The sequence below is a fragment of the Phyllostomus discolor genome, chromosome 1 (assembly GCF_004126475.2).
Source record: "Phyllostomus discolor isolate MPI-MPIP mPhyDis1 chromosome 1, mPhyDis1.pri.v3, whole genome shotgun sequence".
NCBI classification, from domain to species: domain Eukaryota; kingdom Metazoa; phylum Chordata; class Mammalia; order Chiroptera; family Phyllostomidae; genus Phyllostomus; species Phyllostomus discolor.
Genome location: NC_040903.2, coordinates 217,936,726 through 218,002,443, shown reverse-complemented (window position 1 = coordinate 218,002,443; position 65,718 = coordinate 217,936,726). Strand labels below are relative to the sequence as shown.

The 65,718-nt window shown below is 70.0% G+C and overlaps 5 protein-coding genes across 6 annotated transcripts in view; 1 reads left to right on the top strand and 4 right to left on the bottom strand.

The window, feature by feature from the left end:
• Positions 1-10,343: 10,343 nt before the first annotated feature.
• Positions 10,344-12,543, bottom strand: ZBTB42 (zinc finger and BTB domain containing 42). The gene has a single exon (XM_028507517.2). It carries the CDS (start codon positions 12,498-12,500, stop codon positions 10,806-10,808), a length of 1,695 nt encoding a protein of 564 aa, XP_028363318.2. The 5' UTR covers positions 12,501-12,543; the 3' UTR covers positions 10,344-10,805.
• A 4,830-nt stretch (positions 12,544-17,373) lies between these two features.
• AKT1 (AKT serine/threonine kinase 1) lies at positions 17,374-34,698 on the top strand. The gene is made up of 12 exons (XM_028507141.2): positions 17,374-17,503; positions 19,850-19,975; positions 27,510-27,638; positions 29,841-29,952; positions 30,145-30,292; positions 30,530-30,727; positions 31,482-31,550; positions 31,714-31,839; positions 31,923-32,266; positions 32,549-32,636; positions 34,046-34,148; positions 34,368-34,698. The coding sequence occupies exons 2-12, from the start codon at positions 19,930-19,932 to the stop codon at positions 34,445-34,447; spliced, it is 1,443 nt and encodes a 480-aa protein (XP_028362942.1). The 5' UTR covers positions 17,374-17,503; positions 19,850-19,929; the 3' UTR covers positions 34,448-34,698.
• Positions 34,699-36,844: 2,146 nt separating this feature from the next.
• SIVA1 (SIVA1 apoptosis inducing factor) lies at positions 36,845-41,863 on the bottom strand. 2 transcript variants are annotated; one of them, XM_028507734.2, is made up of 4 exons: positions 41,072-41,858; positions 39,411-39,605; positions 38,571-38,727; positions 36,845-37,024 (listed from the first exon to the last, which is right to left on the bottom strand). In XM_028507734.2, exons 1-4 carry the CDS (start codon positions 41,187-41,189, stop codon positions 36,967-36,969), a joined length of 528 nt encoding a protein of 175 aa, XP_028363535.1. In that variant the 5' UTR covers positions 41,190-41,858; the 3' UTR covers positions 36,845-36,966. The 2 variants fall into 2 exon arrangements, with proteins under 2 accessions (XP_028363535.1, XP_035870134.1); XM_036014241.1 differs by lacking the exon at positions 38,571-38,727 and having other exon boundaries at positions 41,072-41,863.
• A 5,169-nt stretch (positions 41,864-47,032) lies between these two features.
• Positions 47,033-60,994, bottom strand: ADSS1 (adenylosuccinate synthase 1). Its single transcript, XM_028506814.2, has 13 exons — positions 60,704-60,994; positions 55,649-55,751; positions 53,240-53,302; positions 52,697-52,747; positions 52,395-52,461; positions 51,769-51,876; positions 51,589-51,670; positions 50,783-50,909; positions 50,298-50,452; positions 49,609-49,733; positions 48,449-48,546; positions 47,479-47,628; positions 47,033-47,380 (listed from the first exon to the last, which is right to left on the bottom strand). Exons 1-13 carry the CDS (start codon positions 60,893-60,895, stop codon positions 47,328-47,330), a joined length of 1,374 nt encoding a protein of 457 aa, XP_028362615.1. The 5' UTR covers positions 60,896-60,994; the 3' UTR covers positions 47,033-47,327.
• Positions 60,995-64,151: 3,157 nt separating this feature from the next.
• INF2 (inverted formin 2) overlaps positions 64,152-65,718 on the bottom strand; it is a 13,419-nt gene continuing 11,852 nt past the window's right edge. Inside the window, 1 exon segment of the mRNA XM_036014240.1 lies at positions 64,152-64,396. Coding sequence (XP_035870133.1) covers positions 64,368-64,396 — 29 coding nt within the window. The 3' untranslated portion in view covers positions 64,152-64,367.

The following is a 65,718-nucleotide window of genomic DNA, read 5'->3' as shown; positions in this document are numbered from 1 at the left end:
CGCCGCCAGGAGGCGCGCTGGCCGCGGGGATCTGGCCGGGCTGCCTGGAGCGCGGGGGTGCAAGCGTCCAGCCCCTTGGGAAGGAGCCCCAGGCAGACCCCGCTCCAGGCTGGCGATCTGCGTGGCCTCAGGATGACTTGGGACGCCCCTGCCCAGCGGTCCCCGTCTGCCGGCTGCCCTGGGAACCCTCATTTGGGAACTTTGCAGCTCTGGGTCACTCGGCTAGGCCTGGCGGAGTGATCCACTGCCCACGCTTCTGCGCCCATCCCGCCCAGCACAGAATCCAGGTTCAGCCTCCGCTGCCTGTCCCTCGCCCTCCCACCCTCTCCAATGGGTGTCTTCAGGGCGCAGCAGCCTCACCACTAGCAAATCCCACCAGTCCGCATTCGGGCCGTGTCTGTCCACCCTGCCTTCCACGCACGCAGACGCTTTTTCCAGGGAACCGTCTGGGTTCTTAGTTCCCGTGTTAGTTGGGGGGCAGGTGCTGTAATAAAGGACCACAACTCTGTGGCTCACTCTCTCCCATTCTTGGAGCCAGAAGTCAAGGTGCCGGCGCCCTGGGGGGCTCTCAGACAGGACCTTCCCGCCGCCTCCAGCTGCTGGGGGCGGCCCTCGGTCCTTGGCCTGCGGCTGCAGAATGCCTCTCTGCATTGGCGTCTGCGCCCGTCATCACAGGGCGTCCTCTCGTGGGCCTGTGTCCACATTCCCCTCTGAGAAGGTCACCAGGCAGGCTGATTAAGGCCCTCCCTCAGCCTCCTCCTGACCCAGCTGCACCTGTAAACAACCTGTGTCCAAACAGAGGCTCGTCCTCAGGTACCACCCATCAGGACTCAAGGCAGCAGCGTTTGGGGGCGCGGCACAGCCCCCCCCCGCCCCCCCCCCCCCCGCAGACAGCAGCGTCGACTCCAGTTTGCTTAAGCAGAAGGGGCTCCCGTGGAGCCATGGTGGCTCATGGATCAGGCGAAGCTTCCGGGAACAGTGCCAGGCCCCCTGCCAGACCCGTCGGCTGCCCCCTCCAAGCGGGGAGCTACTCTGCCTCCGAGGCAGCAGGGAGCCGACACAGCCCCAGCCCCATAAGGAGGCCGCCTGTGCCGGGGCCGATCGCACAGCCGCGCACACCGCAGGCCACCCGCCTGCTCCCTGGTGTCCTGGGGAGGCCACTGACATCGACCCTCTGAACCCTCCGTGGGAAAGGCGGGATTCGCTGGGGGGAGCTATCCAAAGGCAGAGAGGATACTCAAAAGACGCGGGGCAGCCACAGCGGCAGCTGTCCACCCCAGCCCTCGGCTTCGCTCTCATCTCCCCTTCCCTCTCGCTGCACACCCTGGACCACTGAGCCCACTCCCCACGCTGCGCTGAGGCCGCTGTGGGCAGGGAGACGGCTCTGGCCAGCGCAAGGCAGCCAGCCACAGCCTGCTGGGGAACTCCCGGGGGTGTCGTCTGCATGATAAAAGGATGGACATCTCTATTACTATCCTTCCGCACCCCCCACCACCACCCCGTCGTCCAGCCGGGAACACGGGTACGGCGCCTGCAGCTGTGGCAGCCACCTGCGGCCACGAGGGAAAGGACGATGGGGTTGCAGAGACACCAGCCCCACACCTCCAGGCTGTCGGTCGGAATTTTAGCTCCTGGAAGCCAGAAGTTCCACCGGAGGCACTAGCCAGCCATTCATCTGACCGTCCATCCACCCAGCCTGGAGTTAACAAAGCTTCAGTGGCTTCAGCGAGCGCAAGAAGCAGGTTAAGCTTGCTTTTTAGGAAAGACTGCAGGAAAGGAGGGGGGAGACGGAGACCAGCGGGAAGGCAGAGGTGGGGACGGGAGTGGAGGCGGAGGGGCTTGTTCTGGGGGAGTCCTCCCCAGAAAGTGGCCCTCCAGAGTAGAGGCGCCCTTTCCCCCGAGAGCGCACGTACCTCAGCCTCTGGACACCCGGCCAGAACGCTCCACCATCCCGCCACTGCCTCCACGTCAACCCTCCGCGCCCTGCGGACAGATCCGAGCGGCGCTGAGCTTCCTGCCCTGTGCTTGCACCAGCCTGTTCCTGGCCAGGCCCGCCGGCCCCGCCAGGCTGTGGGAGGGTTCCTGTCCGGAGAGGCGTGGGCTGGAAGAGCTCAGCAGGACACGCAGGCTGCCCTGGGCAGCGCTGAGAGTCAGAGCAGGGCACCCCGCCGCAGGGTTAAGCCGGGGCCGTGCCTGGGAAGGAGGAGGGCTCAGCCGGGGTCTGAATAGGGCCACGGCCCTGTAGGCTTTCGGTTTGAACCCCACGTTTACGCACCCAGGACTCAGCGTCCCTCCTGCCTCGGGCGCTGCTGTCACACTGGGTGGCCGCAGGGCGCGTGATTATAACTCATCTAGGGGTCTCCTTGTCACGCCTCCAATATGAAGGGACAGTGCCAGGCACTGATAAACACACCGAAAACACAGGGTCCCTGTCCTGAGGCCGCCACCGCCCAGCGGGAGACCAACAGGTGCGCCGGCGCCGCCGGGGGCCGGTGACCGCCGTGCCTCCTTCGGTGCGCGACTCTCCCGAAGCGCACGGGACGTTGGCCCAGGGGGCAGCCCTGCGGACACGGGAGAGCGGACCGCACCCCTGGGACTCGGGCAACACGGGACCATGTCGCACACCCCGCGCAGCCGGCGGAACCCGCGGCCGCGGCTCGCGTTCCCGGGGGCACGTCCCGGAGCGGCCCGAGCGCCGGCCCACGTGACCCGGGAGCGCGCGGGAGCGGAGGGAGCATGCGCCGCCCGGCGGCGACTTCCGGGAGAGCCGCGCCTGGAGCCGGCGCGTCTCCGGCGGGTGGACCTGCGGGCGCCTCCTGCAGTCGCCCGCCCGCGGTCGCCCCCCGGCTGTCCGCAGCGTGGACTCGGGGAGGGCGGGGCGCGGCGTGCGGTCCCTGGGGAGCCCCCCAAGTGTCGCGCCCAGGAGCGCAGCGGCCCCGCCGCCTTCCGCAGGCGGGAACCGCAGGACCGTCCAAGCGGAGGGGGAGCTCGGGGGCGTCCGGGCTCCCGGCTTGGACAGGATCCCGGGGCTTTTATTCACCGCGTGGGGCGGCTGGGCGAGGGCCGGGATTGTGCGGGGAAGTGGGCTTTCCTTACGCGCCCCTGGGAGGCGCTCAGGAGATGCGTGGGTGCTGAGCACCTGCTTGGGCTCGAGGGGCGCGGCGCGCGGCGCCGGTTTAGGAGGCCCCAGCGAGGGGCAGCGGGCGCGGTGGGAAGCGATTCCCCAAGGGACAGGCGTGAGCAGAGGTGGGGTGAGTGTTGCCAGCAATGTGCTGCCGAAAGGGGGGTGGGGGGGGGTCGGATGACCAAGACCCCCTCTGATGGGCAGCTGGGAGGCCGCTGGCATCCTGAGCAGTTCGGGTCAGAGGCTGTGGATGGCGGGGCAAGTAGCCTTTGCCTTTGAAGCAGATGAGCGACTCTAGCGTTTGCGCGGGAGGCGAAGAAGCAAAAGTCGCCAAGAAGACTGGAAGAGAAGAGGGGTGCGAGCCGGCGGCCGCGCGGGAGGTCAGCGGTGTTCTAACACCCGTTCAGGGCGGCCGTGCAGCCGGCCGCGGGAGGGCGTGGCAGAGCCGGGGAGGAAAAGTCACCCACGTTCCAGGGCACGGGGGCATCGGATGCGACTCGGGTTGCTTTCCAACAATGACGACGGAGACGGACAGTTTTAATAAACGGTGCTGCTCATCTGAACGAGGACAAAGTTAGAACGACAAGTTAGTGGATCGGCCCTGGCAGGTGGCTCAGGTGGTTAGGGCGCCTCCCCTGCGCCCCTCCCCCTCCCGCCAAGGTTGTCGGCTGGATCCCAGGTCAGGGCACACACAAAAATCAACCCATGAGTGGGACATCCCTGCGTGGAACAGCAAATCCATGCTTCTCTCTCCCCCTTCCCCAAGATCGATTTAAGAAACCTAAACAGGTCACAGACACAGATGTCAAACAAGCCATACCACTGTAAGTGCTGGGCGAAGGGGCCTGGTTCCACACGGGGCAGAGACGCCTGGGGGGAAGGTGGGCGAACGGCACAAGGAGAGAGTGAACCCCGACGGAACCCTCTCGCGTCTCTCGTAACAAGAGAAACGCAAGTTAAAATGAAACTTGACCCGTGTTTTTTCCTGAAGAATACTTGGAAATACCATGCATTTGGGGGTTCCAATAAACCTTAAAACGAAAATGACAAAGTGTCGCAGGTTCGATTCCCAGCCAGGGTACATGCCTGGGTTGCAGGCCATGACCCCCAGCAACCGCACATGGATGTTTCTCTCTCTGTCTCCCTCCCTTCCCTCTCTAAAGATAAATAAAATCTAAAAAACCCACGAAAATGGTACTGGGGTGCTGTTAGTTACCTGTCTGGTTTTGAACACCCCCCGCTGTTTGCTGACACACTGCTGTTGGCAAGGTTGGGGGACAATGTGTGGGGGGGGGGAGGCAGGGGCAGCGACCAGCTCGGGCATTTGGCACTGTGCCGCCTTCCAAACACTCCCCCCTCACCCTGCTGAGTGTGCCTGCCCCCCCCCCCCCGTGCCAGACGACACATGGTCAGGGTCGTCTGCTGTCACTCTGCTCACAGCCACAGAGGTGGGAAACCACCCAGGCAGGGGTCCGTCTCCAGGGGCGGCACTGTGCTCCGGCCGCACCGTGGGGCTGTGCAGCCGTCCAGGAGCAAAGGGCCGAGGGGGGTCCTGTGCCGACGCGGGGAGGTCTCCACGGCCTGCTCCTACGTGGAGAGGAGCGCCGTGCAGGATGGCGTAGGGGGCACGCCGCCTCTTTGGGTGGTGACAGCAGAAGGTGTTTGCCGGTGTTTACAGAAGGAAATGTCAGCAAATGCCCGAGGAGTGAGCAGTGGCGGTGTGCGGTGGGCAGGGACGAGGGGCAGGGGGCATTTCCAACATGCACCTTCTGACGACAATGAGGAGAGGACACAGTACGTGGGGGACAGGACTCGGAACAGGCACGGCTGGGCGGCTGCGGGGATGGGCGGGAGGACGGAGGGAGGCAAAGGGAGAGGCTTCCGTTCCAACCTGGTTCACCTGGATTGGTGACTGATGATCGGTGACACGCATGGAAACAAAAAGGGTCCCCCCACCACGCTGGGCAGGCACCCAGGCCCCTCCCCAGGCGACCACACGCCCCAGCTCCCAAGCATCCTTCCAGGAGTGTGATACACAGATGCCGTCTCCCCTCCCCTTCCCCAGCCAGAGCACCGTCATGCTCGTCGGGAACTGCTGACTGGTACCCAGGGTGGGGGGCTGGGTGGGGGGCGGGTGGGACCCAGAGACCTGCATGGAGAGGTGGAGCGGACTCCCACTGTCCAGGAGCCGCCCGCCCCGCAGGCTGCGGGAAGCAGAGCACGGAGGGGACTGTCTGCCTTCTTCCCGTCTGGGCTTTGCCTGGGAGTTTGACAGAAGAGGAGGGCAGATGCCGGGAGCCCTGGGGTGGGGCGGGTGCGTCTTCCCATAGACGTGGAGCACCCCAGGCCTCAGCCTCCAGGACTGGAGGGGGAGGGGGAGTGAGGGTGGTCCATCCGCCGGGCAGAGCCTCACAGAGCTGGGGTGTGGCCGGCAGGCCGAGCAGAGGTGTCTCCGCCTCCGTTCCCGCACCCAGTTGGTGGCAGAGGAGGAAGCTGGATGGGGTCTCTGCAGGGGAGGACAGAGTTGGGGAGGCGTGGCCAGGCCAGGCCCTGGGGTGCAGCGGGCGACAGGGCAAGGTCCAGGGAGCGGCAGGCCACCGTGGAGGGCGTGGGCAGGACGGAGCAAGGGTTGGGGGCTCCTGAGGAGGGGGAACCCCCCCAAGGAGCTGTGTCTGTCAACATCAGGTGGCCTGGGGGCTGTCAGCTGTGCCCAGCTGCCCGTGGGCCGCCCAGCACACACAGGCCGGAAACGGAGCTGTCCTTAACCCTTGCTGAGCCGAGAGCCGCAGGCCGGCCCAGGTGTGGGCGGAGCCAGGCTGGGGCCTGGGGCGCCCCCCCACCCCGCTCTCCCAGAATGCCAAGGGTCCCCCCAGATTGCTCTGCTGAGGCCCTGGCCCCCCGCACCCCTGAGGGCGACTCCCCTGGAAACTGGGTCTCTGCGGAAGCCGTCACGTTGAAACGAGGTCCCTTTCGTTCGGTCCGGCTGGTGGCCCTCCGGGAAGAGAGCAGGACACGGACACACGGAGGGATGGCCCGTGAGGCCCTGGAGTGGGCAGCCGTCCCCTGGCCCAGGCGGGAGGCCTCGGGGGACCAGCCCTGCGACACCCGACCCGGGACTCGGGCTCCGGGTGGGGGACAGGGCCCAGCGTCGGCCCCGCTGTGCACACAAGCCCTCGGGGAGCAGACGGCGAGCCCCGGCAGCGTCTAGTGCCGAGTGCACACACGCCTCCCCTCCCCACATGAAGCTCGGGCGCCCTGGGGGTCTCCTGTGGGGAGAGTGAGCGACAGCCGCGTCTTCCGTTTGTGAGTGACGGGACCTGCAAGGACCCGGGTCACGGGGGAAGGGCTGGCGGCCAGGGGAGCCAGCCCTGCGATCACAGGGCTGGAGCTTTCGTCCCCTCCCCCAGCCTCCAGGGAGGGGGAGGGGGCTGGGGTTGAGTCCGCTGCCAGTGAGTTCACCGATGGTGCTGTGCAATGAAGGCTCCATAAAAACCCAAGAGGAGCCCTGGCTGGTGTAGCTCAGTGGATTGAGTGCCAGCCTGGGAACCAAAGGGTCACCGGTTTAATTCCCAGTCAGGGCACACGCCTGGGTTGTGGGCCAGCTCCCCAGTAGGGGGCGCACGAGAGGCAACCACACACTGATGTTTCTGTCCCTCTCTTTCTCCCTCCTTTCTCCTCTAAAAATCAAATCTTTTTAAAAAAGCCAAAAGGCGGGCACTTGGAGAGCTTCAGGCTGTGGGACGCCTGGCGATCTGGAGTGGGCGCCTGGAGTGGGCGTGGAAGCTCCGGGTGCCCTTCCCGCACCTGCCCGGCCACCTCAGCCCCTGGCTGTCCCCCAGTCAGGACCTTTGGTCACAGCCCTGCGAGCTGGCGGGACCCTGTCCCCGAGTCCAGTGAGCTGCTGCAGCGAACTGATCTACCCAAAGAGGGGTTACGGGACCCTCCCACCTGTCGCCTGCTACCCGGTCAGAAGCACAGGCGACCGACCCCCTGAGTGTGCGACTGGCGTCCACACCGGGGGACCAGGGGGCGAGGCTGTCCTGTGGGATGGACCCCTTGCCCCGTGGGACCTGCTGGTGCTGGAGAATTGCCGTTAGGTGTGTGGGTCGCCCCACCCCCTCCACTCACTCAGGGCGGCACTGGGTCCAGGCCCTGAGTCAGCAGCCGGCCGAGGGGTCTGCTGAAGGCCAGGGCACGGTCCGGCCTGCGGAGGCGGGTCCTGCTCCCTCAGGGCCCCCGGCCCCCAGAGTTCTCTGGGTTCCCCTGACACGGGCCTCCCTGTGGGGCCACCACCGTGGGCGGGCAAACCGGCACTCGGCCAGCCCGGTGCCCCATCCGAGCTGCCTCTGTCCCCAGCCGGCCGCCTCCGCAGCTCGCAGGAGGCACTTTCTGCCCATACCGGCCCCACGGTCTGGAGCGGCCCAGATCTCCCACCGGCTGTCCCCGGGCTTGTCCACCGGCACTGCCCCACACCACCCAGCCCACCTTGGCCCCTCGCCTGCCTGCCGATCAGCTCTGTGGTGGCTGGCCCTCAGCCTGCACCGCCCCTGCTCCACGCTGGGCGGGGGCGGCTTCGGGACCCCTCTTCCCCCACCCTGCCGTCCCTGTGGGGTCCTCCAGGCTGCCCCCCAGTGCCACCACCCCGGGAAGGCCGGCCATGACAGGGGTGCCAGCCTGGCCAGGCAGCATCCAGAAGGCCTGGCGTTGGGGAAGGGAGCCCTGTGATTGCCACCCACCGGCTTGGGGACCGTGGGCTGGAGCCAGGCCCTTCCCGCCTCAGTTTACCAGGCCACCAGGAGTTGTAAGGGCGGCGTCCAGGGAGGAGGTTCAGAGGGTCGCCTTGCCCAGAGCAGGGCTCCGGCAGCAAGCTGCGTGTCAGCCCAGCGTGTCAGTGGGGCTGGGCCCCTGGAAGCCCCCTCCCCTCAAGGAGCCTCTTCACCACCCGCCTCCCTGTCGGGTTGGCGGACAACAGCCTCCTCCCAGTTCCAGGAAGGCCGGGCTGAGTCACCGGCCCGACTGGGAGCCCGGACACAGGGGCTCCAGGGGAGGCCCGCCGGCCAGCAAGGGAGGTGCCGGCCGACCTCCAGAAGCAAGGGCTGCCTTTGGGGTCAGGACTGGGGGGCCCTCTGGTGCCAGCTCAGCTCGTCCTCTGAGGATGACCTCTGAGGACCCCTAGGCGAGCACGGGCCCCCAACCTTGCCTTTGAGTCCCCCACTGGAGGACACTCTGGCCAGGGCTGGGCTTGGCCCACTCGGGAGGCCGGCTGCCCATCTGCCCCACTCAGGCCTCCTCGGGGTCAGGCAGGCCCACGGTGGAGGGGGCGGGGCAGCAGGCACAGCCCCCTCCAAGCCTTGCCCACCTCTCCCCAAACCCAGGCCACGGGGGCCCTAGTCCCACCCTGAGGGAGCCAGGGGGCAAGTGAGGCATGGAAGGAGGGGAGTGGGTGTGGGGAAGTGCAGGCAGAGGGGCGGGGGAGTTGGGGCGGCTTTTGGAAGGCGGGAGCAGGGGCCCCAGGACCCCTGCCTCAGATCCAAGCCCCAGGGCCCCAGCTCCCCAGCAAGCCCCCCCCAACTCGGGGCGAGAAGTCACCAGGCCTCCAGGCTGGCACTGACCTGCCTCCCTGGGACAACTGGGGGGGGGGCAGCCTGGGGAAAGGGGGCATGCCGGCAGACTGCAGCCCTGCCCCAGCCCACTCGAGCCTGGGGGATGGCGGGTGGGGGCACCTGGGACACCCCCGGCCACCCCAGCCCGTCTGGTCGGTGCCCGAGCCCCCCCCCACGCTTGGAGACACACACACTCTGGAGCCCAGAATCATCCGGCATCTCCACCTGGGGGCTTTATTAACGCTGTCACCATGGAGACAAGGGTGCAAGCACAGGGAGACAGGCGGTGGGTGCAGACAAAACCTCCCGCCAAACCATCAGCCGGAAGGACTGTCCTCTGGGTCACCCGGGGCCAAAGCCCCTGCCCGGGGCGGGGAGGGGCAGAAGGGAGGCAGGGGGCTGGGCGCAGGCCCCCCACACGCGGACCCCCCTCGCACACACCTCTGCCACAGGCTCCGCTCCGCACCCCAGTACACACGGGGCACCGGGGCCTCGCACGTTCTCAGACTAAGAGCCGTCTCCTCCGCGTTCACGCCACGGCCACCGCGCGCAGAAGACAATGGACCCAGTGTCGGGCGCCCGGGCCGACCTCCCGCCCCAGGAAAGTACGTTTCTCCCCCGTGGAAACCCCTGGGGAAAACCAGGCCCTGCCACACCCCGGGCCTCCTGTCTGCCGGACACACTCGGGCTTGCACACTCACACACACACGTGCACACACACACACACGGCCCCCGCCCCCAGCTCTCTGCTCGCGGGCAGTCCGGGCTTCCGAGCCCCGGCCATCAGGAGGGGCAGCCACACACGGGGGCCCCACGCCTGTGGGATCCTGAGCCCCCCGTCCACCTGCTGGGAAGGCCCTTCCCTCCACACCGGGGAGACAAATAAATACAACATCAAGTATCGTCAGGAGAAGGAAAGACAACGTAAACCCGGCCGGACTCTGTCCTGGCCCCACGTCTGGTCACAGCAGAAACAGCTCCTGGGGTCAGGGGCACCAGGGGCCCCTGCGGCCCTGCCACCTGCACCAGCCCCACAGCCTGGGGCTGCTGCCCCCTCCCCCCCCTGCAGCCAGAGGTTCCAGCAGCAAGGCTGCTCTGCGGGCTGGCAGGCAGGGCAGGGCGGCCCCAGCGAGACGCCAGTACGGTGCCTGCCACGTTCCAGCAGCTTTGGCTGCCTGGGGCCGTGCGTGGGGGGCGGGGCTGCGCCACCACGGCGGGCTTTGGGCAGGTCCCACCTCGGAGAAGGGGACCCCACTCCAGGGACAGGAACGGCTCCAAGCCCTGCGCTCGGGCGGAGGGCAGCCCCGGCCCCCGCTCCGGGAGTGAGAGGCAGCCCCAGGCACGGACCGGTGACCTGCAGGGCCAGCCCCGCCGAGCCCAGCGGCGGCGGCCACCCTGGGGAAGCTCAGAGGCGCCTGGACGCTGCATCCAGGCAGGGGAGTGGCACGGCCCATCGCTCACGGCCCCACCGCCATCGGCGGGCATCGGCCTCCTCTGGAGGCTCAGCACCCAGAAAATTGTTTCTAATTTGTGACTCTTTCCGACTGCGTTATGGTGGGGCCAGGACCACGGCTGCCTGCCACCACGGCCGGGGCCTCCACGGCCGTCCAGCTTCTGCTGCCCAGATGTCCCCACGGGGACTGCACCCCCTGCGGCACCATCTCCGCCCCGATGGCCCTGTGGAGCCCCCTCCCACCCTGGGGTCTCATACCCACAACTTCTGTGACCCGCACCCTTCACTGGGTGGAGCAAGGCTCACCAGGGTCCCCTGAACATGACAGTGAGGTGGCCAGGGAAGCCCCCAAGGTCGGACAGATGGGCTGTCCCCCTGCGAGGCAGGTGAGCCAAGCTTGGGGGACCTTGAGACAGCCCCAGAACCACCTGGAGAGGAAGACAGAGTCGCAGTCGGGGCACAAGGTGGGGTCTGGGGACAAGGAGGGGGGCTGCAGAGCCACTCTGAGTCCGAGGCCACCTTTCTGGGGCGCAGGGGGGCTCTTCCCGCAGGCGGACCCAGCCTCAGGGACTTCCACCCGCCCGCTCTGGGCCCCTCCCACCGCCGCCCCGCCGCGGCGCACGCGTCACACCAGGCCGCAGTGGAACTTGCGGACGTGGCGGTAAAGGTCCCCCGACTGCGTGAAGCGGCGCTCGCACCAGCGGCAGGCGTGCGGCTTCTCGCGGGTGTGCACCACGGCGTGGCGGCTCAGGTTGTGCGAGTACTGGAAGCTCTTGCCGCACTGCACGCACGTGTAGGGCTTCTCGCCCGAGTGCGTGCGCTCGTGCCGCTTCAGCGTGTACGCGCAGGAGAAGGTCTTCCCGCAGAGCGGGCAGGTGGGCGCGGCGCCGTCGGGCGACAGCCGGGCTCGAGCGCCGTCCCGCTCTCGAAAGTGGGCGCTGAGGTGTAGCTGCAACACGCGGGCGCTGGGGAACAGCTTGCTGCACAGCGGGCACCTGCGGAGGCGGCGGCCGCCGCGCGCCAGCTCGTCCGCGACGGCGCTCCGCTCCGCGTCCAGCGCCGGCTCCCGGCTGCCCACCCCACTGGCGGGCAGCGGCTCCAAGGCCCCCGCCAGGCGCCTCGCTGCCGGAGCGCAGGGTGGCTGCAGGGGGCCGTGGGGGCTCGGAGGGCCAAAGCTGTCCCGTTCCGACAGCGAGTCCCGCTCGTCCTTCACCGGCGGCCGCGCCCCCGGCTGCATCTGCCTGCAGGGCGGTGTCCGGAGGACGCAGGAGGGCGGGCGGACCGGCTCCCTCCTCCGCTCGGGCTTCAGCGACAAGTCCAGAGCCCCGTCCGGCTCTCCCGGGGCCTGGCAGGGAGGAGGCCCCCGTGCAGGTGGAGGGAGGGCAGCCTTGACGCCGGCCCCGGGCAGCCTGACCTTCTGGGCGGCGGGGCAGAGCTCGGGGGCCCAGGCGGGCAGCGGGCACGGGCGCCGGCTCGGCGGCTCGGCGCCGGCGGCGGGGGTCTCCGGCGGCAGCGCGCGGCCCTCCCCCCGGAGCCGGCCCTTGCAGACCTTGACGATGTCGTACATGTGCAGGTAGCTGGCGGCGGCCAGGACGTCCTCGACAGGCAGGCCGCGCAGGTCCAGGCGGCCCTCGTACATGAAGTCCAGCAGGCGGCCGAAGGCAGGCGCCGTGACGATGTCGCCGTTGAGCCGCACCGCGTCGCGGCTGCCCGCGGGCCGGTCCCTGTAGAAAAGATGGAAGTAGACGCTGCACGCGGCCAGCACGGCGCGGTGGGCCGGGAAGCGCGCGTCGCCCACCAGCACGGTGCAGTCGCAGAGGAAGCCGAGCTCGCGCTGCTGCCTCAGGCGGCCCAGCAGCCGCCCGCCGTGCTCCGGGAACTCCATGCCGCCGCCGTCATCACCTGGGCACAAACGGACGCCCGTGAGCGCGCCCCGGGACGCCCCGGCCGCCGCTGTCCCGGCGGCCCGACGCGCCCTTGGCGGGTGCGGGCAGCGGCGGCAGAGGGGCGCGGGGCGCCGCGCGTAACCGTCCGCCCGGAGCCGCCCTGGGCACCTTCCCGGAGCAGGAAAAACTCGACCGAAAGTAAACAGAAGCCGCTCCGCTGCGGGGGCGGGTCCGGAGCGCGGGCAGAGGGGGCACCAGCCGCGCGGACCTGCGCGCGTCCCCGCCGGGGCGACCCTGTCGGCTCCTGAGCCCCGAACTTCACTTTGCCGCGGCCGCCCGCCGCGTCCCCCGACGCCTGAGTCGCCGCCCCCGGTCCGCGCCTCCAGCTGCCGCCCGGCCCGCCAGATGCCGTCGCCGCCTGCTGCGGGACCCATTTATGGCAGCGCGACCGCGGGGAGCGGGCCGGCGGGCGGGGGGCGGGCAGAGCCGGGCCCCCGCCCCCCGCGCTCACCTCCGCCGCCCCCGCTCCTCTCCGGCCGCCGCCGCGCCGCGCGCCCTCCCCGGTGCGGGCCCCGACGCGCGGAGTTGCGGGCAGAGCGCCCCGGCGGGGAGGGCGCGAGGACGGCGGGGCGCCGGCGGGCGCCGGGCGGGGCGCCCTCCAACTTGGCCGGCCCGGCGCCGCCTGCCGCTCGCCCCGCCCCGGAGAGAGCGAAACTCGGGGCGGGGGCTGGAGGGGGCGGGCCGAGTCGACTTCCCGGAGCGGCGGAACCGCTGAGGTCACCCTCACCACCCCTTCCCTGTCCGCCCCGCCCGCCTGGGCCCCGCGTGCCGCCAGCCGGGGTGCTGGGGTGGGAGGGGGTGCGGGGCGCGGCGGGAGAGGGGGCTCTCTCGCGATACTTGCCGCCTCCGCCTCGGCGTTCCCCTCCCACGGGGCTCCCACAGCGCCCGTCTGCTAAGGGACCCCTTCCGGGACTGGCTTGTCTCCCGGCCCGCGCTGCGGCAGTCACCCGCGGGCGCAGTCGGGACCCTGGCCTCCTGCCACCTCGCGGGGAGCCGGCTCCGGGCTGGAGGGGGGTGGCGTGTGTGGGGATCATAAATTTAGAAAAGATGACACTCCCTTTTCGCTGAAAGCCACTGTTTACATTTAATTTAGCTGGGACCCTCTTACACTCACGTGGAACCGCGACCTTGGAGTCCAGAACCGGGCGGGGACTACTACCCCCGCCGCGGGGGCGCCCCAGCTCAGGCGGGGTCGGGGGACAGATGCCCCCAGAGCCCAGAGCAGGAGGGAAAGTGTGCAGGGAGGAGGAGGCACGTGGGCGGCCAGGGGTGGTGCGGGTGCAGGGGGTTCACGGGCTCCGAGGAGAGGAGAGGACCGACAGCCTTGCTGGGGGAGGGGCCCCTGGAGAGAAACAGATGTGATTTGGGGGAGGTGCCCCCACGGTGGGTGGTGGAATGTTTGGGGGGCTGTGACCGAAGGGCCCGCCCTGGGGGAGCAGCCTCCAGGCTGGGGGACCACTGCCCCCCAGCAGCCCGCCAGTCCACGACGCTGGGGTCACTGCACCCGTTTGGGTGGGTGTGTTAGGTAAGGAGCCCGCGGCCACGCTGGGGGCAGGTCTGCAGCCCAGTTCGAATCCTGAAGTCTCCTCTGAATCCCCACCCCCGCACTTCCCCACGGCCCCCATGGAGGGCGGGTTGGGAGGGGGAGCCCCAGCCAGGAGAGGCGGTGGGAAGGAGGCCTTGGTGGGGGGTGGGGTGGGGATTCAGAGGGGGCATCACTAGTCCTGCTGGGGGAGGGGCTAGATTACAAAGGGTGGGACCCCAGCTGGCAGGGGGAGTGGGGAGCTCTCCACCCATTGCCCTTGACACCCCAGAGGAGGCAGAAATGCCTGTGACTTGAGGGGCAGCTGTCCCAGTCAAACGCCACAGGCTGGGGGCCTGAGGTGCCCCTGGAGACCGCCTCCCTTGGGGCCTACACTCTGTGGGGAGACAAAGCCCCTCTCACGCTGAACAACGACTCCTGGTCTGAAACACAGGTCGGCCCAGGCGTCCTTCTATCTTGTTTCCCGAACCCGGCAACCAGGGCCTGGACCCCGCACTCCCACGTCACCTGCCAGCGAGACCCCGCTCCCCTGGCTCCCGCCCTGTGCACCTGGGGACACTCCCTGGGCAGGGCCCAGCCAGCCCTCGCCCCAGGCCCCTGCAGGGGACTGAATGCTCGTCCCTCTGACTGAGCCCAGATGGGACCGTGCCCTTGAGGTCTGGCCTTCTCGGAGCCCTGGCCCGGCCCCAGGCCCAGCCCCCCTCGGCTGGGACCCTCAGTTTCCCTGAACCTCAGTCTTCTCGTAAGCCTTTCCCTCGCTGCTCAGGCTCCTCCCAGGGGGCTCTCCCCTGCCCCCCCCCCATTCCTGTCTGTACCAGTGGGCACCCGAGAGCGGTCTTCCCTGGCCACCCAGCTAAGGCCACCCCAAGCCCTCGTCCCCGCCTTGTGCCCTTAGCCTTCTCTGGAGCTCTGTCTGTGTGGTGTGACCCAGCCCCCGGCACCACGTGGGGCTTCGGCGCCCTGTCGCCTGAGCGAAGGGGGGCTGGTTGCTCCCACTGCACCATGGGGCCTCGGGGCTGGGGGCCCCAGGAGGCAGGGAGGGGAGGCCAGGCCTGCATGCGGGGCTCTAGCTGGGGAGGGGCCCTGGGGCGGGCAGAGCACCCTGCCCGGCTGGTGGGCAGAGCGCTCCTTGGGCACCTGGACAGGGGCTGCGGGGCCCAGAGAGGGGCCGGAGCAGACTAGGCTGCTGCCCGCGAGAGCTGGGGTGGGCCTGGGAGGCCAGCCCAGGGCGGGGCAGGCTAGTGGTGGAGGGGCAGCCCTGTGAGGGGGGCCTTCCGAGCCCCTGGAGCCACAAGGCTGGAGGTATGTCCTCCCGCCCCCAGGAGGGGCCAACCCAGGGGGCTCCACTATGGCACTCGGGACCTGGGCACCGCCAGAGACTGCAGGTCCCCCAGCTGCCCAACAGGGGCTCAGGCACTGGGAAGACGCAAGATTCGGACAGCGCCTCCCCGGTGCCGCCGGCCAGGTGGCCAGCTGGCCTGGGAGCTGGCCTGGGGTCCCGCCCAGCAGCTGCTGCAGAGACGAGGCAGCCCGGGGCGCCCGGCCACGAGTCCTGCCCGAGGGCCGGCAGCTGCAGAAGGTGACAGGGCTGGAGGGGCCTGAGCTCCTGGAGGGGCTGCAGTTTTTGCCAGAAACATCTGGCCCAGGGGCTCCCCTGTGGCTGCAGCAGCAGCACTAGCAGCCTCTGGCTGGCCGGCGACAGCCTGGGCCCTCTCCCTCTCGCTGTCTGCCGGGCAGAAGCGGGTGTCTGGGTGGCAGAGGGCTCTGCTTGTCCCCCAGGAGGCCGGTGGAGGAGGGGCTGGCCACGGAGGGGTGGGGGCTCTCTGTGGGTCCTGGCACCTGCCAGGCGCCAGCAGGGGAGCCTCCGGGTGAGGGGCCAGTGGCCAGTGGGCGGGAAGGTTGGGGCCACCTCAGGGCAGCCTTCCGGCCAAGGTGCTGTTCCTCCAAGGTTAGCAAGCCTGAGAGGCCTGGGGAGTCCGTCCCTGCATCTTCCAGGAGAGGGCGCCCTCATGGCCCCCCTTGGCCACTCGCTGCCACCCCACCCCAACCCATCCCATCCTCTTCTCCTCTGCCTGCACCCCCCCTCCTTAAAGTGCTGTGGAGCTCAGGAGGAGGGGGTGGGGGGGTATGGAGCCTCTCCTGGGCTGTGCCCAGAAGGGGCCCGGGGACCCACAGGGGAGATCTGGGCGGTGAGCCATGGACAGAGGTCGGACATTTGGGGGGGTGACCTTTAGGTCAGATGTCTGGTCCAGCCTGACCCTTGGCCCCAGAGGCAGGGGCTACCTCAGGGCACACAGTCAGCTGGGACAGCTGCCCTGGGTTGGGGTGGGGTGGGGTGGGGCCGGAGGGGCCCAGTGGAGAGGCCGGGATTGGGAGTCCCCACCCCAGGGGCATGTGCCCCTGAGCTGGGGAGAGTCCTTCCCTGCGAATCAGGCCACTGAGCCTCCGTTTCCTCCATGGACGTCGTGCAGAGGGCTCGCCGGGCCGCACCTGCCTCTGACCCAGAGGAAGTGTCTGTCCTCCTAGGCTGAACTCTGACCCTTGATGAAGCACAAAAATGCCCCCCCACACGCACCAACTCCAGGAAAATAAAGCTCCGAGGTCTTCCTCATACAAAAGGGTTACTATCAACTCAGAGGCCCCGGGGCTGGGGGGAGGGGCAGCCATAGGAGAAACTGGAGGCTGGGGGGGGGGGCAGGGCTGGGGGTCAGGGGTGGGGCCACGTCTGCAGTGCCCGGGGACTTGTACGGGGAGGGGGTTAGGGACCCTCTGCCTCGCGTCCCTCAGCTGTCCCGGGCGGGTGCTCTGGGCCGGTTGAGTTCTGGGCAAGACCCAAGCGGCCTCGGCTGTCACAGCCCTCCGTCCGCAGCTCGCCCCGGCCAGGCTCCGGGCCTCAGCGCCCCGCTCAGCACAGCACCCCAGGCCAAGTCGGCGCCCCTCCGCGGCTCCCTGGGCCCTCCTCTCTGTTCACCCTGCGAAGGAGCTCCCTTCCACTTTTGTAGCCGCCGCGTGTCGGTATCTTTCTCCTGGGGGAGGGGGAGCTCTTGGAAGCCCCCCCGCCCCCGCCCGCACTACGGAGGGCTCAGACCCCTGTCGCTTCCGAGACCGACCTTCGGCACTCGGACCGGGGCCTCCACCGCCTCCCTCTCAGGTCCGCAATGCGGCCGCCGGCCTCGCAGGGCCACCCCACCCGACCGTCCCCGCCACCGCACCGCGGCGCACGGTCCTCAGACTGGGTCTCTCCGGACAGCTCCGGCCGCTCCGTCCCTGGCCCGCAGCGGGGGCTACCCCTTGGGGCGCATTCTGGTGTCAAACTACTTTGCAGCCTGCGGCACCCCACCCCCAACCCTGGGAGGCAGAGGCGGGATTCGTTCTGGTCGCGCCAGAGTGGGGCGGAGTCCTGCGGCTCGCGGGACAAACTGGGAAACTGAGTCCAGGGAGGGCGTGGCCGGGGACCGGCCCGGGACAGGCCCGGCGGCGCACGCCCGGTCGGCCGCCCCCCACCCCGGCCCCCGCCCTCCCGCCCGGGCGGGGGCGCCCGGCGGCGGAGGCGGATGTGGGCGGGCGGCCGGGCGGGGCGCGCGGGGCGGGGACGGGGCGGGCCGGCGGCGGCGGGACGGAGCAGCGGCCGGCCCAGCGCGCGCGCAGCAGGCACCGGAGAACGCGAGCGCGGCCGCGCACGAGCACCGGGCCCCGCGCGAGGCCCGCCCGACAGCGCCCGCCGCGGGTCCGCGCCGCCCAGCCCGTCCCCGGCCCTGCCCGCGGGGATGCGGAGCGGCGGGCGCCAGAGGCCGCGGCCCGGCTAGGCCCGCGCTCGCCCGGACGCGGCGCCCGGTGAGTCCCGCCCGCCGCGGCCGCCGCCGGGGCCCGGATTTCCTCCCCGCGCCGCCGCTTTGTTCCCGGCCGCCGGGGCCGGGCCCGGGCCGCGCAGCCGGAATGGAGGCGCGGGAGCAGGAAGTGGCCGAGCGCGGCCTGGGCGGGGAGGGCGGGGGCCGCGCGGGCCGGGGGTGCGGCCGGCCCCGGCCTCCCTCTTGACCTTGGGGAAGCGGCCCGCCGGCTGGCGAGGCCCGGGCTGGGGCGGAGGGGCGCGGCCGCGGCTGGCTGGGCTGGGGCAGGGGGCGCCCCTGCGGCGGGGGCCCCGCGGGCGCTCTCTGGGCACCGGGCCAGAGCTGGCCGGGGTACCGGAGGCGCTCAGGGGCCTTAGGAAGAGGCTGGCCCCCGCCCTCGTCCAAGTTTGTGGGTGGGCCCTTGGAAGGAGACCTCGTCTTGCCACAGACAAAAAGTTGTTTGTGGTGCCCAGTAGTCCACGAAGGAGGACGCGCCCTCCCGGGTCCTGAAACTGCTTCCTGAACTTGGTGGGCTCCGGAGGTGCTGCCCGCCCCACGCAGAGGCTGGGGCCTGGAGGGTGGCTGGGCCGCGGATCCCAGATTCGGGTGGGGTGGTTGGAGCCGGGGCGCAGGCCTGAGCTCTGCGGCCAGAGGGCCCTCACCTTCCCTCTGGGGCCTTGCCTGACTCCAGGGCCCCTCCCAGCGCCCTGATCCCCTGGCCCAGGCGGAGGCCGGGTGCCTGGGGGAGGGCTTGGTTCCCGGCCCCGCCAGCAGCAGGAGCGTGCAGTCCACAAGCCAGCGTTTGGGGGGCAGGGGCCCTTCTGGGGCACAGACTGTGCTCCCAGCTGCTGGGGTTTCGTGACGACAATAGTGGCCGAACACGGTGCCAGAGGAGGCCCTGAGTCCCGGGGCTGCAGGCAGCGGGTCCCCTCGGTCCTGCAGCCCTGCGTGGAGAGGTGGGCAGGAGCACTGGTCGTGTCCGGGTGTGCACGAGCACACCGCCCTGTGTGTGCACAAATGTATTTTTACACATGGGCTCGCGACAGCTGTCGGACTCTGTCAGCAGCGTGGCCCCGCTCAGGCCCCGGGTGGGGGTAGGGGGACAACCGGAGGCCTCTGAGTCCGGCCTGCTGCCTGCAGGCCACGCCCACTCCAGTGTCACCAGAGCCGGTGCCCTGCACTCGGGGCTCCAAGCCCCGGCCTCACGCTGCCTGCCGGTGGCTGCCTACGGGCCTGCTGAGCACGCCGGCACTTCCTTCGGCCACGCGTGTCCGCCCCGCCCAGGCGGGCGGTGGGGCCTCGGGCTCTGCTGCTCGGCCTTCTCCCGGTGCCCAGCTCCTGCAAGGTGCTGCCAGAGAGAGCGGCTGAGGACCCACGTGTGGGTCCATCCCGGGAGTCCTCGGCGGTCTCTGCCTGGCCCGGGACCCCAGGGAGGAGTGTCCCAGGGCCTGCCCTCTGGGGTGCCCTCTGGGGTGCCCGTTGAGGCTGGGGTGCCCAGGCCAGGCTTTGAGGGATGCCTAGGAGCTCAAGCAGCAGGGCAGGGAGGGGGGGCGTGCGTGATGAATGGCCAGAGTGTCTGCGGGGGTGGGGGGGAGGCAGCCGGTGGGACAGTGTGGGGGCCGGCGGCGCCAGGCCTGGCTGCACAGCGCCCCTGTCGCTCGCCTCCTGAATGCTGTGGCTGTGGGCCTGCGGCCGCCCCGGACTGGGTGCTGCTCCCAGACGGCCCGTCTGAGCCTCCCTTTGTCCCCAGCCCCGCGCCGGCAACGCCAGAAGTGCCAGGCGGAATGAATGAACGAGATTCAGGCTGGCGGGGGCGCTGTGGTTTGGGAGGAGCCTGGGGTTTCCTGGGGGGGGGTTCACAGGGCCCTGGAGGGCACCCATGGTGCCTGCCACCCGCACTCCTGGCCCTGCTGTCTTCACTCCTTGATTTCCTCCTCTCCCAGCCTGAGGCCAGGGGTGGAGCCCTGTGCCCTGCCGGGGACCCCCGCCTGCGGGTGGGACGCCGTGGGGAGGGAGAACAGGCATCCTCACTGGGGGGTGGGGAGGTGGAGGGCTGCTTGGAGGGGGTGGCGTCTGCGGGTCCACAGGTCGGGGGGCTGGGCCGTGCTGGGCGGGCCTTTGGGGAATGGGGGAGGTTTGTCCAGAGGTCGGGGGACGCGGCCGTGAGGCGGCGCAGGGCGCGGTGGGGGGCCGTGCCAGTGACGAGAGCCGGCGGCAGGTGCCGCGGTGGGGAGGCAGTGAGGGGCTCTGAGGGCCGCGCGGGCACAGGCTGAGGCCCTGGGTGGACTCCCCAGAGGGTCGGAGGAGGGACCCCAAGCGGGACACGGCCTCACGAGCCCCTCTACGCCCCCAGAGGCTGTGGACGCTGCTGGGCCTGGGGAGAGCCTCCCGCTCGGGGAGCAGCCAGCGGAGCGAGCACGCCGCCCGGGCACCATGGCCGACGTGGCGATCGTCAAGGAGGGCTGGCTGCACAAGCGAGGTGAGTGCGCGGGGCTGGCCCGGCATCTGGCGTTCGGGGCGCAGCCTGGAAGGACCCCTGGGTGCCGGCTGGCGAGGCCTCAGGCCGAGGAGTGGCTGCCTGCCTGGGCCCCGGGGGTGGGACAGCCGCTGCCACCTCCCTGCCCACTTTCCTGGAAGGCAGTGAGGACGCTGGGGCCGGGCCAAGGCCTGGCTCACCGGTGGCCCCGGGCACCGCCTGAGGGCTCCTGAGGGCAGGGCAGGGCAGGGCAGGGCTGCTGGGCCTGGGCCTGTGGCCACCTGGGCCCGGGCTGGGGGAGAGCCACACACACCCCGATGCCCGGGGGCCCCAAGTGTTTGAACAGCAGCCAGGGGCACACCCCCCCCCCCCCCCCCGGTCCACCACAGAGCGGGGCCCCTCCTTCCTGCCCCAGGACAGGGTGGGCCGCCGATCCCCTCACCCCTTGTCTCCCGGGCCTGCCCCTCTCCCACTGCCAGGGTCACGCAGCAGTCCCCTTGAGCACTGGAGGACAGGGTAAGGGCGCCCCCTCCTCACTGCGGGGCCCACAGGCCAGTGGGAGGAGCCTGGGCTTTGTGGGGTCCTCGCGCTCCCCGGGAGTGTGTGGCCGCTGCAGCAGCTCCGCTGGGTGCGGAGAGCGGCGGCCAGGCCCGGGGCCGCAGAGCTCAGAGCAGGGCCGAGGATGTGGTCACCGTGTGTTCTGAGAACTCGCTGGGGCGGCTGTGGGGGACGGCCCGCCGGGCCCCGTGACGGAGCGGGCCGCGGGCTGCAGGGGCCTGCCTTCTCCCCCCCCACCCTCCCCCGTGTCCCCTGGAGCCCCGCCTCCTCTGCGGCAGCCCCCGCTCTGGCTGCCTGGCCTCTTGGACCGAGACCCCCCACCCCACCCTGGCCGTTCCCCCTTGTGTGGCGGGCGGCGGGCGGCAGCCGTGCAGAAACACTCTGCCCCTGGGACTGACCTCGACCTTGACCTTGGCTAACGTTTGTTGACTGAATGTTAGGCTGGGCCCCGGCCCCGTCACTGGGGTGTCCGCCCACCGGCCAGGCTCTGGCACATGCGCCCCGTGATGCCCGGGCGAATTTCGGTCGTTGGTCAGGGTGTGAGCCTTCTGAAGGGGCTGGGGGTCAGGGGTCGGCCCAGAGGGGTGGAGGCCTCCGGCCTCGGTTTCCCCCAGCTCTCCGTTCCCGGGGACCCGTGTGCCCTAGGCGTGTTGGGAGGTCCCTGGCCAGCCATCCCCCCCCCACCCCACTCTGCCAAGTCACGCTCCCTGCCGACCTCCTGTGGGTTTGCTCCCCACAGACATGCGGGCTCTTCCTGTGAGCTGGGCTTTGGGGGGACCCAGGGAGGGAGCTGGTGGCAAATGGGGGGTTTTAGTGAGTTGTGGGGGAATCGGGGCGACTCCCAGTGGGGCTGGAGGTGCCACTAGACGACGGGGGGGGGGGGAGACACAGGCTCTTCCTGGGGGGGCGGGGGCAGAGCCGCGTGCTGGCCTCGCGCGGGGCAGGAGGCTGGGTCCAGGCCCCACTCACTCCGCTGCCCGGGGCAGCCCTCTCCTCGCTTCCTCGGGTCGCCCGGCCGTTCTGGAAGGGCCCTCGGAGGAGCCTCCCAGGGCCACCCCGGGCCCGTCTTCCTCCTGTGGCTCCTGGCCAACCCTCTGCCTGTCCGGGGGTGGGGGGGCTGGAGGAGGGAGACAGGGCCTCCCGGGGCAGCTCCGGGTGGAGTGGGGTCCTCAGTCCAGCCTGGGGGTGTGGGCTGGGCCCGCCTGCAATGCTGGTCTGAGTCTTTGTCCTCCTCCCCTGCTCCTGGAAGCCGGGCCTGGCCGGGGTTAGGTTCAGAGCGCAGGTGGGTGTCAGGGAGCCGGGGCCACCCTCTAGGGCCCAGCCTCCCCCGCTGCCCCAGGGCCCCTCTGGCCCTGAAGGTCAGAGTGCCCCTGTGGACGACAGCCTGCATCTGTCCTTTCTGCGTCCACCCCAGGGCCGGCCACCTGACAAGTGGCTGCCTCCAGGGGCCTTATGGGCACCACAGAGGGGCCGGCAGCTGGTCCCCAGGAAAGTGGGCCTGGGGTCGGTGGGCCATGCGGGGGCAGGTGGGCGGACGGCCCCCGGGGGCTGGCTGTCCTGAGCCCCGAGTTCTGGGGTCTGAGGCTGCTCGCACGTTTGCCTTTTTAAAGACCTGGTCTGTTCTGTGCCCGCCCCACTCGCGGAGGTCGGCTGGAGACGACAGCAGCCCTGCCCCCGGAGGTTCTGTCTTCACACCGTCCCTGCCTCCCTCCCCCCCGCCGCCAGAGCCTGTGGTGTCCTCCCCCGACGGACAGGCTGGCTGGACCAGGGGCGGCTGGACGTGGGACACAGGGCGAGGGGAGGGGCCCAGGCCTGGGGAAGGAGTGGGGTGCAGGCCTCGGGCGCCCAGCAGGCCAGGTGTGAGTGGTGGGGTCGAGGAGAGCCTGCCTGTGGGCGCGGGGTTCCCCCGTCCCTGGGGCCGTGCCTGGGAAGGGTCGCCAGTGGGGTCTGCCGGGCGCCCGTGCCTCAGTTTACCTCCTCCCCCGGGGCTGTGCCGGGCAGGCTTGTGTTCGTAGGGCTCCCGGGGGAGCTGGGCTCCGGGGCCCCTCCACAGCCTGGCCCTCAGTCGTGGCCAGTCCCCACCTCTCGCTGTGGAGTGGCCGTCACCTGGGCTCCTCGTGTGGCCCTGAGACGGGGGCGCGGTGGTCCCGCAGAGCTGGCACGGTGTGGGGGGTGCGGAGCCTGCCAGCCACCCCGCTGGGAGGAGGCGGCAACGTGCCCAGGACACACCGGGGACTCAGCCACTTGGACCGCAGACTCCCGTGGCGGCCCCGGGTCTCATCCAGGCCCCTCCCTGGGGCTGAGGCTTGGGTCCCCCAGGTCCCCCATGCACGGGGCAGCCTGTGCCGTGCCCCACACCCACGGGGTCCAGAGCAGCCCCCGGGGCAGCAGGTCCGCACGGGCTGCCGGGCCCCGCTCGCTGGACGTGCTGGGGAAGGCAGGCGCCTTGGCCTGCCGGTGGCGGTGCGTGGCCGTGCGTGGCTGTGGCCTCGCTGGGCCAGCTGTGTGGGGCTGCGTTTCCTGTTTTGGGAGCGTGTGGAGTTTTCCCTTCAAAATAAACAACAAAAGAGGAAGCTCGGGCCTCTTGCAGGGGGCGGGGGTGAGGGGCCCCAGCCCGCCACAGCCCTGGGCCCTGGGCCCGTGCCTGGGGGTCCCCAGTGGGTGCCACTGCGGCCTCCTTCCTGGGCACAGCTGCCCCACTCGGGAGCAAGCACGATGGGGGTCCTCGAGGGGAGGGCCTGGGCCAGGCCCGCCCTTGCAGCTCCCAGCCGCCCTGGGCGGCAGAGTCCGTGTGCCGGGGGGCGGGGTGGGGAGCTCAGGATGGGGCGGGAGGGGCTGGGGGACGGGGTGCCGCCCCTGCTGCGGCCCCCCCCCCACGCCGCCTGCACCCAGGAGCTGGCTGGGTCGAATCAGGCCGGTTCCTAGAAACCCTGCAGCTGGTCCCTCCCGCTGGTGCCCCCTGTGCCCGGGCACACCCACCAGGCCAGGAGCGCAGGGGGGGGCCCTCCCGGGGGCCTGCCTTTGACCAGAGCTGCTGGTTGTCTCTGTGCCGGCTCTCGGGGCCGCCCCCCGCAACTTCCACCTGTGCGCTGTGCCCACCCCAGTCCTGCCCCGCGGCCCCCAGAAGACCCTCGGCCCAGACCAGTGCCCCTGCCAAGCCCTCACTCCCACCGTCCCTCCTGCCCACTCTCACGACTGTGGGAAGGAGAAGGCCTATTACAGCTTAGAGACGCGGGGGGTAGGGGGCTTTGGGGAGGGTGCCCGGGTGGCCTGGGACTGCAGCCCCTCACTCATCTCCCTGGGGTGCTGACAGGGTGCCTTTGGTGGGTCTCAGGGAGACACTCACGTGGGGACCCTTCTGGCTGGGGCGGGGCTGGGGCTCAGGGGCAGCTGAGTTTGGGGTGTGGGGAGTGGCCAGCGATGTGAGATGACGGGGGACGCAGCCTGCCACCCCGTCACTGCGGGGGAGGGGCCGAGAGCGCATCCCCCTGCGGTTGTGGCTCCAGGTCAGAGGCCGTCTCTGGAGGACACGGTCCCCCCAGCCCACCCCCCGCCCCCTGGCCCCCGCCCCCCGGCAGAGCGTGCCTCTCCTGGGGCGTCGAGGATGGAAGCCGGGCTGCTTGGGGCCACCTAGACGCAGGGGCCTGGTGCCAGCTCCCTCCGGGGTGTGCAGGGGCGTCGTGGGAGTGCTGGCCAGCGCCCCTGGAGACTGCCCACGTCCCTGCCCCCAGGGCGGGCGCTTTCGGCAGCCAGGGCCCCAGGAGGGGCCTGGGGCGTGTCCTCGGGGGGTGGGGGCTCAGCGCCCACCTGTCCTCTGGGCAGCCGGAGGGCTGGGCTGTTCCCCACTGCCCGGCGCCCTCTCCCGCCGCCTCAGCCAGCCGGGGAGCCCCGAGCCTTCCGAGCCCGTTTGGGGCCTTCCTGCGGGGGACAGTGGGACGGATCAAGTCCTGGCCAAGTCCGGGGCCTCTGCTGGGCCCGGAGACCCCACCTCTGCCGCCTCCTGTCCTCCCTCGTCCACGCTGGCCCTCCGTGTCCTGACAGACAGGGGAGGGGGTGCAGGCCCCGGTCAGGAGCCCTGCTGGTGTGGGGACACAGGGCCCACCCAGCGCGGGTGGAGGGGCCCCGCGAGGTGACCCCGCCTGGCAGACGGCGATGGATGGGCCGCCGTCAGCAGGGCTGCCCGCTCGCTGTGCCGGGGAAGCAAATGGGCGCCCGGCAGCTGTCGGGGCGATGGATGTGTCGTCGGCGGGGACCGCGCGGTCCCCGCTGTCAGCTGGCGGCGCTCCCCGGGCCTGCTGGGGCTCGCTCCGCTGTGGAGAGGCAGCTCGGCCCCGCCTGGCGCCCTGCCAGCGCCCGCCACCGCCGCTGCCACCGCCACCGCGGCGAAGTGTCTACCCAGCAGTTTCCCCGAGAACTGGGGGCCGCAGAGGGTGTGCGGGGCATGGCACGCTGCCCCTCAGGCTGCCCACTGCGGGCCGCCCGGCCCCCACCTGCTGCCCCTGTGCCTGGCCCTCGGGGTTGGGCCGGGGCGCACGCAGTCCTGTCCCCTGCGCCCCCACACCGAGGCTCTGAGGGTGAGGTTGGCCGAGGCAGGTCGGGAGGCCCCCTCTGTCCGGAGTCCTGCAGCCCCGTGGGACCAAGTGGTGCCCAGGAAGATCAGGGCGGTGGAAGGGACCCTTGGGGGCTGCCACATGTGGGGTGCCGAGGGCCTCCGAGCAGAGGGGTCCTGGGCCGCAGGAGGGGTGGTGGAGCCCTGACCGGACGGACGTGGGTGCCAGGCTAAGCTGCAGTCCCAGCCCACCCAGGGCGGCTGCCTCCCAGGAGCCCTCGCTGAGGGTCGGCTGGCCTGGCCCGGGGGTTCAGGCTCCTGGGGGGGGGGGGCTCCTCGGGACGAGGTCTCAGCAGGGCTGAGCTGCCCACTCCCGCCGGCCCAGGGCCAGGCCTCTGAGAGAACCCCGAGGGGGGCTGACTGGCACCCCTCTTGCCCGCCTGCCACCCAGCTAGCAGTTTCTTGGGGTGGGGTGGGCCCTGGAGCCCCAGCACCTCCCCGCACCTGCCCCAGCTCAGGCCCAGGTTGGCTGTGGCTCCCATGTCCTGGCAACTGGTGTGGGTGGTCCCGGCTGGGGAGCTGAGCTGGTGGGGCCTTGGTCCTGGCCCCCCGGCGCCCCACCTGGGTGTCACCTGGCTCCTGGGGTTGACTAAGTGGGGTGGCGGGACAGCCCTGGCCCCCAGCAGTGCCCGGGGCCTGGGCTCATGGCCCTTCCCCCAGACGCCGCCCCACGGCTCCCCTGGGCAGGGTGCCCTCCCCTCAGCTCCTTCCCTCTGGCGTTGCTCTCTTGGGTCCCCTCCCAGCTCTGGGTTCCAGAACCTTCCCAGCCCTGGGGTGGTCAGTGGGGTGAAGGCTGGCCGAGGTGGGCCCTGGGTGCCAGGGTGTCCCGGCCCGGTGGGCGGAGGCCGCCGAGTGAGGGCCGCCGCTGACTGCAGGTTCTGTGTGGTGCCGGGGGCCGCGCTGCGCACAGTGGGGCCGGCACAGTTGGCGCGTCAAGATGGATGCGCGGGCCGCACGGGCGCCGCGCTCATCACTCTCCGGAGCAGTCAGCGTCCCGGGGAGCGGCAGCTGGCGGGACGGGAGGCACTCCATCAGGGCCCGACAGCTCCAGACTGGCGCACAGGCGGGGGGCGCGGGGGAGCGCGGTCGGCCGCTCCGCACGGCACAGCACGGCACGGGTGGTGGGCGCCCCCCCCCCCAAGCCGGCTCCGCTCGCTCCCACCCCCCCCTCCCTGGCACCCACAGAAGGGGAAGGGCCTGGATGTGGGACCAGACCTCAGCCGCCTGTCCCCAGGGGCTCGGAGGGCAGACCCGGGTGGAGGCCCTACTAAGTGCTGTCGGGTGGCCCAGGTCACCCATCGGCCATGGTGTCTGGGCCTGGCGGCAGCGCCCCCTGCGGGTGGGCTCCCCAGGGAAGGGCACTAGGGGTGGCTGGAGCCCCCCTCCCCTGGGCACTCCCCCCCAGCAGCCCAGCTGGGGTCGTGGAGAGTGAGGGACTGTGGAGGCCACACCCAGAGGTGCGTGGTGGGAGGGGGAGGGGGGCCGGCCCGGGCGGCGGTCCCAGGGGCCTCTCTGCTCTGCTCTGGTCGGGGGCTCAGCTTGGCCCAGAGCTCGGGGACCTCACCCCCTCCCTGCCCACGGCTCCTCCGAGGAAGCGGCTGCCTCATTAGTAAGTTTTCCACTGTTGTTCAAACTCCTGGCTCGGCAAAATGTAAATGGAGCGTTTTTTCTGGGTGTCAGTATGAAAAATGACAGTCGCCCGGAGACCGCCGAGGACATCTGCTCGCCTCTGCGCGAGCGCCTGTTTACGGCTGATGTCGCAGAACTCGGGGGAACCTCGGCTGCGTACCTGGGTGACCCTCGGTGGGGGCTGGGGTCCGGGGTCCGGGGCCGCGGGGCCTGGCTGCCTCTGGGCCTGGCCGCTCTGCTGTGCCCGGGGCCGACCCGGCTCCCGGTGCCCTGAGTGGTGAGTGCGGTCCCACGGGCGGTGGGGGCTGGGTCCCAAGGACTGCAGGCGGGCCTGTGTCTGCCCCGCCGGCCCGGGCCTCCGGCACCTGGCGCTGTCCCCTCACTGCCGGGTACCGGGTTCCATCCCCCAGCTGATGGTCAGCTGCCCACCTGCCATTGTCACCAGAGTAACTGTTTTGGCTGACCAGTGGCCAGACCCACAGCGAGTGGAGAGAGTTCTTGGCCCTGATGCCCCCAGCAGGTGGCTGAAGCCAGTGCTTGAGCTGCTGCCGGTGCCTGCTGGGACACACTGACTTGTTGCCGCCTCCTCCAGGGAGGCCCTGTGGATCGGGCCGGTCTCCCCTCGTCCGCGTGCCCACCTGGCCTGGCACAGCCGGCTGCCCGTGCGCCGCCGCGCTGGGGTCTGGGGGAGGAGGGGTGCGGGCCCAGCGGCGGCGGCCCCTCACACACTTGTGCCCGTAGGGGAGTACATCAAAACCTGGCGGCCCCGCTACTTCCTGCTGAAGAACGACGGCACCTTCATCGGCTACAAGGAGCGGCCGCAGGACCTGGAGCAGCGCGAGTCGCCCCTCAACAACTTCTCTGTGGCGCGTGAGTGAGCCCGGGGCGGCCCTGCTCGGGCCTGGGGTGCGGCCGAGGCTTTGTGCTGGGGTCTCCCTGGGCCTCTGCTGGGGGCCGGCGGCCGCCAGGGCCCAAGCTGGGCAGCGCTGGCTCCGGGTCACCACGGGACCCCCTTGCGGCCAGCTCTGCCAGGCGGGGCTCTGTGCAGAGTCCCAAGGCTGGTGACCCTGGAGCTGCCCCAGGCGCTCCCTCTCTGCAGGCCGGAAGGCCTGGCCTGGCCTGGCGGGGGCAGAGTCCAGCCTGGGGCAGCCACCCGGGGCCTGTCCAGCGTGGCCCTTGGTCGGGGGGGGGGGGCAGGTGAGCACGCACGAGGGGCACCCAGCTGTGGGAGCCTCTGTCACCCCCAGGAAGAGCCTGTGGCTGCCCCTGGAAGGTTGTGAGAGGCCCTGCCCCCTGCACCTCCGTGCCTGCTCCTGTCCCCAGCCGGGGTGAGGGGAGGGGCGCGGCTGGCTGGCCCCTTTCCTAAACTGCCTCTGCGGCATACCTTGGGGGTGTGGCAGGTGCAACCCCACGCCTGGGGCTGGGGCGGCAGTGGGCGGGCCTCCTAGGGCTCGTCGCCCAGCGCTCTGCCCGGGGCCGGGCCAGCAGCGGCCGCATGACAGGCTCCTTCACCAAGTCCCACGTCCGCCTCGGGCTGCGGTGCCCACTGTGTGTGTGTGGGGGGGGTCCTGGCCCCACCCCAGGTACTGTCCCCTGTTCAGCGCTGCCCGACCTGCCATCCCGCCCCCCACCTTGCCAGACCCCAGGCTCCCCCGGGGTCTCAGCTGGCCGCAGTGTCATGTCAGTGGGCTGCGCCCAGGTGGACAGAGGGAGCCCCTGCCCCCCGCCTGCAGGTGTGCTGGGTGCGGGGGCCTGGCGCCTCCGCTGCCCCGCATGTGCTTTGGGGGCACACGGCACGGCCAGCGTACCCCCCAGCACGCCTGGGGGACAGGGGCAGAGTTGCTGCCCAGCCGGTGGCTGGGCTGATGTGAGGCGGGTCAGGGGACCCAAGTGAGGGGAGACCCAGGAGGCAGACGCCCCCTGTGGGCGCACTGTAGCTGTGGGGGGCCTGGCGGGCCTGGGGCTCCGGGCCACCAGGAGGCCGCTGGCCCGGCCGCCCTGCTGGGGGACGGGACCCCTCGAGGGTGCTGCCACGGCCAAGCCCACGGGGTGAGGGGTTTCCCTGGAGGCACGTGGGAGGCGGGGCCAGCCAGAAGGGCCGCCTGAGCAGGGGGGTGGGCTGGCACACTGGCCAGGGGGCTTTTCTAGGGGACAGATTCAGGGACAGGGCCCAGCAGCCAGGCCCTGGGATGGGCATCGGGGGCCTGGGTCCCAGGGGCACCAGGTGGTCTCCATTAGCGAGTGGGTGGTGGGTGTCTGCCCCCACCCCGTGCCCACACTGTCGTCCTCTGCACAGAGCTGGCCCTGCGCCCCCAGCTGGCCCCAGGCCTGGCAGACGGCTTCCCAGGGGTGGCTGGGCCCCAAGGGCCCTCTGGTTGCCGGGTTGCAGAGGCTGGGACGTCTGATGCCCCTGCACAGGCCCTGCCCCCTGCCTCACCAGCTGGGCCCGCACCTGTCCCAGGGGCTTCCCGCAGCCCCCCCCCCCACATGCACGCCCCTCTCCAACCTGATGCGTGCCCACAGTTCCCTGGCAGCAGGTGCAGGCTCCGTGCTCCGGGTGTGTTTGTGTGTGTGTGTGTGTGTGTGTGTGGTCCAGGTGTCTGCACATCACAGGTGTGCAGGGCATCCAGGTGTGTGTGTGCTCCCAGGCCTGCCTGCCTGGACCCCCTGGGCCCCGGGGGGTGGGCATGAGTCAGTGGGTGGGTCTCATCCTGCAGCTGCCTCAGGACAGGCCCCACCCTGGGGTGGCCTGTGAGGACATGGGGCAGGAGGGCACAGTAGGCGGGCAGCTCTCCTGCGATGCCCCACCCTGCGGCCCCTTCCGGGGACCCTGCACTCTTCTTCCGGCCGGTTGAGGCCCGAGTGGGGGCTCAGAGAGTGTGGGCGGGACTGTGGGGGGGCGCGGTGGGAGGGACAGCTCCGGAGCAGCGTCGGGGTCGGAGCGGGGCCCAACCCGGTCTCACAAGGAGGGAAACTGAAGCTTGGAGAGGGGCCGGGACAGGGCTTCCCAGGACCCGGGGGTGGGGTCTGGGGCGGGCACCCAGGGGGCTCACCGGCCGGCCCCGCCCCCAGAATGCCAGCTGATGAAGACGGAGCGGCCGCGGCCCAACACCTTCATCATCCGGTGCCTGCAGTGGACCACGGTCATCGAGCGCACCTTCCACGTGGAGACGCCCGAGGAGCGGTACGGGCGGGGCGCGCCTGGGGGGGGAGGGGAGCCCGTCCTGCTGGGGCTTCCAGGGCTGAGGACCCGCAGTGGGTGGGGCCAGCCCAGGGCTCCAACCAGCAGCCTCCTGGGGTCTCTGAGCTGGGTGGTGGAGGGCGGGGCCTGGGCAGGGGCGGGGCCGGGACCAGGACCTCAACGTGCGCCCTTCAGGGAGGAGTGGACCACCGCCATCCAGACGGTGGCCGACGGGCTCAAGCGGCAGGAGGAGGAGATGATGGACTTCCGATCGGGCTCGCCTAGTGACAACTCGGGGGCCGAGGAGATGGAGGTGTCCCTGGCCAAGCCCAAGCACCGTGTGGTGAGCAACCCCACCCCCCTCCCGCAGGGTCCTGGCGGCCACAGGGCTCCTCCCGGGGCTGCCCTGTGGGCAGCACAGTCTGACTGTCAGAGCCCTGGGCCAGAAGCGAGGCTGGGACCCCGGGTCCCAGGAAGCCCGGGTTCGGTCCCGCCCCTAGCACTCTGAGTGGGGTGCACAGAGCCCCACGCTCCCGTGCGAGGCCTGGCCCCTGCCCCTGACGCGGCCGCCGCCCTGCAGACCATGAACGAGTTCGAGTACCTGAAGCTGCTGGGCAAGGGCACCTTCGGGAAGGTGATCCTGGTGAAGGAGAAGGCCACCGGCCGCTACTACGCCATGAAGATCCTCAAGAAGGAGGTCATCGTGGCCAAGGACGAGGTGGCGCACACGCTCACGGAGAACCGAGTGCTGCAGAACTCCCGGCACCCTTTCCTGACGGTGCGTGGCCCCGGGGGCGCTTCTGTGCTCCAGGGCCGGGGACGCCTGGGCTGTGGCGCTGGGGTGCCGGCGAGTCGGCCGCTGAGGGGTCGGGTGGAGGTGCCTGACGCAGGCCCATGGGCCGTGCGCTTTGTCCCGTGTGTGAAAGGGGGAGGTGGCTCTCAGCTGCCCGCCCTGTGCTGGGGTGCTCTGCCCTGGGGCCTGTGTGTGTGTGTGGGGGGGTCCTTAGCCTTTGGGAACAACAGTCACCCAGACATCGGTGTGCCAGGCCAGGCAGCTCCTGGAAGTCACGGGCAGGTCCCCATGGACCTTGGGGTCCTGATCAGGCTCTGGCAGCTGGGCCTGGCCTTCAGGGTCTTCCTGGACAGTCCGGGGTCCGGCTCCCCACCCAGGTGCCCCCCAGCCCTGTCTGCTGCGCTCGTCACGTGCTGGGCTTCTCTCGCCTGCCCCTCCTGGAACGACCCAGCTCCAGCCGCTGGACTGGTTGCCGGGGCGGTTCGTGTGGGCGGGGACTGCGCCCAGGGACCGCCCTCAGAAAGCTCGGCAGCTGCGCCAGGAAGGAGGGTCCTCTCCAGGTCGGGGGTGAGGGCGTCCTGTTGGGGCGCCTCCGAGTTCACGGAGCTCGCCAGCCTCTGAGATGCCAGCCCCCCCTGAGACTTGGCCGAGCCCCCGGGCCCGGCCTGTGGGGTGGCGATGCGCTGGGGCCTCCCCATCTGGCTCCAGGAGCTGCCGTTCCAGCCCGTGTCCCTTGCAGGCCCTGAAGTACTCCTTCCAGACCCACGACCGCCTCTGCTTCGTCATGGAGTACGCCAACGGCGGCGAGGTAGGACTGCCGGGCGGGAGCTGGGCTCCCTCCCGGCCCGGGGACAGTGCAAGGGGCCCGCCCCGCCCGTCCCACCGCGCGGCCCGCTGCCCTGGCCCATGAAGTGGGGGGGGGGGTCTCAGGCTGGCCGGGCGCCCTGGCTCAGACCCCCCAACTCCCACAGCTCTTCTTCCACCTGTCGCGGGAGCGGGTGTTCCCCGAGGACCGCGCCCGCTTCTACGGCGCGGAGATCGTGTCCGCCCTGGACTACCTGCACTCGGAGAAGAACGTGGTTTATCGAGACCTCAAGGTGGGCGTGGCCACGGGTGGGGCGGGGCCGGGCAGGCGGGGCGGGGCCAGGCCGGTGGGCGCTGACGAGGCCACGCCCCGCAGCTGGAGAACCTGATGCTGGACAAGGACGGGCACGTCAAGATCACTGACTTCGGGCTGTGCAAGGAGGGCATCAAGGACGGGGCCACCATGAGGACCTTCTGCGGGACGCCCGAGTACCTGGCGCCCGAGGTGCTGGAGGACAACGACTACGGCCGGGCCGTGGACTGGTGGGGGCTGGGCGTGGTCATGTACGAGATGCTGTGCGGCCGGCTGCCCTTCTACAACCAGGACCACGAGAAGCTCTTCGAGCTCATCCTCATGGAGGAGATCCGCTTCCCGCGCACGCTCAGCCCCGAGGCCAAGGCCCTGCTGTCTGGGCTGCTCAAGAAGGACCCCAAGGAGAGGTGGGCGTCACGGCCCCGGGCAGCCTGTGGGGGGCGGGGTCTCTGTCCACCGCCGGCAGGCCCCTCACACCCCTCCGGAAGACCCCACCCTGCCGGCAGCTCCTGCTCACCCAGCCTTCTGTGCCTGCTGGGGCTCGGCCAGGGGACCTGGTGTCCCCACCGCCCTCTGCCCACACCACCCAGAGCCATCTGGCCTCGTCCGGTGGGGGAGGGGCCTAGAGGGTGGCCTGAGCCTGGGTGGGCAGCGGCGGCACTGTTACCACGGCCTCCTGTCGCCTGCAGGCTCGGAGGGGGCTCCGAGGACGCCAAGGAGATCATGCAGCACCGCTTCTTCGCCGGCATCGTGTGGCAGGACGTGTACGAGAAGAAGGTGCGCTGCCCGGCCCCGCCCCGCCCCTCGCCTCAGGCGCACGCCCCGCCCTTCCCTGGGAGGAGCTGTGTGCGGTGTGGTCCCTGCCAGTGGCTCCCCTTCTGCTCCAAGCGTCTCGCTTCCCTTCCCGGTGCTGCGTGCTGGAGGCTGGAGGCGGGGTGGGGGCACTACCCGGCTGTCCCAGTTCCTCCCATTGTTTGACCTCAATCCGTCACGCTACCGGGAGAGCCCAGGCCTGCCCCTGTGCTGCGGGAGCCAGGCAGCACCTGCCTGTGTGGCTCCTGCAGGAGGCCTCCCAGGAGCCGGCCAGCTGCACCCTGCATGTGCCCCTCACCGCCCCCCAGTGCAGGCTGCCCCGGGGGTCCACAGGCACCCGTCCCCAAGCACGCTCTGCTCCATCGCCTGCCCTCCTCCCCTGCAGGCCACACTCGCCTGCCTGCAGGGCACCCCACCCCGCCCGGCTCTGCTCCATGCTCTGGCCCCACGGCCTTCTGCCTCCTGGCCCAGCCCTCCAGGGCTTGACGCCTGCCCAGCCTTGGACAAGGACCCTGCCAGCTCTCGAGGGGCTGCCCCAGACCTGGCCAGGGCCTGGGAGACTCGGGGCGCCCGCCTGCAGCACCATCTCATTGTGTGCACAGCCCACACTCACCTCTAGTGTCCTGGGCTATGGCCGGTCCTCTCAGCACCCGGACTCGGCCAGGCCATGTTGGGGTCCTTGAGCCACGCGTGAGGCTGGCCGGCCCCACACTCAGCAGGCGTCCCCTGCCCCACCACCTGGGGGGAGGCCTGGAGGGCAAAGCCCAGGAGCCTGCGTGACGGAGGGGCCCTGGCCCCTTCCTCACCTCCGGGGGGGTGGGGGTGGGTTTGGAGAACACACTAGGGTGGGCCCAGGCTGGGGCTCGGCCCCTGAGCCCTGCTCTCCACGTGGCTGGCACTGGCCTCTGCTCCCTGGGCCTGCAGGGGCATAGCTGCCCCGTGGGCCCCCTGCACGGGGAAGCCACTTGCCAGCCCAGGTGGGTCATGGACCACGGGGGGACTCTCCCTGCATCGTGGATTATCGAAGGGGCAGCCCCAGCGGCCGGGCTGTGCGGGCACCTGGTGGGGGAGCCCACTCCGCACACTTTGCTCCAAGGTGCTCTCTCCATCCCCTTCCCAGTGTGTAAGAAAACCAGAAAGGAAAATGAGAAAGCTAGAAAAATTAAAATGGGTGAGGGTGGTGGAGCTGAGGTGTCCCTCCAAGCTGGGCTGCACTACCACTTGTCCCCTGCAGGGGCTGTTGTGAGCAGGACTGGGCCTGCCCTTGGCCGAGGTGACAGGCTCAGCACCCCTGGGGGCCAGAGGGTGTGCCTGGCGGGTGGCAGGTGCAGAGCCAGCCTGTAACCTGCCTGTCCCCCCCCCCCCCCCCGCAGCTCAGTCCACCCTTCAAGCCCCAGGTCACCTCGGAGACAGACACCAGGTATTTTGACGAGGAGTTCACGGCCCAGATGATCACCATCACCCCACCTGACCAAGGTGAGGGCTGCCTCCCATCAGAGTCCCTCCAGACCATGGAGCCTGGGCTGCCTTCCTAGGGAGGCTGCCCTGTCCGCTATCACCGGAGAGACGCCCCCCCCGGAGGGCGGGGGTGAGGGCGGGAGGGCCCTGCGCTGGAGGGTCAGGCCCCGGAGTCCACTCTTCTGGGACCTGCCCCAGTGTCCTGGCCCGAGTCCGAACTCCGTCTCCCGCCCACAGAGGACAGCATGGAGTGTGTGGACAGCGAGCGGAGGCCCCACTTCCCCCAGTTCTCCTACTCGGCCAGCGGCACGGCCTGAAGGGGCCTGCCGGGCGCCAGCTCCGTGGACCGGGAGGGCGCCGCACCGACAATCTGCATCGGATGCCGCCCTTCCGGCTGCGTGCGTCGGCGCCGCGCCTCCGGCTCGGACGGGAAGACTTACGTGCTGTGGGCGGGGCGCCTGGCCGGCAGGGAGGAAGGCTGGCCTTCGGTTTTTCTTAATTTATTTCATCCAGTTCTCCGGGCGTGGCCTCGGCCTGCAGACGAGGTTCACGCGGGAAGCGCCGAGGACTTCTGCAGCCGCGTGCAGCTGGGGTCCGGGCAGCCCCTCGCCGGCTGCCCCCAGCTGTGGCCTCTCTGTGCTCAGCCGGACGCACCGGAAGCAGCCGGACTGTGGCGCGTTGGCCTGGCCCCTCCCCCGGGGGTCAGACAGCGCCCCTGCGGCAGGCTCGGGGCTCGGCTGAGGTCCGCCCGGGGTGGGAGCAGGCGGAGGGAGACCTGCCGGGGCACGCCGCACGGGTCGTTGCCGCACGGGTCGTGTGCGGTCAGCGGCTCGGTCCTGCGGAGGCCAGCCCCTACCCTGTCCCCCTCCTCCGGACGTGCACCCCGGGGGCCCCCTGTAGCGCCCGTCCTCTACAGAAGCCTCACCTCCCCGCTGCCCACCCGACGCCCCTGCAGGGGCGGTCACTGTGTCCTCCTGGCCAGACACTGCGCTGCACCATGGTGTTTTTTACACTCGACTTGAGTATTTTTACTATTACAATGAGACTGCCCCTCCAAACCCTCAATAAAAATGGCTTTTCAACTCTGTGGCTGGTCTTGCCTGTGGGGAGCACCCCGGTCTTCTGGCCCTGAGGCCCCCCCCAAGGGGGGATGTCCCTCCAGCTCCCTCAGGACTGGCTGGAGGCTGCTGTTCTGGCTGTCCCTGTCCCCACTGGCTTCACCCTGCCCCATGCCAGGGGTCCTCTGACCCCAGAGGAGCCCACGGGACCCAGAGCTGGCCAAGGTCATGCAGGCCAGAGAGGGTCCCATCCCGACACTCCCACCCCCAGAGCAGGGCGGTCCAGCAGGGTGTGCTGTGGGCGCCACCTGGTGGCGAGGAGAGGAGCCTGCCACCCAACCCCTAAAGCCCCGTTAGCGCTCAGAGGGGGAAGTGGCCACCCCCGGCTTCCTCTTCTGAAGCGGGCACCCCTGCAGGTGTGGCCAGGAAGCCTGGCCGACCGGAGGGCCCGGCACCTGCCTCTCGACCCCAGGGCGTCCCTGGGCCTGGAGCACATCACAAGCACGCCGGGTCCTCGGTGGGCTCTGCACTCCATCCCTCAGTGACATGCCCCCAGGGAAACCGGCCGCACGGCCAGTGGCCCCCGCGGCGCTGTGGCGGCCAGACCCGGGCCTCGGATGACGAGCGCGTGCCTCAGACGGGCCCCTGGGCGTCCGTGTGGGGGACACGCAGGCGATCCCCAGAGCCCCCGCTACCCCAGAGCCCCACTGCCAGGCCCCCCCCCCCCCCGTCTGAAGAGCTGAGAGCAGAGACGCCAGGGGACACCAGCGGCCCCTGGGACGAGGACACAGCCCCGTGCGCACGACGGGAAGGGGCGGCGCCAACGGGGGGCCATGCGCACAGCGCCTGCCGCTCAGCCCGCAGAGGCCGACACTGGGCCAAGGGAACCGGCAGACACGGGGGGACAGGCCCCTGCGACCCGGACACGGGCCCCTGCAGGGGTCCGTGTGCACCCCCTGCAACCAGACGGGGAGAAGGGGCACCACGGGGCCAGGATGCACAGCTCCCCTCCCACGCCCACCACGCAGCCCATGGCACCGGAGCGGCGGGCGGGGCACCAAACGGGGAGGGGAGGCACCTTCCACGTAAGGGGACAGCAGGCAGCATGGGCTGCTCCTTCCCGGGGGCCCTCGTGTGCCAGGGCTGCCTTCGGGACGTTCCCATGGCCAGGGGAGGCTTCAAGGTCACGGGCATGGACCCAAGCGCGACCTTCTCTGGGGCCCCTGCCCCGAGCGGGTCTCCTGAGCACGGTTGGGGACAGCCGTCTGGGAAGCCAGCAGACGGGCAGCTCAGAGAGAGAGGAGGCCGAGGGGCCAGGGTCCTCCGGGTGCCCCTCCCGCACAGCCCGCCCCTCCCGCTCCGGGTGTGGGCAGGGGGGTGGCCGGGGCGGGGGGGTGGCCGGGGCGGCGGAGACAGAAGTGCCCGCAGCACCGGCTCAGCCACGCCCGGCAGGTGTGAGGGCAGAGGACACAGAGGCCACCCTCCCCGCAGCCAGGTGAGCTGCTTCCAGCCCCTTCCCGCCAAGGCCGGCCGGGTGGGCTGGTGAGTGACCCACTGCGGCCCCCGTCTCCCCATCTGAACAGCTGGGTGCCCGGCACGCCCCTCGCACGAAGCCCAGCCGGCCGCACCCCTGGGACCGTGACCACCAGCAAGTCCTCTTACCCAAATATACAGGATTTATTCAGTCGGTCTCTAGGAGCACAAGTATCAAAAAGGACCCCCCCCCTCCCCCCGCAGGCACCAGCGAGGCTGTCCCGGCACGGCGGCCGCTCCAGCCCTCAGGCTTCGAACACCGCGCAGCCGGCACAGAGCACCTCTTCGTGGGCGTCACCGCAGCTGCGACAGCGCAGGGGAGAGAGAAGAGCGTGTTAGGGGCTCCGCTGTGTCCCCCCTTCACCCGCCGCGGTGCCGGCCCCTGGGCCGTCGACTCACTGGGAGATGCGGCCATTTGTGGCAGATGTCCTCAGTGAGGAGGGCCCCCACCCCCCACAGGAGGGGACCCGAGGCAGAGCACACGTGACGAGAAGCACGCGTGCAGGGGAGACGACGTGAGGACGGGGCGTGGGGGCCAGCGCAGCACGCTGGCGACCCCTGGCGGCTGAGCCCGGCCGGAGCGGATGCCTGCCGCGGCCTCAGGAGGCACAGGCCTGCTGGGCTTCGGCCACCGGCGTGAGGACCGAGGCCGGGGTCTGTGGACTGGGACGGCTGAGGAGTCACGTGGGGCCCAGCCCGGGTGTCAAGTCGGACGGTGCCCCACGGACACCTCCTGGGCGCCCAGTCAGGCTCATGTGGAACACGGGAATCGCAGGGGACATGGTTCAGGAGGGCCTGGGACACCGGCAACGCACGGCACGGGGCGGGCAGAGCCACAGGCTGGCTGGTTTGCAGATGCGCCGGCCGCCCGCCGCGGGCGACCCCCAGCTCTGCCAGCACCGTCCACCGGCGGCCGAGCTGCCAGGCCGAGGACACCCAGGTGTGGGCAGGACAGCCGCCAGCGCCTGAAGCAGCTGCAGCGGGGGTCGGGGGCAGAATCCCTGGTGGCCCGGAGCCAGTCGGCGGTTTACAAAGCAGGGCAGGGCACCGGCCCGGCTGTGGCCATGAGAGCCCGACGTGTGCGCCTTGCAGCCGGGCCTGCTGACGGGGCGGCGTGAGTGCTGGGGGAATGGGCGGGGGGGAGGGCCGGCAGGGGGGATCCAACGCTGCAGGAAACGGGCAGGCAGCCCCGGGAGGGCCCCGCAGACAGGGGGCAGCTGCCAGCCACCGGGGCCCGCACCACCGGCCCAAGTGCCGTGCTCCAGTCCTCCAGCAAGGAGGCCGCCGGCCACGGCCGCCCGCCTTCCTGTCCACAGGTGGACAGGAGAAGGATGAGGCTGGGGAAATGCAGCTGCAGTCCTAACTCGCCAAACGCACGACCCCAGCCTGACCGCCCAGGCGCCTGGCAGTCTCCTGTCTCACCCCCTGGGGGCTGCCTCGGGCCGGGTCCTTCCCGGGGAGTCCCCCGCAGCACCCGGCACTCTGTCCTACCCCCTGCCCCTAGCCTCCCCCAGGGGGCTGGAGGACATCCGGGCCGGAGCCGGGTGCGACTTTGCAGGCTGGCTCTGAGTCTGTGTGGGGGCCGCGTCGTCTCGCAGGGCGGGGCACTGGGGGGCTCACACTCACTCGCACACTCAGCTGACACAAGCGAGCACTCTGTCCCCCGACACAGACACGGTGACAAGTGTGGTGCCCCTGCCATCCTGTCGGTCAGTCTGCCCCAGGGAGAAGCCCCCACGTGGCAGGGCTGCAGACACGCCAGGGACGGTGCTGGCCGTCCGTGCCGCCGCTGCCCCAGAGCCCCGGCCACAGCCCTCGGACGCCCCCGCCCCGTGGGTCCCGCACTTACTCCACGAGGGTGCACAGGGCGCAGGCCGCAGCCCCGCAGCCCCTGCAGGTGCGCACGCAGCCCCCACACAAGGCACGCTCACACTGGCCACACGCCGCCGTCCCGTCCGCGGCTCGCACGCACGAGGAGCAGGCTCTGGACGCCACCCCGGACACGTCTGTGAGGAGGAAAGGCCGCCTGTCAGCCAGAACGGAGGCCTCGAAGTGCCGGGGGCCGCAGGTCCACTGCCTCGCCCCAGGACAGGCTGACCCCGCGCCCAGCACCCCCAGAGCCTCAGGGCCGCCCAAGGGCAGGCCAGGCACGGAGCTGCCTCACGAGGGGGCGGGCCCGGTGGTCTCGGGACTCCTGCTCCCAAACCTCCGCAGTCTGGGTCCACTGCCGGGGGTGGCGGGGCCTGGCCACCACGCCGGCCCGAGCAGCCTCTCAGCCATCGTCCCCTGGGCGTCTTGCCTGGGTCTGCACATGCGGCCCCGGTGTCACAGATTGACACAGGTTCCCGGGCCCTGGGCAGACCCAGGGGTAGGCAGGGGCTGCGACCAGCGACACAGGTGACGGTCCTACATGCACCCTGATACGCCACCAGGATGCCGCCACCCAGACAAGACTCTGCAGCCACAGGGGACACGGGCCACCCAGGGGTCTCTGCTCCATCCCACCTGAGGATTAGAAGCTGTTTGTCACCCCTAGACCCAGATGTTGGGGGGCTGAGCCTCCACAGCTCGGGGCCTCCTGGGGCTTGCCCAGCTCCAGCCCCCACTGGCGGACAGTGATTTGGACAGCAGGACGGCGCCAGCCATGTCCACCCCCAGCACCCCACTGGAGAGCGGCAGCCTCACTCACCGGCTTCGCAGGCCTGGGCTCCCCTCCTGGTCAGCCGTCCGTCCGGTCCGATCAGCATCTGCCCACGCGCGGCCCGAGGGGCCTCCACGGGACCAGGCTTCGGGGACTCCGGCAGGTCAACGACAGCGCAGCTCTCCTCCCACGCGTGGTGCATGTAGGCCTGGGCCCCTCGAAACAGGAGCTGCCTGGTCCTCTCTGGGGAGACAAAGCCCCATGGGCTCCACCAGAGCACGGGAGCCCCGCCGTGCAGCCCCCGAGGCCTGCAGGCCGGCTGGGGCCAGGTCCCCGGGCATCCTCCTCCCGCCCCGAGGCTCCCCGGTGCCCGGGTCCACTCTGCCTCTGCCCCTCCTCACCCAGGCCCGGCTGCCACCTCCTGCAGGAGGGCTGGGACCCAGGGCCCCACCTGGGCCCCGTCTGGGGCCACTGGGCTCTTTTCCTCGCAGCTCTCTTGGGGTGTGGCCTCCACACACCGCTGCACCCCCACCCCAGCGCCCCGGGCCTGCTTCGAGCAGCACAGAGGCACCCAGAGCTTCAGGGCGCTGACCCACAGGCGGGGCTCCGAGCTGGGCCTCCGGGCGGGGGAGCACCTGCTTTGCTCACTGCGGAGCTGCTGCCAGGAGACTGAGCAGCAGCCGGCCCCTGACGAAGGCGTCTGGGAGCTTCCCGGACCTCTGTGGGCCCTGGACGCCACCCCCAGAGCTGACTCGGCCACTCAGCGCCTGGGGCAGGGGCTCGGCCCCCAGCCACACACGAGTCACCCAGGTGCTTTCACACGATTGAACACCGGGTGCCGGTCCCCGAAAAGCCTCGGTGCCGGTCCGAGAAAGGGCGGCTCTCCGTGAAACTGACAGGGCAGCTGTCAGGTTCCGACCTCCGGAGAAGAGCTCCCTGCTGCCACTGCCCCAGAGCACCGACCAGACCAAACCGATGGTCAACAATAGCAACACACCTGAAAACTCGCAGGGCAGCCGGTGTGAAGGCCTGCGGCCCCGGCCGCCTCCCATCCCACCCGAACTGCAGTTCCAGCCTCACGAAATCCGACAGCACCTAAGTTCCCGCCTTTGCACCTGCTGCCCCTCTGCCTGCCAGACCCCGCTCACCCTGCAGGACGCAGCTCGGGTGCCGGCCCCCCCTCGAGACGGCGGACTCCTCCGCAGGGGGCCCCGAGGCGCCCCCGGTCTTCCTGGACCCTCTCGGGACACTCCTTCCAGAGCTAATCACTCCTAGACTCCGGAGCTCCGGGCAGGCAACAGCTTGCGCGCAGCCGCACTGCCTGGCAGGCAGGGCGCGCAGCTCAAATCCCTCCGGTTAGAAGGGGCACTTCTGCCAGCTCGGTCCACGCAGGACGTCCCGCTCCCCGCCCTCTCGCCGGCTGAGGGGCCGCAGTGCCAGCCAGACCAGAGACGGCTCTTGCGAGAGGTCGGCATCCCTGCAGCGCCGAGCCCGAAGGCAGCACCACGCAGAGGCCGCCCGTTTGGGGATGGAGGGACACTCGTTGCGGGCCGTGACCACCGCAGGAGGACACGGGCGAACTCACAGCCCTCTCAGTGCTCCCAACCCCCGGCCTCGCAGCTACTGCCGGGCCGCCCAGCCCCGGGGGGCGCGGCCTGCGGAGACCGCCAGCCCAAGCCCCGAAGCAGGAAGCCCTACCCCGCACTCACCGAAGATCTCCCGCGAGTAACGCTCGGCGCACACGCCGCGCCCCAGCTCCTTCCAGCCCACGCGAACCTTCAGCTGCAGCGGGGCCGCGTCCCCGAAGGGGCTGCCCCGCTTGGGCATCGCCGCGGGCCAAGGGAAACTCCGCGTCCGCCTCGCCGCGCTGGTGACGTCTCAGACGAGCGCCAACCCCCGCGCGGGGAGCGGGCAGGGCTCGCATTCAGCGCCGCGCGGGATAGGCCGGGCGCGAGGGCAGAGGCGGGGCTCGCGGGCCACAGGGCGCGGGATAGGCGAGGGGAGGTATCGGGGGCGGTGCTCCCACGCAGCGCGGGAAAACGCCAGGGGCCGAGTGGGCGCGCCGGGGCTGGGAGAGGGCGGTGCCCTGGGCACACGGGGTGGGATAGGCCGCCGGAGGGCCACGCTCCTGCGTCGGGGGCGGGCCCTGCGCGAGGCACGCCCCGAGATAGGCCGAAGGGGACATCGGGGGCGGGACTCGCGCGAGGCCTGGCGCGTGATAGGCCAGAGGCGCCCACAGGGGCGAGAGGGGCGGAGTGTCTCAGCTTTTATCTTTGGAGTCGGTAAACGAGTGTCGAAACTGCCTGTATTTCCGCGTTAGGTCGCCCGGGCTAGAGGGTCATTCCTTTTTTCCTCGTTTCTACTTTGTCCGAATCCCCAGCTTCACGGAAATGGAGAGTGGCTGGGACACGCCGCAGGGGCGTCCCTGGAGCCAGCCTGACGTCACGTCCGACCCCGCGACGCAGGCGCGGCTGTTCCGACGGAGCCGCGGGGCGCTCACGGGCTCACCGCGCTCGGGTCCCCCGATGCCCGAAGATACCGCCCTACAGTTGCTACTCCCGGCTCGGCCGCGCCAGCTCCTTCCGGGTCCTCCGTCACACGCACTTCCGGTGACGAGCGCTTGCGTCACGTCCGTGGGCGGGGCGTCTCTTCCCCAGGCGCGCAGTCGAAGTATTGGGTAGTGTGTTATATATTATAGTGTATTCAAGTGCCGCAGACCGGAAACTTGCATAGGCTTATTACCCAGTGTCACTCCAATAAACTCAAGAAAGAAAAAGCATGTCTGCAGCTCCCACATTTTAGTCTAACTTGAAGACATCCCGTCCGGGGCGCATTGCTGTACCCCTTTGCTCCGGTGGCCCTCACGCCACTGCCTGGCCTGCGGGGCTCACACTGGACACTGGCCCCTCGTCCCGGAGCCTGAGGTCCCAGAGCAGGTGTCGCAGGGCCGGTTCCTCCGAGGCCTCTCTCGTGGGCATGTGGACGGCCATCCTGTGTGCCAGTCTCCTTACAAGGTCACCAGTCAGCCGGGCTCAGAACCCAACCCATCGGACCATTTTAAAACTTAACCACCTGGTTCTTCAAATAAATTAAAATAGAACGACCATGTGCCCCAGCAACCCCACTCCCAGGCATAGGAAGGAAGTGAAATCACTTTCTCCAGGAGGTGCCTGCACCCCTAGGTTCACTGCAGTGTTATCCACAGCAGCCAAGACACGGGAGCCACCCAGGTGTCCCGCGGAGGGGTGGGTGGGTAGAGAAGAGGTGGCGCACGCATACATACAATGGAGTATTACTCAGCCTTGAAAGGGACATCCTGCCCTTTGCAACAATATGGATGGACCTGGAGGGTATGTTAAGTGAAACGAGACAGAGAAACACAAATACGGTGTGACCTTGCATGTGGCATCTGAAGTCATCGAACTGCGGAAGTGGAGAGTGAAAGGTGGTCACCTGGGGGTGGGGGTGGGGGAGGGAGATGTTGGGCAAGGAGCACACACTTCAGTTATCAGATGGGCGAGGTCCCTCTGAGACGCTCTAAATGGGTGGGAACGCTCTTCGGTTATTTGTTAAGCCCGAAGTTTTTCTTCCGGCACTCCCCAAAGCGCTCCTCTCTGCGAACCCGGGAAGCAAAACACTCTGTTCTGCGCCTGCGTGAAGAGCCCCATAAAGTCAGATCCCAGCGGTGGTTCCGGGAGCCCCGCTTTTCGTGGGTGTGCGCTCACAGGCAAATCCAGCCCTTTCCACACGCCACCTCATTTCCCTCCGCCTTGTCTTCAGTAAGCCTCTTCTTTGGAATCGTTTTGTCTCCCCCGCTCCTGATTTCCATCTTAAGGCAGGGGGAGGTGGGGGGAGAACTGCTCCGCCAGTGACACAGGGGTCTAAGGCTCAGCACCACGACGATCGTTAGCAATACTTACTGTGTACTTGCAAGTTGCTGGGAGAGTAGACCTTAAATGTTGCCATCATAACAGCGACAACAAAACGGTGATTAAACAAGGCGAAGGGTGAGCTCTCTGACGTTACTGTGGTAGCACTTGGTAACACCAAGTCATCATCACACTGCACATCTGAATTCACAGTTAAGGTTGCTTTATGTGTCAATTAAATGTTATATCAGATCTATCTATCAGTAAAGCTGGGAAAACTGAATCACCTCCTTAAAGACTCTCCACATGTGGTCACAGTGGGAGGAACTGGGAGTTGAAACTTCGACACGAATTTTTTTAAAGATTTTGTTTACTTTTAGAGAGAGGGAAAGGGAGGGAGAAAGGAGAGAGAGAGAAACATGAATGTGTGGTTGTCTCTTGCACAACCCCCACCTGTGAGCTGGCCCTAAACCCAGGCACGTGCCTTGACTGGGAATCGAACCGATGACCTGTGGTTCTCAGGCAGGCACTCAATCCACTAAGCTGCACCAGCCAGGGCTCAGCATGGACTTCAAGGGGACACAGTTCAGCCCCCAAGTGCCAAGCTCTGCGTAAGACCCCGGGGGGGGGGGCGTTGAGTAGCTCTGACCGGGTTCCTGCCCTCTGGTGGGACAGCTGTCACAGGAGGGGACACCCTGAGTCAGCAGGCCTGCCTGCCCAGGTGGGGGACACGGGGACACTGGCCCTGCACTCGGGCAAAGCACTTGCTGATCGGCATAGTCGACCTCAGAAAGCTGGACGTGCAGGAAACCAACGTTCTCCAGAAGGAGGAAGGAGGCGCTTGCTGTCTCCCCGGAGCCGGGCGGCGGACGCCCCGCCCACAGATGCCGGGGGCGGAGACTGCCGGGACTAGTTTTTTAAGGTGTTTAATCAGCGTTGCCTCCAGGGCCGAATACTTTGAGTAATTTTTGCCTCAGCCGTTCCCGAGCCGTGTAGTGTGATTATATTAATTTCAGTACCTTCTGGATGGGGTGTAATTCCCATACAGTGAAATCGTGGGTGTTTACACCCAGTGGGGATGTCCAGGTGGTGTGTGTACAGTTCCCTGCCTGGGACAGGCGCACCCGCCTAGGTGACTCAGCGACCCTCCGCTCCCGCTCCTGCTCCCGCTCCCGGGTGACTCAGCGATCCTCCGCACCCGAGCCAAGCCTGGGGCTCGGCTTCCCGCCCCTGCGGGGAAGCACTGCCGGGCTAGACCCTCACAGCGCTGGTGTGCCTGGCCCCGCTCAGCACGCTGACCTCGGGACTGCCCCTGTCCGTGCAGCCCCGGTGGCCCGTCCCGTTCGTGGCCGAGCGTGCTCCGTGTGTGGATGGACCGCATCTTGTTTTACCTGCCGACGGACACCTAGAGTGGTGCTGGGTCTGGGCGGCAAAGGAGGCCGCCGCTCTGAACGTTCTCGTGGGAGGCCTTTCCCGGGCGCCATGTCCACTCCTGTGGGGCCGCGCCCGGGGTGGGGATGGCTGGGGGTGGGGAGGTGCGTGTGTTTCGTGCCAAGGAAGCCAGCAGCTTCCTCAAAGGCTGGAAAAAACACATTCGATCAAACAACATTGACGCATCTCTTATACATCTTTCATCCACGTATTGAACTGGGACAGCTCTGAGCTGTCCACACTGCGGCTGTGTGACTGGTGTTCAGCACAGACACCTCATTGAAACCACTCAGACCCTCTAGACACCTGACACAGAAACGACAGGGCCGTCCGTACCACCCCACCCCTCGGGGACACAGGCTCCTGGCCCTGGGCCATAGGGGCGAGCCTGTCAGTGCTGGGGACAATCACTTCTCCCCGGAGTTGATGCCCTTTCACCCGTAACCCTGTGCAGGCACCCGAGACGGGAACGGGTGTCTCAGCTGCCCCCCCACCTGATCAGTGGCCTAGGCTGGCCACATACACTGTCTTCCAGCCCCAACAACAGAGGTAAATAATAAACGCTTCAGTCCTGGCTGGTGTGGTTCAGTGGACTGAGTGCTGGCCTGTGAACCACAAAGTGGCTGGTTCGAGTCCCAGCCGGGCACATGCCTGGGTTGCAGGCCAGGTCCCCAGTAGGGGGCGCAGGAGAGGCAACCACACAATGATGTTTCTCTCCTTCTCTTTCTCCCTCCCTTCCGCTCTCTCTAAAAATAAATGAATAAATAAATAAAAATTTTAAAAGAGCTTCAAAAAAATTGCCTCCAGACTCCTGCCTCCAGGCGCTGGAGACCCCGCCTTCTCTGCACTTTCTCTGCCGCTGACACTGACACAGACCTGTCCGTCCTTTGCTGCAGGCCGCTCCCTGGAACCTTGGGGGCTCACCCATCCTTCCCTCCGTCCTCCGGGGTGCATGAGCCCCCGCTGTCCTCTGGTCCGGTCCCTCCCAGGTCCCTGGGGCTTTGCCCTGGGACGGGCACTGCAGTGGCCCTGGATAAAAGCTCTTTCCTTCAGTCTGCAAAGGTCCCGGCCTTCCTCGGTTCCCACGCACCTTGAGGTGGCCTGGGGCTTGCTCCTGCAGCGCCCGCTCGGGTCTGAGGGGAGGGTCGGCAGCTGGCGCAGAGCCCAGGCCCAGAGCTTCCTGGGGGCCTCGGACTAAAGCCTTAACACTGCAGGCTGGTCCTCCTCCTGCCAGCGTGAAGGGCCTTCTCTTTCCCTTGAAAAGGCCAGCTCTGGTCGGCTCTCAGAGCCGTGCATCTCAGCGGCAGCGAGAGGCTGCCAGACGGTCCTCTCGCAAGGAGAAGCGACTTCCCAGGAGCCGCGAGGAGCCGGGGTCCCCAGAGCCCACCTGCCCGGCGCTCTCTTGCTCTGTCTCCTCCCTGGGCGGTGGGAGAGAGGAAGTAATTCCCTGCAAACTCAGGCCGTTTCCGGGTGTGCCTGTCGCCTGCGCCCCCCGGAGCCGCGCAGCTGGTGAAAGGTGCTTTCCCGACTCGGTTCAAGGCCCCGCAGCCATTCTGGGTGCCGTGGGAGACGCCTGGGAGCACGGGGAAGTCCAGGGGTCCGCGTTTCTCCCGGAGAGCCGGCCACGCAGGAGACTCAAGCCGGCTTCAGTGAACCCAGGGCCGAGAAGCCCACTCTCCACCTGCTGGCTCAGGGCCTCTCCGAGGAATTCCTTCCCTCTCTAAACGGCCTCGGACTGGCAGCTCTTTTTCCCGATTCACCCCAAACCCCGACGCGTTGTGAGGGAGGTTGCTCAGCGGGGTGAGTGTGGCACAGCCAGGAACGTGCCCGTGGCCGGTGGCTCGGTCCAGCCGCTGAGACCCAGAGGGTGGGGGCACCCGCTCGCTGGCAGGGAGCCAGGCAGAGGGGTATGGGGGGGTGGCTCCATTACCAAGCAGAGGTGGGCGGGGTGTGCTTGGGCTCCAGATCGAAACCCTGTGATGTTTGGTTTTGGAAAACACACTCACTGCCGTGGCCTCTCACAGAGTGGGTTCTGAGCAAACAAATCGCTTGGCTTTGTGAGCCACACGCGTGTGTCACCCTGGCGGCTGTCAAGGCAAAGCACCCGTGGCCATGTCTTGTGTGCAAAAGGCAAAGCAGTCCTGGCTGGTGGGCTCAGTGGACTGGGCGCCGGCCTGCGATCCAAGGGGTCGCTGGTTCAAATCCCAGTCAGGGCCCAAGCCTGGGTTGTGGGCCAGGTCCCCAGTAGGGGGCGCATGAGAGGCAACCACCATTGATGTTTCTCTCCCTCTCTTTCTCTCTCTTCCCCTCTCTCTAAACATAAAAAACAAATAAACGTTTTAAGAAAAGATCAAAGTCAAAACGACCACGTCAGAACAGCACACGCGTGACACTGCCGTTCAGCAGCTCTGGGACGTTTATTGCTAAACTGCTCCAGCCAGACACACAACACGCGACGCGAACGGCCACCGCGGTCCCCGCTCTGAGCGCCTGGCTCGCCCCACACCGCCGGGGCGAGAGGGCCTGCGCGGCGCTGGCTCTCGGAGGGCGGGCGCGCCCCAGACTCGGGGGGCGGAGCTTCGGGAGAAACGCCGGAGTCCGGAGCCGGCTCCCTGCTTCTCCCTCGCGGCCGGGGCCGTGCCTCCCAGGGGCGCCCGGTCTCCGTCTAGAACAGCTGGATGATCGAATCCCGAGACTTGCCGACACCGACCCACTTCACTGGAAGGGAGAAGGTGGTTCAGGCCGGGGTGCCGCGGTGCGGCGCAGGGCGGGGCGGGGCGGGGCGCGGGGGGTGGCGTCCAGGTGCAGGCACCCACCTGCCACGCCTACGTGGTTCTCCACAAACCGGACGTAGTTCTGCGCCTGCGGGGGCAGGTCCTCCCACTTCCTGGCACCCGTGGTGTCCGACTTCCACCCGGGCAGCGTCTCGTACTCCACCTCGACCTTCTGCAGGATCTCCTGGTTAGCTGGGGACACACAGGGGTGGTGACGTCCCTCAGGCGTCACTCCGTCTCGGGGGCCGACCGCCCGGGAACGAGCCGTCCACCCCAAGGGTCTTGAGCCTCAGCGCCCTCTGAGTGTGTGCAGTCCCCTGGGCCCTGACCCTTGACCCTGGGGTCACACCACACTTCTGCCACATCCTCTCAAAGGTCAGGGTTCGTGGAGCAAGGACTCGGGGAGGTGCTGGTGGGTCTACACAACCAGGGGAGGGCGTGGCAGCTGGCCCACCACAGGGGCTGGCCTGGGATCCAAGGGGTCGCCAGTTCGACTCCCAGTCAGGGCACAAGCCTGGGTTGCAGGTCAGGTCCCCAGTAGGGGGCACTCAAGAGGCAACCACACATGGATGTTTCTCTCCCTCTTCTCCCTTCCCCTCTGTGTAAAAATAAATAAATAAAATCTTTAAAACATAAAAGGGGGGTTGGGGGCGGGGGAACCCCCGTGAGGTCTTCCATAGTCAGGTCAGAGAGCCGGCTTCCCACTGCGGGGCGTTCGCTCTTCCAGGGCAGCCCGCCTGCAGGCCCCCCTCCCCCACCGGGGCCCGGGCTGGGGCCGAGGGGCGGCCCCCCTGCCGCCAGGCCAGGCCCTCGGAGCCCTTCCCCACCGAGGGACGCGCCGGCGGCCACCCTGAGACCCGGCAGACCACCCCTGCGGCAGGAGAGCCCGCGGCGGTGAGCAGTTAGAGGTGCACTCGGGGGCGGCCCTTCCCGTCCTCCCCAGGACTCGCTGGTCACCTCTGCCCGGGCCAGGGGCGGCAGCCCACGCTGGGAAGCCACCTGCCGTGTGTACCTGGGAAATAGGGGATCCTTTTCCCGTTCAGCTTGTAGGAGACGCCGACCTTGATCTCGTCCAGGGCGTCCAGGATGTCCAGCTTCGTCAGGGCCAGCCTGTGCAAGCCAGGGCGACACGAGGGGAGGGGCCGTCGGCAGCCGGTCCAGGCTCTGTCTGCCTCCCCCCCTCGCTCCCCCTCTGCTCAGGGAACAGACAGGGAAGCCGAGGCGCTGGGGAGAAACGCGGCGGGAAGGTCGGGGTGCGCCGCCCGCGCCCCACAGTGGCGTTGCCACATCTGCCCTCTGCTTGCCGTCTCCAGGGGCGGGGCCTGGAGCCTGGGCCCAGCTCATTCACCAGGCTCTGCCGCCTGCCCAGGCTGCCCGTGCAGACCCAGCCCTGCCCCCACCACCGACGCCAACGAGGGTGTCAGCTTCCTCACTCTTCCTCCCACCAGGCCCTGGGCCCAGGACCTCCCCGGGTCTCTCCCTTTACCCGTCTCCCTGCCAGCCTGGCTCTGAAGTACCCGTCAGGAGAGCCGGGCCTGCCTACAAACACCATTTCAGGTCCTGAGTAGGTGGTTCAGTTGGCTGGAGTGTCGTCCGGAAAACCAAAGGGTCACCGGTTTGATTCCTGGTCAGGGCACAGGCCTGGGGTTGCAGGCCAGGCCCCCAGTAGGGGGCACAAGAGAGGCAACCACACATCGATGTTTCTCTCCCTCCCTCCCCCTCTCCCTAAAGTCAGCAGGCATGTCCTGGGGATGAAAACAAAAACAAACAAAAACAGCATTTCCCGCCAGTGCCCTAGATCAGGGGCTTTCCAGCTCCGTCTCTGCAGACTGCCGGCCTTTCCTGGACTCTGGCGCCCTGGGGGGGCCGCCCTGCCTGCCTCGGGGGTTTCAGTCTGGGTCCCAAGCTCCGAGCCAGGCCTTCTCTGGCCCTGGGGCCCACGCTGTGTGGGGGCCACGTCTCCCCTCCTTCACGGCGTGGCTCGAGGCTCCAGGCGCCCCACACAGGGCTCCACATCACCTCCCCGTGGCCCCGCCGTGCGAATGAAGGGTGCAGATGGGAGGCCACACCCCACGTGGCCCTGAGCCCCGACACCCGGCCCCGGTGGGCGGTCTGGGGTAGTCCCCAGCCCGGGCAGGCACCAGGACTGGCCAGGAGGCGGCAGACGCTTACGCGGTGAACCCGTTGAGCATGTGGGCGTATCTGAGGATCACCAGGTCCAGCCAGCCGCAGCGCCTCTTCCTGCCGGTCGTCACGCCCCACTCGTGGCCGCGGTTCTGCAGCAGGTCACCGATTTCCTGCGCGGGGACAGGGCGGGTCCGCGTGTGCGGGCACGGGGGCTGCGACGGCCCCTGCAATGTCCCCCCTCACGGGCCGGTGTGCCCCAGCCGAGGCTCCGCCTTATGGCCGGCGGGGATCCCAGAAGGACCCGACAGAGGGGGCTCTCCTCCTTCCCCTCGGCCCTCCCACGCGGGACGGTGAGGACAGGAGGGGCTGGTCCTGGGCTCAGCGGGGGGCCTGCGGGGTGTGAGTGGGCTTCTCCTGCGGCCCCCACCCCTCTGCCCGTGTCCCCTGCACGCCAAGCTGCCAGGTACTTCTGGACGCGGGGCCTCTCTGCCCTCCAGCCCTCACCCTCAGCGGCTCGGGGCAAGCACCCCCTGTGCTCGTGGCCCCCGGGACACAAGGCCCGGACACCAGGGCAGGTCGCCGGCACCCTGCGGGTCCTCCCTGAGCCAAGGGCGCGGCCAACCCCACACGCCTGTAACACCCCCAGGGGGGGGGTCAGGCTGTGTGCACATGCGTGGGCACCGCGTGTCTTCAGCATCGGCCCCCGTGGGGCCCCGCCTGGGCCGGGGACTCACGTTGATCTGCTCGGTGGGGAAGGCGCCGATGCCCACGCGTGTGGTGTAGGCCTTCACCACGCCGAACACGTCGCCCACGTTCTGCGGGGGGATGCCCAGCCCGGTGCACACGCCGCCCACCGTGCAGTTGGACGACGTCACGAAGGGGTAGGTCCCTGCGAGACGGAGCAGGTCGGGGGCCGCCCGCCACCCCCACGCCCCCCCCCAGGGGCCTGCAGGCAGAGGGCAGCGGTGGGGGACCCCCAGCTCAGCCCCAAGGGGGGTCTCCAGGGAGAGTGGTGCCAGGGGCCCTGGGGGAGTGGCCGGTGGGGTGGGGGGGACCGGAGGGAGCCCTCGCTGCCCTGTCCTGGTTCCTCTCCCGTGGGCGGACGTCAGTACGAGGGGCAGCACCCCCATCGTCCTCGGCCTGGAGGTCAGGGGGGCAGAGGAAGGGGCCCTGCCGCGCCCCCCCCCGTGGACAGCGGGGGCCAGCCCCGAGGACGCACCGAAGTCGATGTCCAGCAGGGCGGCATTGGCGCCTTCCACCAGGATCTTCTTGGGGGGCCCGTGCAGCGCCTCGTACATGAAGTAGACGCCGTCTCGGACCATGGGCCGGATCCGCTCCGCGAAGCCCTGCGAGGAGAGTGGATGCCGCCGGCCGCCCCCTCTCCACCGGCAGCCCGGCTCCCCCAGACACCTCCTCCGGCCGGGGGCCAGGTCCGAGAGCCGGACCCCCCAGGGCCTCTCTGTGCGTCCTGGGCTGTCCTCAGGGCGCATGGTGGGGGGGGAGGTGTGTCCCCAAGTCGCACGGGGAAGCCCCAGCTCCCAGAGCCTCAGGGTGGGGGGCAGTGGGGGCATTCGCAGCGAAGATGAGGTGCTGGGCGGGCCCTGACCCAGCACAGCAGACACCCCCGAGGGTCCTCTCTGCCCTCGTTACAGCCCGGAAAAGGGCTGGAGGGCCGGGGTCCCAGCCTTGGAAACTTCCAGAAGAGCTTTGTGCTGACCTCTTCCTGTCTCCTGCCCCACCCGCCCCTCTCAGGGTGAGTGGGGTGCCCTCACCTCCTGCCTCGGGTGGGACAGGGTCACCCTCGTCCCCAGGTCCCCCGAGGGGATGAGAGGACCCAGCCAGGCAGGGGAGCCTGGCCCCGGAGGAGACCCCCTGACTGACCGCCCCAGCGGGGCTCACACGGGAGTCCCACGGGCCCCACGGACGCCAGCCACCCCGTGGCGATGCCCCGAAGCGCGTGTGTGCCCGGGGCGCTGGAGGAGCTCGGGTGGCGGTGAGAGCCGCGTGCCGGCCGCCCGGCTGTACCTTCAGTTTGCGGAGTTGGCCTTCGGTGTCGATTTCCAAAGTGGGGAACATGGACTGGTGCTGGCGGGCCAGGTTCTTGAACCTGCAGAGGCGACCGTGACTGAGCCCCTCAGCCGGCCCGAGCCCGAGCCCCGAGCCCCTCTCGCCGGCCCGGCCCCGGGGCTGCGGGCGGCCGGGTACCTGGAGGAGAACTCGTCGAAGTCGGACAGCAGGTCGCAGATGCGCAGGCCGGTGCGGGCGGCCTTGGAGGAGTAGGCCGGTCCGATCCCCTTCCGGGTGGTGCCGATGCTGAGAACTGGGGTGGCTGTGAGCAGCGGGAGCCCCGCTGCCCGGGAACTCGGGCCCCGGCCGGCACCCCAGACCGATTCCCACCCCTGCTGGGTAAGTGCCTCCTGGCGGCAGCGCCCCAGACCCGGGCGGCTGTGAGGATGCCCAGGCTCCTCAAACCACCAGCTTGCAGGGCCCGGAGCGGGGGGTAGGGGGGCAGGCAGTGGCAGTGCGTACAGGACAGGACGCGGGCACGCAGGCACCGCCGTGTGGGGCGGTGGCCCGAGCACCGGGTCACGGCTGGCCGGGCACCCCAGCAACAGGGGCTGGACGGCAATGCACTCTGTGGGGGGGCAGCCGGAGGGGACGGTGGGACCCCCGGGAGAGGTGGGCCTGTCTGGGCTTCGGGACTGGGGGCTGGGGGTCGGAACCCCTGGGGGCTGCTCTCCAGGGGCACCGGGCCTGGGTTCTCGCCCGTCAAGGGCCACTAGGCCGGCCATGCCCTGGGATACTGGCCCTTGGACCCATCGGGCACTCACTTCTTGCCCTCCTGGGCCTGCCGCTGCACCTCCTGAAGGCCATCCACCGCCTGGTGGAAGTCGAACACTGGGGGGCCAGGTGGAGAGACGGGTGAGGGTCACTGGCCACTCACCTGGGCCCCCTCGGACAGGGGCTCGGCGTCGGAGGGGACGGACCGGAGTCCGGCCTCTGCTCCCCGCCAGCGCCCGAGGGACCGTGGTCCCCCCGCCCTCTGGGAAGGCCAAGAGGAGCTGCAGGGGTCCAGCGGCCGGGAGGAGGCAGGGCGGGGTGCGGTCCACCGTGGGGCGGGTGGGACACTCACCGAGGTGGGCCCGGTCCGAGATGACGAGCCTCTTCTCCCAGTCCTTGAGGCCTGTGTGGCAGCAGCACAGGGGGGGGTGCTGAGGTGGCCACTCACACGGCACCCACCCGGGCAAGAGCCATCACGGTCCCGCCCTGTGCGCAGCCGGGGACGGGCCCTCCCCTGGCTCCCTGTCCTGGGTCTGGTCCTGGCGCCGCCCCCGGGGTCCGGCCCCCAGGAGCCCTCGCCGCACCTGCCCGGCCCGGAGCCCGCAGCGGGGCTCTGCTTCCGTCCTGGCCCTCTCAGGGTCTGGGGGCTGCCGCGCTGTGGCCAGCCCGCCTCGAGTCCACCCGCACAGGGCCCCTCACCTGGACGCCCTGGCAGGTGGCCTCCTGCCTGCCTGCCGGCCTCCCGTCCCCAGGTGGGGCTGCCAGGAACCACAGCCCTCCCCAGGGTGCGGTCAGCCCCCCGGGGAAACTGCAGGGCAGGGTGTGGGCCCACAGGGCCGTGGGGGGACACGGGGGGGGGGACCGGACAGGGTATGTCTGTGGGACGCCGACCCACCTTTCTTCTCGTTCTTTTCAGCTTCTTCAAACAAGCCCGGCAAGTGGACGACCACCCCATTGCCTGCAACACAGACACAGGGGCACGGGCTGGACCCCGTCTCGGGCACGGGGACCGCGGTGGAGACGGCGCAGAATCGGCGTCCCGCAGCCCCAGCGACAGCGGTGGGTCGCTGCAGCCGAGAGGCGCACTGGACCCCGAGTCGGCCACGGAGCAGCGCGGCCCTGACCCGGCCCCCCTCACCCCACGGGAGGGCCCTTAGCCCCACAAGGACAGGCCTCCTGACACCCGCCGCTGCCCATGCACAGGCCTGAGGTCGTGCGCTGGGCGAGACCGCAGACGCGCAGCCGGTCGGGGGCACAGACGGGCCGTGGTCACACTCACAGGGCAGATCCGTGAGGACGGGCAGCAGGTGGCGGGGCTGGGGTCGGGGCGGGGGTCAGGTTGGGAAGGTGAGAGGGCTCGGGGGAGGGCGGTGGGGAGGGCTGCAGCGCTGCACGAGCTCCCTGTCCCGGGAGGCCGAGCTGGTGCGAGCGTGTGGCGGCGTGCGTGTGGTGGAGCAGACGGCAAGGGCGAGCACACGAGCCCAGCGGGAGCCCCTGCGGGGGAGGGGCGGAGCGGCAGGCCGGGCTGGGCGGGGGCAGGGTGGCGAGCTGCTTGGGGTGACGACTATTCTAAAACCGAACTGGCTCCAGCTGGTGCGGCTCAGTGGCCTGAGCACTGGCCTCCAACCGAAGGGTCACCGGTTCGATCCCCAGTCAGGGCACAGGCCTGGGTTGCGGGCCAGGTCCCCAGTAGGGGGCGTGTGAGAGGCAACCACACACAGATGTTTCTCTCCCTCTCTTTCTCTCGCTTCCCCTCTCTCTAAAATAAATAAGTAGAATCTTAAAAAAAAAAAGCCCTAATTGCAGTGACAGCTGTGCGACCACGGGTGACTTTCACGGCAGGAATTAGGCCTCAAGGGTGCCGCTATGGTTTATTGAGACGGCCTGAAGGCGGGAGGGCAGAGGCGCTGAGCCGGGCACTGTGGGAACCCGCCGGCCCCCAGAGCCCGGCTGCTCCAGCCACGCCAGCCGGGCAGACCCCACAGGCGGACGGGCCCGAGGTCACGGGTCCTCTCAGGGTCCAGGTAAAGCCATTTCCTGCAGGACCCCCGGCCGCTGGGCCAGGGCCGCCCTCTGCTGTGGCCCGGGCTTGGCCGAGGAAGACAGGACGTCGGCCCAGATGGCAGTGACTCAGAGACTGTGCCGGCCACGCTGGGCACAAAAGGTCACCTAAATGCCACACGTCCTGGAACAACCTCGAGCCGGGCCGGGGCGTGTGGCCCGAGGAGGGGAAGCCGCGTGAGGCTCCGGCACCCGCAGCTCTGGCTCCGTCGGGTCTCGGGCGCCGTGCAGCCAGGCTGACTGACCAGTGGACCCCTGCTGATGTGCCCCGGTGACCGTCCAGCCTGGGCTCTGGCCACGGGCCCGGACAAGTCCCTAGCTCCCCTGGGACCAGGCGGGGTGGGGGGCAGCAGACGGGCTGGCACTGAGAGGGCTTCCTGCCCCCCCGTGGAGGGGCGCTCGGAGACCCCCTGCTCCGCCCCATGGCCCGCAGGCCAGGCCTCCCGTCCAGAGGGCCGGACCCCAGGCCCTCGCTGGGCACCTGCCTGCCACGGCAGCCCCCGCGTCCTGGCCCGGGAGGGGCGGGGCAGATGAGTCCACGCGAGCGGCTTGGTCGTGGGAAGGGCCGGAAGGAAAAGCACCGGAAACTCTCCGAGCGTGTCCCGGGGGCCCGGTCTGGGGGCCAGGACACGCTTCTCTGAGCGGGGGCGGCTGAGAGCCGAGGCCGGGACGGGGGGCTGGGCCTCGTAACCACGGGGGAGCGGGAGGGAGAGACAACACCGTGGAGGTGTCGAGGGGTGTGGGTGTGGGGGGAGAGACCCACGCAGTCCTGGAGGTGGTTTCGCCTCTCAGGGGCACGAAAAGGTCACCGGGTGGCTGCCGGGAGGGGCCGGGGGTGGGCCGGGGGCAGGGACCGCAGGGGGGACGAGCACCTCACGCGGGGCCAGGAAAAACCCAGCCTCCCCGTCCAGGCTCGGCACCCTGCCCACGCCCGCAGCGCACGGCCAGGCCCGTCATGTGCATACATATGCACACGCATGTGCAGGCATCCTCAACCACAGACGTGCACACACACACGCAGTCCCACACACATCCATGTGGGCGCCCTTGGGGAGGCCGGGAGCTCGGGGGGTCCCCAGCACCCCCACCCCTCGGGCCCAGGCTCGGGGGTGTCCTGGCTGCCCCACCGGCCCCATTGGGCTGAGGGCGGGCTCCCCGGTCAGACGCCCGGCCCGGCCTCCCGAGCGGGGTGGGGACCTCCCACTGCCGCTGACCACCCCCCCGGCGGGGCGGGGGCACTCACCGATGAAGGACACGGCCTTGGGGTTGATGATGCCGCTGGGCAGCAGGTGGAAGTCGAACTCCTTGCCGTCCACCACCACCGTGTGGCCAGCGTTGTTGCCCCCCTGGGGACAGAAACCCGCTGAGTGTCCGGGGGCCCCGGGCACGGAGCACCCGCCCCGGGAGGGCCTGCAGGCTGCTGGGGGTGGGGGTTCTGTCCCCCTGGGGGCCCGGGAGAGGCTGTCTGTGCTTGGACTCAGGGTGGGCTCTGGCGCCAGCCTGGGGGTGCTGGGTCAGGGCCCTGCCCCTGGGACGCACGCAGGGCCTTGGCCGAGGGATTGGGCCCAGCCTGCTTCCGGCGGCCACACTGCCTCTCCCCAGGGAGGTGTCCCCCATAGCCCCTGAGTCTGGGGGCCCCTCCTCTGATGCAAACACGAGGGGCCCGACCCTCCTGGAGGCATGAGCCGTAGCCATCACGGCCCAGACTGCTGCGCTCCACGCCACCCCAGCTCCGTGGTGGCAGACAGGGGCCACCAGGGGCCGGCAGGGCCACGGTCCCCGCCCCTCAGCAGCGGCGCCCCCGTACAGCCCGCACCGTCCGCGCAGGAGTGAAAAGGAAAACACAGTTCTGAGGCCAGCCCTGTCCTGGGGTCGCCAGACCATACAGCACCCTTTCTCCTTGGAACTTTGCTGTCGGGGGTCCCACCAAGAGGGAGGCCGGGCCGAGGCCCCATGTCCCACCACTAGAGGGCACTGTGACCGGCGCCCGCATTCCTGCCGCGCCCACAGCCCACGCCAGGGACCTGCCCCTCCCCGTGCCCACCTTCCTGCCTCCCTGTGGCTCCCTGCCTCACCCTGCCACACCCACTGCACCACCCCTGCAGACAGGGTCGCAGGCTGCAGACTATGGGGGGCCTCAGCAACCCCCCAGGGCCTGGCAGGGTGGGGCGCCCCTTGCCTGTCTTTTGCCCCACCCCAGGCATCAGGACAGCCCCTCCCTCAAACTGCCAGTGCGGGGGCAGCTGGGGGCGGGCACGGCGGACCTCAGCCTCCGAGGCCCTGCACAAACAGGGGCTGAGCCCCAGCCCGCCACCCTGCTCCCCCTACCCCCACCCCTGCTGGCTGCTCCGAGGGCCCTGCAGGAACCGGTCCCACCAGGGGTCCAGGCCCATTGGAGCCCCTCCGGCCTGCCCCCAGGGGCTGCCCCAGGGCACGGAGGCTGTCTCAGGCTCCTGGGGTCGCTGACGTCCAAGTGGCCCTGCCACACCCCCCAGCTCAACCCCTGAGGGTGGACCTGGTGCTCCCCCAGGCCCCATGGCTGTGGGCACATGGCGGAGGGTGGGGGGAAGCGGAGGACAAGGGGGTGTCGGGGCCGAGCTCAGAGGAGGGTGCCGTGTGCCTCGTGAGTGAGGGTGGGCTGGGGGCCTGGTCTCGGGATGGAGTCTGTGCTGGGAGGGGGAGCTTCCAGAGGGGCTTGGAGTGGGGTGGGGAAGGAGATGCAGATGCAGGGAGTGGGGGGCAGGGGCAGGGAGCCACGGGGAGGGGCCTCCCAGCTGACCTGAGTCCCGCCTGCCCGCCTGCGGTGCTGGTTCGGCCCATCAGGAGGGGTGGGGCGGGGGGCAGTTCAGACCGGCCCCAACGGGACTGACAGGCCCTGGGCCTCGGGGCCCTTGCGGCTCCCGGGGGCCCCATCCATGCTCTGTCCTGGTCCCCCCCCCCCCGACGTGGGCGGTGACCCCCTTGGGAGGCTCTCTGCACAAGGTCTCCCCCGAGGTTGTCTTTGCCGCCCAAGGAGGGGCAGCCGGGGGAGGGGAGAGAGGGGTGCTGTCTCCAGGGCCCGACTGGGGAAACTGAGGTCCCGAGAGAGGGGAGTGGGCAGCGGAACCCAGGGTGCCAGACACGCCCCACCTCGGAGGGCCCCTGCCAGGCTGGGGCCCGGGGAGCCAGGCACCCTGCTGCCCCCCGCTGAGTGTCCAGCAGGGCCTCTGAGTGAGCCCCGCCTTTGTTTAGGCGTCACCATGGGCACCAGGAGCAGGTGCCAGCTGTGTGGACCCGTGGGTGTCAGAGGACCCAGCCAGCACGGGGCTGGGCGTCAGCCCCCAGGCCTCTCCCGGAGCCCGAGCCCAGGGCCTACTGAGCGCAGAGGCCAAGAAACTGGTGCCCAAGACCCTGCTCTGTCCCCCTGGGGCTGCACCTGGCCTGATGGTGAGGGTGGGGCAGGGACACCCTCGGGCCGATCCTTCTGGCTGTGGCCGGCTGCGGTCTGCGGGCCCAAGGAGGGGTGGGCCCAGGGCTGCGCTGGCTGCCGCCTGGCTTAGAAAGCCCCCTGGAGAGGACAGCTGGCCCAGGGTCCCCACGAGAGACGAGGGCCGGCCGGGCTGCCTGCACTGCTCTCGGCCTCCTGTCCCAGCGGCTCTGTGCCCGGCATGGGACAGAGAGCCAGCACCACCTGGGGGCCGGGCAGCCCGGGGACTCCCAGAGTTCTGCCTCAGCCTCTGCTCAGCAGCTCCCCGGGGTCGGCGAGTGAGCTCGGTGGTGGAGCTGGGGGTCCCCTGCAGCTCTCAGCAGCCCCGGGGCTGAAGCCACCCCCACCGCCCCCCCCCCAGGCTCTCAAAGTCCCCTGTGGGCTCCAGCAGCCTCCCTGGCGTCGGGGACCTACGGAAGGGGGCGATCCCCCTCTCAGACATGGGCACAAGGCCAAGGCCAAGGCCAAGGCCAAGGCCGGCCCACTCAGGAACCAGACCAGGCTGACCTTTCCTGTCCCCAGCGGCATTCAACCAGCCCAGGCCCAGCCCCAGAGGGTGAGGGGTGGTGACCTGGGCCAGGCAACGCACAGCCCGGGGTGTCCCCGATACTCCTGGGGGGTGTCCCTCCTCACCCCCACGCTGAACGCAGGGCGGGCGCCCCAGATGGAGCTCTGGGAGCCTCTGGTTCTCTAGTATCTGTCCTTGCCCCCTGCACCCCGCTGTCCACTTGGAGGCCACCCTCTTGTGACCTCTGACTGGCCAGGTTCCCCATCCTCACCACCCGCTCAGCCACCCCCGCCCTCCGGGGTTCCCCACCACATGGTCCCCTGGATGCTGACAGATGGGATGGCGACTTCGGCCACACAGGGCCCAGGTGGCCCAGGTGCCCAGGGAGGCCTGGCCGGGTCTCCCCGCCCCGAGTAGCCCCACCCACCCCTCCGCCAGCAGCCCAGGCAGCAGAGGTGAGCGTGGGGCGGTGTGGACAGCTCCTCAGAGGCCGTGAGTCCTGTGGTGCGGCTGTGGCTGTAGCAGTCGGGGTGAGACCCCCAGGCGGAGGGCACGGCAGTGGGCTTCATCTCCAGCCAGCAGGGCCGGCGCTCGGGCGGGCACGGGGTCCGGGTGTGGGGGGACCTCGAAGCTCTGCGGCCCTGCAGCCTGCCGGCAGGCCCCACCCACCCATCTGTCCGTCCCTCCAGCCCCCACGGAGAACTGCTGGCCTCCCCTGGGCCCTGGTGAGGCCCGGGGCACAGGGGGTCACAGGGACACCGGACACAAGGCTGCCCCGGAGATGGGGCCTGCCGGCGGTAGCCCTTCCAGGCAGTGCCCAGACGGACGCCAGCCCTGGCCTGCTTGTCCCCGGGCTGGTCTGTCCACTCTCTGTGGTGACGGGGGTGGGCAGGGCCCAGCCCGCTGGATCCCCCGGGAGCAGAGCTGCGTCCCAGACCCGTCTGTGCAGCTGGAAGGTGCTCCCGGAGACGTCCAGGTGGGGTGTCGAGGGGAACTGTCCCCCCGAGGAGGGGGACAGGCCAGCGCTGCCTGTGGAGGGCCGTGGGCGTCACCCGAGCGGGGAGGCCGGAGGAGGGGTGCCCGGTGCTGGGGGGCGGACGGAGTGCAGGGGCGGCCCCCAGCCACACGCCGACCGGGCTGCAGGGTGTGGGGCCCCCCACTCACTCAGCAGGGGCTCTGGGGCCGCCTCTGGCGCTGGGGCCCTCGGGGGAAGGGGTGGCCTGGGTCTGCACGGCTCAGGACAGAGAGAGGGAGGGGACCGTCCCAAGTCCCAGGAAGCACCTCCCAGGAGCCCCCTGTCCGCTTCCCACCGGGGTGGTCTGGCTGTTGGGGTTTCCGTGAGCCGAGTGCAGGAGCCGTCCCCTCTCGGGGGCTCTGGGCCAGCCTCTGGGCGGGAGTTCAGGAAAGGCCACAGCACCAGGGAGATGGGGCCAGGGCGCCCCTTCCCCACGTGGGGAGCACTCTCGCTGGTGGCTCAGAGCCTCCGGAGCACCAGTGCACAGGCCCACAGCCAGACCCCCTGCACCCTGACCTCTGCCAGCCCCTGTGGTGAGCGTGGCCCGGCGGGCCCCAGCGTGGGACACTGGCCGCTCAGGAGTGCCCAGCGTCCCTCAGCCTGAAGCAGGCAGAGGCCCTGCCCTGGGCCCTCCCTCAGGGGACAGAGCCTGGTCACTGGGGCCAGAAGTCCATGGCTCCTCCCACCCCTCCGGCCAGCAGCACCCTCCTTCCCCTTGCCCCGCCTTCCTCCCGGTCCTCCCGGTCCTCCCCTGCTGGCCCGCCCTCGCCTCCGCCTCCTTCTGGCGGACACCCCAGGGTCACCCCCTCCCAGGGCCGCCTTGCAGGCCCTGCCCGACTCCCCCGCCCCCGCCCCCCACCTCGTGGGTGAGTGCTGTGTGGAGTCCGCCCGCCCCATCCCAGACCAGACAGAATGGGACCGAAGGAGGAATGCGGCGTCCCCGGGGCCCTCAAGCCATCTGGAGGAGGTGGGGAAACTGGGGTGCCCCACCTCCTCCCCCACTGGAGGGCCCAGCGGCACACCCCAGGCACACCCCACCCCCTGAGGATCAGGTGTCCCCAACTCAGCAGGGCTTGTATTTATAGCTCTGCCCTGGGGCCGCTGCAGCGGTGGGGGTGGGGCGGGCGGGCGGGTGGGGTCTGCGGGGTGGGGTGTCCCGCGCAGGAGGGAAGTGTGAGCGCGGGGAGTGGGCGTTGCAGGCCTGTGTGGGGTGGCCGCTGGGAAGGTGTCCCCAGGAGGAAGGGCTCCAGGAGGCGCGCCGGGTCTGGGTGGGGTGGGGGGGCTCGCTGGGCGGGGAGCGCCGGCGCACCTGGCAGCGGCTGATGATGTCGGCGTCCGTGGCCAGCAGGTCCACCACTTTGCCTTTGCCCTCGTCCCCCCACTGCGCGCCCAGCACCACCGTCACCCGGGAGCCGGTCGCTGCCGCCTCCTGCTGCAGCCGCCCCCGCTTGACGCCGCCCGCGCCGGGGGGCCGGTCGTTGGAGGCGCGGGTCGTTGACATGTTGCCCGGCTCGCCCGCAGCGCTGGACGCCCAGAGCCCGCGGGTCCCGCAGTTAAAAGGCGCCGGCCCGGGGCGGGGGGCGGGCCCCCGTGACGCTGGGTGACCTCCGGCCTCCGGTCCCGCCCTCGCGGCCGCCAGGAGCCGAGTTGGGCCGCACGCACTTTGGGGCGCACGAACCGACGGCTGGCTCCGAGGTCCCTCCCTCGGGCCTGGCCGGGAGCCCCGGGGAGGTCACGAGGGCGCTCGCGCCCCCCACCCCTGAGCCCCAGGGCAGGCCTGGGCGCTGCGATCCCGCCTCGCCGGGCCCGGACCTCGGGGATTTGGCAACTGCCGCCCCCCCCCCCCCGCCCCCAGCGCGGGCGTGCAACCTGCAAAAGGGGAGCTTCGTCTCTGGGGCCCCTCCAGGGTCCCTACGCCCGACGCGGGTGCGCGCCTGCCCCCTGTGGGTCTCGGTCCCCGGGACCGGCGCGTGCGCCCTCTGGTGGCCACGGAGAGAACAGCGCGCCTCCCTCATGAGCGGGGCCAGGCGTCAGGCACAGGACACGCTGTGGCGGCAGTGCCAGCACGCGGGCTGCCCCCCAGAGCCAGGCTGCTATGGGTCCTCAGGGCCCCGAGTCTGGAAGGAAGGGCCGACCCAGGCTGCCAGGGCACCTGGTGGGGCGGGGGAGCAGCAGGGGTGCCCAGGGCTACGCTCCGGGAGGCTGCCTTCCTGCTCCAGCTGCGGAGGGACCCTGTGCGGGGATCGGCTGCATGTGGAGGGGCTGGGCCACCACAGCCACCCCCCCGCAGTGGGCTCTGGCTTGCACACCACTGCCCCCTGGCTGGGAGAAGGGACCAGCGGTGGGCCCCTGGGGACAGCAGTGCCCTCTCAGGCCTGAGCTCCAGGGCTGGGAGTCAGGCCCCCCCTTCCACCCCTGGGGGCTCTGGGTGCAGAGGGGGCCAGAGCCGGCCTACCGACCTCTGGCCCCAGGGCTGGGGGCTCCTGGTGCTCCAGGCTGGAGACAGGGAGGCCAGACACTCCAGGGAGGAGGGAGCGGACCGGGGTCTCTGGTGAAGCATTGACGATGCCGGCCCCAGCAGAGGGCTGCCCTGCCTTCCTCCTCCTCCCCCTCCCTGCCTCCCTGTGGGAGCCCTGGCAGTGACCCTGGGCAGGGTGCTGGGCCCCTTCTCACACAGGGACACCCGTAATCCCTCCCCCTCCACACTGTTGAGGGTAAACCCACAACGTGGGTCACAAGCCGGGGTCGAGGTGCGGGCCCACGTCCGGGCCTCCGGGGGACAGTGGCAGAGCAGGGCCAGAGGGAGCCGGCCTGGGAGGCGGCTGGGGCAAGGGGCCAGCGGCTCTGAACGCCCTGGGGGCCGGCAGCGGGGTGCCAGGTGGGAGGGAGTTTGGGGCACAATAGCTGGCTGTATGCTGGGTTTGGCGGGGGGGACCAGGGCAGTTCTGGAGGTCTCCAGGAGACGGAAGCAGAGCTTGTCACCCCCACCGGGAAGCCCGCCGGGAGGGTTTCGGGCCGCTATCCACTGAGGGGTGCTTCCCTCTGCCCACGCCTGGGGGGCTGGCTCTGAGGCCCGCCCACCCCCGGTAGACCCAGACGGGGACCAGGGGACACCACTGGAGCTGGACAGGCTCTGCAGGGCCCAGTGTGGGTGGGGGAACCCAGCGCCCCACGCCGGGGTCTATAAATAGCCAGCAGCCCGGGAAGTCTTGCGACCCATAAACAACTCCATCCTGGCCCAGCCGCTGGGGCCGGCCAGTCACACGGCCCAGCCCAAATTAGAACCCTCCCTGCCCCCACCTTGCTCCCTCCCTGCCCCCCTACTGCCCGCAGTGGCCCTGCGCACTCCGGCTGGGCCTGTCACTAGGGTGGGGGCAGTGCAAGTCACCAAGCTCGGGCGCCGTGGGGCCTCTGGCAACCCTCGGGGAGCACAGGGGCTGGGCCAGCAGGGTGTCCCCTGTGGGGCCACACCTCCCGGGGGACGTCAGGTGACCGGGACCCAGACACCTGGCCCTGGTACCTGAGACCGAGCGGGGCAGGAACGGGACATGGGGCGGGAACAGGACACAGTGCAGCCGCCTGGGAACCCATCTGACAGTTTCTCGAGTCGGACACAGCCGGCCTCTGCCCCGCCAGCACCCCTCCGAGTCCCGGAGAAAACGGGCCGTCCTCCCAGAGGCAGCGGGGTCCGGGGGAACTCTTGCACCTCTCCGGGGAACCGCCGGTCAACAGGAAGGCATGGGCACAGGGGCTCCGTCCTCGCAGGGGTGTGGGGGCCACTCGGGGCACCAGAGTGCTGACGCCCCCCCGAAGAGGGGCAGGGATCTCAGAAACACGCAGAATGACAGGAGCCGGAGTGACTTCACTGCTGAGGGGAAGCGCCCACAAAAACCCGAGGGACAAGGCTGGGGGTGCGTGGGGTGCTCCCGAGGGTGATGGAGACCCCTCAGAACTGGACCAGGGTGAGGGCTCTGTGACCCTGCACGTCGGCTGACGCCGGGCCACCTGCCCTCGGACCCAGCTGTCCACCCCGGTCCCCGGACCTGTCTGTCCGCCCACACCGCCCAGATGCTGTGGGGTTCAGGCCCCCACCACGCCCACCCACAGCTCTGCACACCGCACCCCTGTGCCAGGCCAGCTCTGCGACCCCCTGGGCCGCTTCCGGGCCCGGGCAGGCTGCCTGCACAGGGAGGGCGGTCAGGACAGGTGGCCGCCCCCAGTGGGATCCTGCTGGTCCCCTCCGCCTCCCCTCGGTCCCGAGGGGAACACCCGCCCCGGGAGCAGCAGGGCGCAGGGCTCTGTGGACAAGGGGTCAGGTCCTGGCCAAGGGGGGCCAGGCGACTCCCACCCTCCGGCTGGATGCATGGCGGGGGGCGGGGGACCAACACTGTGGGACCCCCACGCCTCTGCTGACCCGTGCCCGCCAGCCTGCCTTTGCCCGAGGCCCTGGGGTTCTTGCCCGCCCGCCTGTCCCCACCCAAGGCCACCACAGAAGGGCAGACACAACGACCACATTTTTGTTAAAATCACTCTGTTCCGGTCCAGCCCCCACGGGTTAGGGGGAGGGGTCTGTAAGGGGTTGTCTCCAGAAGAATCTGGGTGCCAGGTCCCTGGAGAGGGGGTGCAAGCTGAGAGGCGCCAGGGATGCGGCCACCAGACGCCCCTGCGGGCGGGCGGGCACCGTGGTCATGCGGGACGGCGTGGGCTGTGGGAGCGGGGGGGGGGCGGGGGGGGGGGGGAGGGGCGGGCGCTGGGCGTGCAGGCCGTGCCGGAGGGTGCTGGTGGGCTGCCAGGGGCTGGCTGGGCTCCCGGCCTCGACGCCCCCGGCGTGCTCAGGGAGGCCCAAGTCCCTGGCTGGGTAAGGCACGGAGTCCGGGGCTCCCGGGGCCCGGTCCCAGCTGGGGCCTGGACGCTCCTCTGCCCAGCGGCACGTCCAGGGCCAGCGGCTGCGCGGAGGCCGCCGTGTGCGTCTGTCACTGGGCTTTGGGCTTGGGCCTGAGGCCTGTGGGGGGACAGAAGGGACGGTTAGGGGGGGCCTCGCTGGGCGCAGCCCACGTCCGGGTCCCGAGGCCCCAGCGGTCTTGCCGCCACCGGCCGGGGCTGAGCCCTGTGCCCTGCGGCCACTCTGACCCAGGCCCTTCCCGGTGGGTGCTGCTCGGTGGGGTGGGTCTGGCCGGAGGTGGGTGGGGCCCTGCGTCTCCCCCTGCGTCTCAGCCCCAGGCTCCATTCTGCCTGAGCTCACCCATCCCCACTGTCTCCTCCTCTCCCTGAGGCTCCACCAGTCACTTCTGCACGGGCCCTCGGGCCAGCCTCCTGCCCGAGCTCCTCCAGCAAGGACCGAGGACCCCTGGGCCCTGGCCCTGCACGCCTCCCTAGCTGGCCCTGCAGGCTCCTGCCCACCCAACGCCCTCACTTCCCGTTCCCCCCGTGCTCCACCCCACGGCCATCGCGGGGCTGGGTGCTGTCCCTGGGGGCTCGGCAGCCTCTGGGTTGAGAGCCACCGCTCGAACCAGAACCAGAGGGACAGGACTCCCCGACCGTGGGCGCCCGTGGGTGCTGCAGAGCGCCAGGAGAAATGGCCGGGGCAGGTGGGGGGGGATGGCAGGGGGAGGGGCCAGAGGTGGCGGCACAGGCCTGGCAGCATCACCGTGGACAACGGGACGGGTCACTCGAGACTCCGAGTGACCGCGGGGAGAAGGGGAGTCAGTGCTCCCCCGGCCCCGTGGGCCGCCAGCCGGCGGCCCCGCCAGGCTGTGTGCTCACTGGCCGGCGGGCACTGGGCCGCAGGGGTCGTGACATCGCCACCTCCCCTGGATCGGCGTCACCCTCACTAAGCAAGGGACAGACGCCCCCAAGCCTGTCCCGCGAGGCTCTGCGCCTGGAAGTCCCGCCCCAGGGACAGGGGCCGGGAGGGGGACCAGTCACACCCAGAGCGAAGGTGTCTTCCACGGTCTGCCGGCCTGACAGGAGCTGCCGGACAGACCAGCAACCGTGTGGGTGAGGCGTGGCCAGCACACCTGGCTGCAGGGGGCTGTCACTGCCCAGCTGTCCCGGGGACAGCGGCTGTGGGCTCAGAAGGAGACTCAGGGCCCAAGTGCCCTGTGGTGCAGAAGTCACGGATGCCGAGGGGACAGGCACCGGGTATAACCAGCACCTGGCGAGTGCCTGGTCCCAGGGCAAAGGGCGGGGGCTCCCTGCGCTGGGCCCCCCCGACTCGGCGCAGGCAGGGTCACAGGAGGGACCCCGCCTGTCTGCACGGTGGCATCTGCGACCTGCCCGGTCGTGTCCGAGACCCTGTCTGCCCTGCCCTCGGACGAGGGTCCC

Excerpts from the sequence above, each read along its gene's own strand:
- ZBTB42 (XM_028507517.2), bottom strand. The coding sequence starts at position 12,500 with ATGGGTCCCGCAGCAGGCGGCGACGGCATCTGGCGGGCCGGGCGGCAG.
- AKT1 (XM_028507141.2), top strand. The coding sequence starts at position 19,930 with ATGGCCGACGTGGCGATCGTCAAGGAGGGCTGGCTGCACAAGCGAG. Across the intron at positions 32,267-32,548 it reads AAGAAGGACCCCAAGGAGAG|GCTCGGAGGGGGCTCCGAGG; the intron begins GTGGGCGTCACG and ends TGTCGCCTGCAG. Across the intron at positions 34,149-34,367 it reads CATCACCCCACCTGACCAAG|AGGACAGCATGGAGTGTGTG; the intron begins GTGAGGGCTGCC and ends TCCCGCCCACAG.
- SIVA1 (XM_028507734.2), bottom strand. The coding sequence starts at position 41,189 with ATGCCCAAGCGGGGCAGCCCCTTCGGGGACGCGGCCCCGCTGCAGCTG. Across the intron at positions 38,728-39,410 it reads AGCCCAGGCCTGCGAAGCCG|ACGTGTCCGGGGTGGCGTCC; the intron begins GTGAGTGAGGCT and ends TCCTCCTCACAG. Across the intron at positions 37,025-38,570 it reads GCCCTGTGCACCCTCGTGGA|CTGCGGTGACGCCCACGAAG; the intron begins GTAAGTGCGGGA and ends GCGCTGTCGCAG.
- ADSS1 (XM_028506814.2), bottom strand. The coding sequence starts at position 60,895 with ATGTCAACGACCCGCGCCTCCAACGACCGGCCCCCCGGCGCGGGCGGC. Across the intron at positions 51,877-52,394 it reads CAGGCCCAGGAGGGCAAGAA|CATCGGCACCACCCGGAAGG; the intron begins GTGAGTGCCCGA and ends CCCAGTTCTCAG. Across the intron at positions 50,910-51,588 it reads GCCAACTCCGCAAACTGAAG|GGCTTCGCGGAGCGGATCCG; the intron begins GTACAGCCGGGC and ends CTCTCCTCGCAG.